The sequence below is a fragment of the Brachypodium distachyon genome, chromosome 4 (genome assembly GCF_000005505.3).
Source record: "Brachypodium distachyon strain Bd21 chromosome 4, Brachypodium_distachyon_v3.0, whole genome shotgun sequence".
Classification (NCBI taxonomy): domain Eukaryota; kingdom Viridiplantae; phylum Streptophyta; class Magnoliopsida; order Poales; family Poaceae; genus Brachypodium; species Brachypodium distachyon.
This window is the reverse complement of record NC_016134.3, coordinates 16,498,850-16,569,971: the sequence shown is the minus strand read 5'-3', so window position 1 is coordinate 16,569,971 and position 71,122 is coordinate 16,498,850. Positions and strand designations below refer to the sequence as shown.

General features: G+C 56.1%; 1 pseudogene; it reads right to left on the bottom strand.

The window, feature by feature from the left end:
• Positions 1-33,749: 33,749 nt before the first annotated feature.
• LOC106866689 lies at positions 33,750-69,826 on the bottom strand (annotated as a pseudogene).
• Between the last annotated feature and the right edge of the window lie 1,296 nt (positions 69,827-71,122).

The following is a 71,122-nucleotide window of genomic DNA, read 5'->3' as shown; positions in this document are numbered from 1 at the left end:
ACGTGCATGCCTTTCGGGTTGAAGAACGCGGGCTCGACATTTCAACGCGCCCTGCGCGAGTGTCTGGGCCCCCAGCTAGGTCGGAACATCGAGGCCTACAGGAGACGTTCGACAATCTCCGCAGGATCAAGCTCAAGCTTAACCCCGAGAAGTGGACGTTCGGTGTGGACTCGGGACACTTGCTGGGCTTCTTGGTCTCTCGCCAGGGAATCGAAGCCAACCCATAGAAGATTGAAGTGATCGAAAAGATGGAGGCACCCCGCAAGGTTAGAGACGTCCAACGCCTCAATGGGTGCGTTGCGGCGCTCGGGCGTTTCATCTCAAAGCTGGGCAAGCAAGCCCTGCCTTTCTTCAAGGTGATGAAGAAAAAGGGTCCAATCAATTGGACTCCCGAAGCGGAAGCGGCGTTCCAGGACTTGTAGAGGTACCTGAAGTCGCCGCCGGTCCTCGTCGCCCCCAAACCGGGCGAGCCGTTGCTGCTGTACCTAGCAGCGACGGACCAGGTAGTGAGCTCCGTGCTCGTTGCCGAGAGGGAAGAGCAAGTTCCGGGGGTTGGGACGGAAGGGCCGGGGGCTCCCGGTGAGCCGAAGGAATTCCCGGCTACCTCCTCTACCCCTGGATCCAAGGGACAGCCCACGCACACTGCCCCCCACAAGCGGCTAGTGCTGCATCCCGTGTACTTCATTAGCACGGTGCTGCGCGATGCCCGAGCAAGGTACCCGCAGGTCCAGAAGCTTCTGCTTGGGATCCTGCTCGCTTCAAAGAAGCTGCGCCATTACTTTCAGGCGCACAGCATCACGGTGGTGTCGAGGTTCTGCTTAGAGAGGGCCCTCACCAACCGTGAAGCCATCGGGAGGGTGGCTGAGTGGAGGATGGAGCTGGCGGTGTTCGGGCTGCGTTTCGCCAACACCAAGAGCATCAAGAGCACCGCTCTCGCTGGCTTCGTCGCGGAGTGGACATCAACAGGCATAGAGGAAGAAGAGCCGGAAGCGAGCCTTCCTGGCACATTGGACGAAGGGTACTGGGTCATGTACTTCGGCAACGCCTTCTGCTTGCAGGGCGCCGGTGCCGGAGTGGTGATCGAGTCGCCCACTGGAGACCAACTCAAGTTCGTAATACAGCTTGACTTAGCCAACTCCACCAACAATACAACAGAGTACGAGGGACTGCGTTCCGGCACGGCTTCTACTGGCCGATAGCACGAGCCGATGCTGAACAATTAGTCAAGACCTGTGAAGCATGCCAGTTTCACGCCAAGAAGAGCAACCAACCAGCGCAAGCCCTGCAAGTCATCCCGTCCTCATGGCCGTTCGCGGTCTGGGGGCTGGACATCGTCGGCAAGCTGCCGAGAGCAGTTGGCGGCTACGAGTACCTACTCGTGGCCATCGACAAGTTCTCAAAGTGGATTGAGGTGGAGCCTGCCCGAGCCGTCACGGCGCAGGCAGCCATCAAGTTCTTCAAGGGCATTGTGTGCCAGTTTGGTGTGCCTAACGGCATCATCACCGACAACGGCACGCAATTCACTAGTGCGGTGTTCCAAGCTTACTGCGAGGACATGGGCACTAAGATTCACTTTGGCTCTGTTGCTCATCCGAGGAGCAATGGGCAAGTTGACGAGCCAACGCAGAGGTGCTGCGGGGGCTCAAGACGAGGACCTTTGACAAGCTCAAAGGCCACGTGAAACATTGGGTTGAAGAACTCCAGCCCGTGCTGTGTTCACTGCGGACCACACCCAGTCGAGCGACGGGTCAAACTCAGTTTGCCCTCGTCTACGAGGCAAAAGCTGTGCTGCCCCTCGAGCTCAAGTATGGGTAACCTCGGGTACGCGCATACGGCGACAAGAGCCAACACACGCGGAGGATTGATGACCTTACCTTCATCGAGGAGATTTGATGTCGGGCTGCTGTACGAGCTGCAAGCTACCAGCAGGGCTCCGTCGTTATCACGACAGGAGAGTCCGTCCCCGGGGGCTCGAGGTTGGAGACCTCGTCCTACGCTGGATACAAGGAACGAAGGCCGGGAACAAGTTGACTCCAATCTGGGAAGGCCCTTTCCGGGTAGTGCAGGTGACCAGACCGGGGGCTGTCCGGCTAGAAACCGAAGAAGGCTTGCCAGGTCCCAATAGTTGGAACATTGAGCACTTACGCAAGTTCTACCCGTGAAACAGTGGCGCCTTACCCACGGGTGACGCTGCGGCAACGTGCCTCCTTAAGCTAGTGTAGCCGGGCAAGGCCTGATTGTAATCCGCTAGCACAAAGTTGAATAAAGATAAGTGTTTCTTTGATGAATATCGTGCCTTGCTATTTATGAATGCTTCTGTCTTCTGCTCTAGGTGCACAGAATTGTCCCCTCATCCTTGGCTGGGAGCAGGAGGCTGCCGGAACCCCAAAAACCAAGCTCGTTGCCGGGACGCCCCGGAACGAGACCCAGCAGTTGCCGGGCCCGTCCGCAACGTGCTACGTGTCAGCGAGGCACCATGGAAATGTAAAGATGCTCACAACTAGGTTTGAGGTCGACTCTTCTGTGCCCGGGGGCTGGGAGGCAGGAGGTTATCGGCTATCCAGTTTATAATTTTTTCGTGCATTTCGAATTTTTTTTGCTATGTACCTTGGGTACTGCAGGAATCTGACATGCAGGGTAGAGATAAGGCGAAGGCACATTGTGACGCTCGTGGGATGGTTACGGGTGTCGTTGTCTTGTGAGTAAGTTGTGCATATATGGAAATTACTTCGAGACTTGATGCAGGAAACTGAAACAGGGCCAGTGCCTCCACGCGGCGACTAGTGGTCTCGGGTGTGTGGAGACAAGAGCAGCGCTTTGGCTATTTAAGGAGACCAAGGCAAGTGCAACACCAGCAACGGGTAAAAAAACACGAGATGTCGCAGAGAGGCGATGGTGGTGCATCCCTCTGCGCTTGTCGCTGAGGATGTTCCCACCATCGCGGCCATGCCACATCTCTTATGGAGCAACACCAGAAATGGCGGTGCAGTGGTCGAGGGGCGTCGCGAAGACGTTGTGGTGGTGCATGCCTCCGCGCATGCCGCTGTAGGGTGCACTGCCACAGCGTCCTTGCCACGGCTCTCAACGAGGTGCAACAAGTCCAAAAAGAATAGGAAGCTAAGTATCTCATTTTGGGTCCTTGGTTTTTTCCCTTTAGTAACACTGGTTTGCTGGGGTGAGCTCGTTCCCTGTGGTGCCGGAGTGTAGGAAGGACGCTTGTGGGGTGAGGACGCCCCCCACATGTGGCTTGCGGGTCCGTCCCGGAGGCGTGCACGCTGGGGTAGTTGACCCGCAAACGGAGTGACTAGCCGCTGCTGTTTGGTCCTAGGTCGGCACCGCGGGTCTGTCCCGGTTCCCTAGTACGGCCAAGCATGTGGTTGGCGAGTCCCTAGGTACGCAAGGCTAAAACACGAGAAGGACAGAGCCCCTCCCCGGCAAGCTAGTCTTAGGCAAAGAAGCAAGTAAAAGTAGCATTGGATATTTATTGAAGCTTGAGCAAAACGAGTCAACGAGTAACACTGGTGATGACAAGGGAAAGCTAACGTAAAAAAGTTCTAAGGCGCCACGTGCCACTTGCAGGAAAATAAAAAAAGGAGAGAGGAAACTATGCGGGAGGTGCTCCCGGGGCGGCTGCGTCAGTGTCAGGGGCACCCTTCAGCATCGGGGGCTTCTCCGGGAATCTCCTCAGCAACGGCTTTGTCTTCATCGACCTTGCCCTGCATTCGCGCCACCATCTCGTCCACGACGCCCTGCATCGCCTCCCGGTGGGTCTTGGCTTCTTCCTCGTCTGACCAGGCATTGTCGTCGATCAGCCGATCTCCGATGCCTTCTTGGTGTTGTCGTCATCGATCAGCCGAAGTTCCTGCCGCACCGTGTTGAGCTCGCCCTGAAAGGATGATCTGCCATGTTGGGCGGCTTCAGCGGCCCCGCAAGCTCGCGCTCGCGGGAGTGGGCCTGTTCCTGCAGCTCCGTCTCCCGACGTGCTGAGGCTTCGGCTGCTGTTGCAGCCGCCGTCTCCAGCTCTCCGACCTCGCGGCGGAGGCGCTGGATCTCTAGGGAGTAGCCGGACAGTAAGTCCGTCTTCTCCCGGAGACGCCCTTGGAACGAGTCCAGAGCCGCCTAGTGCTCCTCCTCGCTCTTGGCGTGTGTGGCCTTTACCAGCTCGAGCTCCTGCTGGTGCTCTTGCTGGAGATCCCACAGCTACTGGAGGACCTGCGCCTCCGGCACCCCTTGCACAGCAGGTGTTGCCCCGGCTTGCCGCACCTGCTGGAGCTCCTCCCGGAGCCGTTGCATCTCGTTGCGCTGCTCCTCTGCCTCCCGTCGCGATGCGCCCAGTTCCACCACTACGCGGGTGTGGTGCTGCTACGCGTCTTTGAAGAAATTGACGAACATCCGCTGCTATTGCTGGATGTTGTCGATCACTCGGTGTCCCTGCTGGAACACGCTGGGGTCGAAGGTGATCCGACCCCAAGTCCGCCTGACGAGCTCCCCTGCTCCCGGGCTGAAGGCGGCTCCGGCGGAGGAGGAGGACCCTGCCGCGACCATCAGCGACCCCGAGGGCGCGTCAGGATTTGATGGCGCGCCCCCAGCCTGGCCGAGCCCCGCTGCTCCCTGCTCGTCCGAAGGGGCGAGCTGGGGTTCGAGGGCTTCTCCAGGGCACCACCGCCTACCCCGCCTGGCGGGGGCTGCTCTATGTCACCCGCCTCAGATGGCGCCCCCTGCGTGGCGTCACCTGTGGCAGCAGTCACGGCCCCAGCAGGCACCGTGACCGATTGCTGAAGAGCTCCGACGGAGGCAACCTCCGCCGGAGCATCGTCGTCGAGCTGGCCAGTGAGGTCGATTACCCGCACCTCTGTAGGCGTGGGCGCAGCCGGAACCCCTCCGGTAGCTGCACGAACGGCACCTACGTCTAGCATGGGGATTGGTGCGAAAAGGTAAAGGAAGTATTCGAACTTGCACGTACCTGTCGCCAGGCCGGTGCCCTGCGAGCTCGAATCGGTGACCCTTGGGTCCCCAGCGGCCGCTGCCGCCGTCACAGCCATTGCGTTAGCAACGTCATGGTCGCCTCCACCCGATGCTGGGCGAGGTTTCTTGGTTTGTGCTGCCAGCGACGCGCTGGTCTGCCCCCTCTTCCTCGACGAACTGGAAAACGCAAAAATAGATTAGTAAGGCACAAAATAATTTCGTGAAATCAAAGCCGGCTTGAGCTTGAGCACACTGTCCGCCAGGATGCTCCTCGCTGGAGGGCCGCTTCGCGCGGGGGGAGCTGTCGTAGTCGCCGGGGTGGTCACCGCGCCACTGCCGCCGGAGGCCCCTGGAGCTGCGGGATGGCCTCCCGCCTGCCCGCCCGCTCCGCCACGGACTGCCTCACCAGGGGGACGTCATCTTCCTCGTTGTCCTCCTCTGGAATGGCTTCGCCGGCTGCCGGGGGAACGTTGTCGCCGCCGCCGTCGTCGCTGAGGTCTCCTCCGACGCCCAGCGAGGAGTCGTCGGATTCCGAACCCTCTGCCTTGGCGGAGGCCTGGCCTTCGCCCTCTTTCCCCAAGTCGGCAACTGGCGCCTTGCCCTTCTGGGGCCTGGGCGGCGGGGGGGGGGGGGGGGGGAGGGTTGCGCCGAGGGGTCCTCCACGATCCCCCACTCGTCGTAGAGTGGGAGATCCCGGGCTCCCGGGTTCGGGATCCCGGCGTGGAGCGGGTGCGCTCCAAGCGGGAGCAGCCGGTAAGGTTCGTCCTTGCCGGTGATACCCTTCACACAGAACTGCACTTCCTCCGGGAGGAGGTCCATGCGCTGCAGCTGTGTCCGGTCGCCGGCCCCGGTGTACATCCACGCCGGATGTGAGCGCCGCTGCAGGGGGGCCATGCGCCTCCCGATGAAGGGGCGCGCCACATCCGTGTCCGTGAACCCAGCCTCACGGAGTGCCTTGATCTTCGCACAGATTGGGGCCAGCTCCTCATCCTTCTGGTCATGGAGCGTCCAGTCGTCAGAGCCCTTCGGAACTCCTGGAGCTCGTCAGTGCGCACCAAGCACCAGTCGCGGCGCCATTCGTGCTCGATCTTTTTCTTCCCCAGCTCGATGAATTCTGATTTGATCCTGTCGCAGAATCAAAACACTACCCCCGAGGACAGGGGAGCCTTCTTCTCCACCCTCAGGTAGTAGTAGTGGCGGAATAGCGCCACCGACGGCATCACCCCCACGAACGCTTCACAGAGGTGTTGGAAAACAGCCACTGTGAAGAACGACGTGGGGTGAAGCTGCACCATGATGAGCCCGTAGGTCTCCATGATGGCTGCAAGGAAGTAGGAGTGCAGCGGTACGAACCCGGCAAGGATGAACCTCTCGAGGACCCGCGTCGGCCCGTGTTCATTGTGCTTGGTGGCCAGCGCCAAGACTAGCTTGTCGACTCCCTCTCCGTTGTACCCGGGGGAGAAGAAAGCGAACTTAGCTCGCATTTCGTGTCCTTCTGGGTTCTGTCCGACAGCTCCTTCTTGCCAGCCTTTTCAGGCTTTTCCCCTTTGCCGGTGCTCCCCTTGGGACGGTTCTGGCCCTTGGAAGACATCGGCGGAGGTGGAGAGGATATTTGGTCGAAGAAGGGGCAAGGGGAGCTTGGGAGGAGGCAATGTCATGAGCGAGAGATAATGGGGAGTGCCCGCCGTTGGCCTTGGGTATTTATCGGGGCTGGCGGACTGCAACGGACACCTCCACGGTCGGCAATAAAGAGCCCTAAAGAGTCAGAGATTAAGAGGGGGGTGCGTGATGTGGCCTTAACTCTCTAGTGTTTAATGGGGATAAGGCACGAAATCGTGCGTCTGACCGTTCCGCTCAGAGGAGGGGAACTATAAATGCGGCCCACGAGGCCGGGTGCCAGGGGGTTTCCCGCTTGGGACCCACGCGTCAGATAGGGCGTAGCCCGGCAACCGACCGAAGATAGCACTTGCTGGAAGCTTCAAGGCTGCCGGCCCACGCTCGGGGGCTACTGTCGTACCAGTGCCCCACGGGGTATGTCGGAGCACAGTCTCCGACACCAGGGATGCCGAGCACCCCTTTTTGGTTCGGTGGAGGGCGAGGTGGTCGCTTCCCGTGAGTCCTTCCTGATGGGGTTCCGTCACTGGCGACCCACGCGTCCCGTAGCAGTGGGACCCCGTGGGCCACTGGTACGACAGGGTACCACTGATACGGGACGCGTGGGTCGCCAGTGACGAAGCCCAGTCAAGAAGGCGATCCGGGAAGCGGCGAGTCCGGGAAGCCTGCCTCGAGGAGACGGCCTTTGGCGAAGTTAAAGCGAAGGGCCGAGTACAAGATCTCCCGGGAACCCCGGCCCCGGGAAGCCGAAGGAACGCCTCCCGGCAACTAGCAGGTGCGCTAGCCGGGAGGGTGCACCCCAGCAACCCGCGCTTGCGCATGCAGGCGGGACCCACAGAACAGTGAAGATAGGACAAGACGGCGGGCGCAGTGCATTTAATGCACCGACAGGAGTCTTATCAGCAGGCCTAGTCTTTCTTAGCAAGGCTAGGGCGACTACCCTGAGAACAATTTTTTCTACCGTGTACAGTGGACCAGGCACTGCATGGCGTCCAGCATGGATGGGCAAAATTGTATTCCGTGTGGCTGTGACACGCGTCTAGGCAACATGTCACGCTGCATGCATTGGCACCTGTGGTATCCCCTTGTCTATAAAAGGAGGACCAGTGCCACCGGTCAAAGGGTTCCAACCCGAGTGATTAGAACATAGCACAACGTTCACCTAAGCAGCCAACCCGGGAACTCCCCGGGTGATCTGTACACACTCAAACTTGTGAATACAACTCAAAGCAGGACGTAGGGTATTACACCTCCGGGTGGTCGGAACTTGGGTAAAACTCTTGTGCCTGCACTTCGTGTCTATTGCCACGTCGGCAATCGCCGGAACGATCACCTCGCCCTCCACCGAACCAAAAAGGGGGTGCTCGGCATTCCCGGTGCCGAAGACCGTGCTCCGACATGAGGAGATTGAAACTGTGCTGCAGGGATAACTCATGGGGCGTGTGACTATTAGTTTTAGATGAAAAACTTAGTGGTGATACGTCGAGGATCATTTTTTTTTAAGAATGGATAACTCTCTATCAAGATTCATAGGGTCATTACTTCTTTCTTCTCGAGACAAAGGTTTGTGTATTTGACGATATCTTTTTCTGGCATCTAGTGCGAGAATTGAAGAAGAGGCATTTGAGGAAATAAGAGAAGATAAACGCATACAAGGAGCTGAGATCTTAGAGGAGATGTAGCATAAATTGAAAAATTCCTATGGGTTTGTTTTTATCTGCAGTTGCTTCTTCATAAACTATGTCTTGTATCTATTTGTTTTCTCCTACCATGCAGGGCTGCACTGACCGATAAGCGTATAATTGTCCATGCATATCAAATTATTACAGCCCACCAGTGAAGATAATGCTGCCAGTAATAGTATTGAAAATCGTAATATTGATGTGGTATTTCCTAATTTTGATCACTTATGGTAAGTCAACAGACTGTTTCTCTTTTTATATTGGAATACTTGATGAGGTCATCCTTTTACTGCCTTATTATGTCTAGGAGACGACGATGATATTTGAACTGCATTGTTTCTGAAATAAGTTGTGTTTCATTCTTTTGTTTTTGTAAATTGTGTTTGATTCTGGTTCCATGAAATGTTTCATTATGTAGTTATGTCTATTAGTCAAACAATGCCCATTATTTTAGGTTAAAGTGTGAAATCTATCATGTTTAAAGTCATGAGAAACCCATAACCGTAGTGGTGAGACGAGACTCGTTGTGCTTGACACATTTTGATTTTGGTCAAATGTGGGGAACATATTTATGTTCAGTAAAAATGAAAATAATGTTTGTAACACTTTAAAATGAATCCATGAAAACAACACCATTTTGAGTTGATTATTCATTGGGACAACAAATATATAATGTGCATTCAATTACTTTCAGTTTGGAAAATTTTACATTCCACAAGATCAAAATTTCAAGCACTGTTATCTGAGAATGAGGAGATCCAAATTATGTTGAAGGGGATAACTCATGGGGCGTGTGACTATTTGGTTTCAGTGTAGAACTGAGTGGGTATACATCCCATGATCATTTTTTCGAGAAGAAGGGTCGTGTCTTAAGACATTTGTTCTGGCATCTAATGGATTCTTTTTTTTTTCCGCTGGAATCTAGTGGAAATATTGAAGAAGAGGCACTCTTGAGGAAATATTAGAGCATATAAATGTGTAGAAGGTGCTGGGATCTCGGAGGAGATGTAGCATGAGTTGATGAATTTTCCTGCAAACAAATTAAATTTAGTGCTGAGGTGCAGTATTCACGACTCGGATCTAATATATCCCATAAATAAACCTGAAAACAAAATGGAAATTAGTATATTAAATCTGCAAAAAGAACATCACAAACCTTTTCATTTTTAGATACTTGTGGATTGGGATATCAGTTGTTGTCGATTCGGTGGTCAATTGGGTTGACCGGTGGATGGCAAGTTCAGGCAGAGAGGCACATAGGCTAGCTCGTCAGAAAACCTAATCACATTCTTTCTTCTTCCGTAAGTAGAAAAACGACTATTGTATCTTGCCTTTCTCGTTCCAACACAATACAGTTCTCTATGTGAAGATAAGAATAAGAGTGCATTATCTACCCAACCACTAGCCTCCACCGGTAACCATTATGGCTATCAGTGTCGTTTCTGTGGCACTAAGAAGTGGTGGTCACTACGCCGCCACTGGACAATGTTGCAGTGGTGGCTTCTGCAAACCGCCATTGGTGGACGCTCAGTGGCGGCTTACGGAGACGCGACTAATAACCTTAGTGGCGGCTTGTATAGTCGCCACCGCTGATAATGCCAGTGGAGGCTTTTGTGACCGCCACTGGAGGTCTAACCCAGTAGTGGCGTCGGGTTAGTGACGCTCCAAGAAGCCACAAATAGGTCATTTTTGAGCCACCACTGGTCGCCTGTTCTGTAGCAGTGCTGAGCTGAAGCAAGAAAAAAAGTATCCAATTCGTGCTCATGGCACACTACCACACATAAGCGATTTGCCGAAGGCCAAATTCCCTCGGCAACCCATTTGGCGGCCTTCGCCAAAGGTTTTGCCATGGAACTTTTGTCATAGCCTCGGCAAAGAGGTCTCGTCATATCATTTAGCGGCAAAGACCGTCTTTGCCGGAGGCCTTTTTTCGCCTTGCAGGCGAGCGCACGGAGGTCACCATCTATCGCTTCCACCTCCTGCTCCTCCTTGCCACGCCCTAGATGACGGCATAAAATGGACGCCGCCATTCACCATTAGTCGTGTGGTTGGCCTCAAGGGATTGAAGTTTGGAGGTTTACTTTCGAAGTCTTGTATTTTGTGAAACATGTACCATTATAATTTTGTGTATTGACTTGTCATTTTTCCAAAGCTTATATAATTGTAACATGGAACCATGCCCAAAATTGTTTATTTTTTTACAAAGTTTTAGTATTATTTCATTTTTTTCCCTCTTTAACGGGTCTATAAATGATAATTCATTAATTTTACATAAAAAGTGGTGATTTTAGTTCACATCATTCATAATTAATGCCAAATGAAACCCAGGAAAATATCTAAAAGAAAAATAATCTAAACCAAGAGAGAAATGGGTAAAACAAAATTGTGATAAAATCTCTTTGCCGGAGGCAAAGATTTGGAAACGTCCTGCCTTCCGGCAAGGATTCCTCCTTTTCCCGCGCCGTTAGCCACGGCGGGCGAGTCCCGGCACTGGCAGCGCCAACAACGTCAACGGCGACATCTTCCTGCAGCTGGACCCCACCGCGTTCCGGCCGCACGTGCACTCGCCGAGATACCTCTCGTACAGGCAGCGTCCCGTGGCGAGCAGCGCATCTAAGTTCGATGGTGTTCCTGGGCGCTCTCTCTTTTTCAGGTTTCACGCGCGCGCGCGCATCTGGGTGCAGATAGACGAGCTTAGTCCCACATCGAAAGGTTAAGGTGGTTCCTTCCTGCATTAATAGTTTTGTTCCGCCAGCTCTATCGCCTCTTCGGAGGCACCTTTCCTTCTTTCACAGGCCATTGCTGGAGCGCTTGGAGTCTTTGTACGGAGCGTACAAATAGCCAATTTAAACACATTATAAGCTTGTTATATCTGTATTCAGAGCGTGTGACATACACGCATTAGCTTTTTGTACACTGGGACGCTGAGCTTCGAGTTGATAATATTCGGAATTTCATGCATACGCCTTTTATATTTCCAGATGCAAACTCCAGAAATTACGCATTTTGTATTTCCAGATGCACACTCCCGAAATTCAAATTGGATTGAATGGTCTAATCAAAAGCTTGAATTGTTATGAAAATGTGCTAATATATTGCATGTTTTGGTTGAAATCAAGAAATTACAAGTGAGTTGAAAAATCTAACTAGCCAAAGGTTCAAACTGTCAGAAAAGTTTGCTTAGTATACTTCGATGCTTCCAATTATGTCTAGACTCTTCTAGAGAAGCCCACAACTATTTTTATTCAATATTGGTCACAATATGGACTTAGAGTACTAGTTGACCCAAAAGTTCAAATTGTTAGGTAAAGGTGTTTAATACTACCTCCGGTTCTAAATTCTTGTCGTAGTTTTCTAAAATAACGACCAGAATTTAGGATCGGAGGGATAAATTTCAACACTGATGATGAGAGATGGTGGAGAGCCATATAAAGATTATGAGTTTGATGTTGTGTTCAAAAAAATACAACATAGCACCTAATACTGGCGACACAATTGACAGGGTTACAGCATCTCCAATGGCATCCCCTAAATTTTGTCCTTAAATGTCTTCTTTTTGTCTGTTTAGGGGGCTAGTGGAGATGTGTCCGGCCAATAGGAGAGGAGGACCAGACTAGGCCGCCGCCGCACATCCCCATGCCCCGCCTCCGACAGTGCCGCCCCCTTCCCCGCGTGGCCATCGCTGGCACTCCTTTCTCCCTCTTTGCGATGGCGGCGTTGGCGTCAACAGCTCTCCCGCCTCCGTCCTGCCGTCGACGAGGGGGCCGGTGGCGCAACCTTGGCATCGACTACTTCGTTGTCTGGCACTGGTGCGTGCGGAGGCGGCCCGGCTGCACTCATCGTCGCCGGCAGCGGCGTCGGGTCCATGGCGGGAAGGCGAGGGGAGGAGGACGGTGTTGGAATTTTTGGTTAGGCCCAAGGCCCAATCTGAAATTAATTCCTGTAAAATCTCAAAAGCCCATTCATGTAGTGGGATGAGGAGTGGGAATAGTCCCACCTTGTTTAGGGGGAGTTGGACCAATATATAAGATATGTTGGTTCTCACCTCTTGAGCAAGTGAGCAAGGAAAATCCCCACGCGCGCTCCTCCTCCTCCTCCTCCGCTCACCTCGCCTCGCCTCGAGTTCGAGTTCGAGCCGGGTCATGCTTATCTTTTTGGCAGTCGGAATCCATTGCGGACGCGTAACAAATCCCGATAATTGCGGAGTCGGTTTTGGTTTCCTAAACCGAACCGAAGTCCGCCTGTGTGCCTATATAATAAGACGACCGCGGCCTCCGGACGCACCACACCACAACCCTAGCCGTCACGCCCACGATCCAATCTCGCTGTTCGCCGCCAACTGCTACTCCATCCCGTCTACTGCGTGCACAGATCGCCGGGAGAGCAGGCCTCCGGAACCCCGACCTTCAAGATCCTGCCCGGGAGACGGTCGATAAGGTTTTTGGAGAGCGTTCTCACGCAACTGCTCGCTTCTTCACGTCCCTATTTCGTCGGCATCTTCATCACCAATGGCCGATGACCTCGGAGATCCCGCGGCTCAGGCTGCCGCTCTAGCTCAGCAGCAGCAGGCTGCCCAACTCCAAGCCCAGGCAACTGCTGTTGCACAGGCGCTGGCCGCTGCTCAGGAGGTAGTCAAGACTGCTGCTGCTGCCGGCGTGAACATCGACGTCACCGGACTCGTCACCGACCTCAACAAACAAACACAAGAAAAGAGTAAAGCACCGTAAGTAATCTGCTCTTTCTTGTTGATTTTGATTAGTAGTTCTATTATTCATGCCGTGAAATTAGATGAGTTTTATTGATGTGCGTTGCTATTTAATTTGTCTAGTTTGCATGATATAATATGCTACATGTTTTACACATTGTTTTCCTGGATTAAATATTCATCGAAATTACTTAATTACTCAGCATTCCAAAAACCTTATACGTGTAGGCAATTTTCGATGTCTCAATTTGCTGTCACATTGAAACCACCTGTGTTTACTGGACTGCACTTTAAGAGGTGGCAGTATAAATGTCATATGTGGCTTGTGGCTATGGGCGCATGGTGGGCGGTACAACACGGGAAGACTCAAACAATTGCTTCTCAGCAGTTGTATGTTGAGGCTTGTGTTGTAGTCGTCGGTGCGATCTGTAGTGTGCCGGGAAATAAGCTCGTTGATGCTTATCTGCACTATCAGGATGCCAAAGAGTTATGGGATGCGCTTGATGCTAAGTTTTGCGCATCTGACGCTGGCAGTGAGCTGTACGTCATGGAGCAGTTCTTTGACTATAAGATGGTTGCAAACTGATCTGTAGTGGAACAAGCTCATGAGTTACTGACTATGGCTAAGGAACTTGAGCAATTCAAGTGTCCGCTACCCGACAAGTTTGTCGCTGGGGGCATCATCGCCAAGCTTCCTCCCTCGTGGAGGAACTTTGCTACTTCACTAAAACACAAGAGATAAGAAATCTCTGTGGAGAACCTGATTGGGACTCTTGATGTTGAGGAGAAGGTGAGAGCAAAAGATGCTGGCCCCAAAGGAACACACAAGAGGGTACGTCCACTGCCAACATGGTTCACAGGAACAACCACAACAACAGTAACAACAAGGGAAAGGGAAAAGCATTCAACAATGCTGGTCCAAAGAACACTACCACTTTCAAGAAGAAGAAGAAAGGAGGCAACAAGGACAAGGATCCTTGCTTTGTGTGTGGAGGACTTGGCCATTGGGCGAGTAACTGCAAGGAGCGCAAAGGAGAACAGATTCGGCAAAATTTTGCTAATTTGACCATTGGCAGCAATAAAGATGCAGGCAGGTATGGTAATTTCTTTACTGTATTTTCTGTATGTTAGTCCACCGATTGGTGGGTCGATAGAGGTGCAACTATTCATGTGTGTGCTGATATTTCCTTGCTTTATTCATATCAGGCCATCAGCTCCTCAGTGACGATGGGGAATGGCGCCCATGCTTCTGTTCATGGTGTTGGCACGGTGGATTTGAAGTTTACTTCGGGAAAGATCGTGCAGCTGAGGAACGTGCAGCATGTGCCCTCCATTTAGAAGAATCTTGTTAGTGGATCCCTCCTTTGCAAGGACGGATTTAAGTTAGTGTTTGAGTCCAATAAAGTTATTGTGTCTAAGTATGGACAATTTATTGGTAAAGGTTATGAGTGCGAAGACTTGTTCCGCTAACCCCTTTCGGATTTTTGTAATAAGGTCATGAACAGCGTCAATTCTATTAATAATGAGTCTAATGTTTGGCATTCATGACTTTGTCACATTAATTTTGGTTGCATGACACGATTAGCAAATCTGAGTTTAATCCCTAAAATCACTGTGGCTAAAGGTTCGAAGTGCCAAGCTTGTGTGCAAGCGAAGCAGCCTCGCAAGCCTCACCAGGCTGCTGAGGAGAGGAACCTAGCACCGTTAGAGCTCATACATTCTGATCTTGTGAGATGAACGGTGTATTAACCAAAGGTGGAAAACGTTACTTTATGACTTTCATTGATGATGCGACTAGATTCTGTTATGTGTATTTATTAAAATCAAAGGATGAAGCATTGCATTATTTTAAGATCTATAAAGCTGAAGTCGAGAATCAATTTGAGAAGAAAATTAAACGTTTGCGGTCTGACCGCGGTGGAGAATATTTCTCCAGTGAGTTTAATTCATTTTGTGAGGAACATGGCATAGTCCATGAGAGGACGCCTCCCTATTCGCCTGTAGTCGCACGGTGCTCCGACACCAGGGGCGTGCGGTCACGGCCCCCTTTTAGGTTCGGTAGGGGCGTCGGGGTTCGCCCCGGCGATCGCTGGCACGGCCGATGGGGCCCTGCGGGGCCGGCGAAATGAAGTACTGAAAGTGCGCGCTAATCAAAGAACAGACACACGCACGTTTTTTACCCAGTTCGGGCCACCCGGAGGTGTAAAACCCTACGTCCTGCTTGTCTGAGCTGGTATTGGTTTAGAATTAAGCGTTTACAAGCTGCCGGGTAAGTTCCCGGGTACCCTCTTCCTTTGGCAAGATACTCCTTACTATTCTTTGCTAGTGCTGGTGGCTAACCGAGAGCTGGCCGAACTCAGCCGAACCCTACTGTCTACTGGGATCAATAGCGAGTCCAACTAGACTGAACAAACCAAAACTGGACTCACTCCGAACCAAACTCAACTCACGTGGAACCCTTTGACCGTTGGCGAAGGTCCTCCTTTTATACTCAAGGGGATGCCACAGGTGTCGCACCAGTGGCACCCGGGGTACCACCGCTGCGCGACACGTGGCCCCCTTCCCCAGGTTCCTGGGAAGGTCTCATCCCGGGGAGCGCCGACGAGCTTCCCGGCAAGCTACCAGCCCGAAAGGGGCTAGCGGGGCTTCTGGGAATATTCCCACTTAGGCACCTCCCGGGAAGCTGCTTCCCGGGAGGAGGCTCCCGGGTGCGCTGGGCCCGGGTGCTTCCCGGGCCGACTTGCAGGGACTAGGGGTTCCCGGATGCGTGCCCCCGCCTCGGGTCGTGGGGTCCACTGGACAGCGCCACACGGGCGCGGAACGCGCGGTCCCACCAAGGCAAGGAGTAAGGCGCGCGGCTCAGTAAACGAGCCGATCGGCGGGTAGTTACCCGTTCGATCCAAGGAACAGTAGTTGTCCAATCCTACCCTAGGGTCTTAGGCCCCTAGCAGCGGAGATGGCACCCATGCATGCCACCAACTCACCAGGGAGAGTTGCGTGCCTCCCAGTTGGACACTTGTAGCCCATGCACCGTGGCACATGTGGCATCCCCTTGTGTATAAAAGGAGAACCCATGCCAACGGTCAAGGGGGAGAGGGTTGACGGGTCAGACAGTTGGGAGGATAGTGAGTTGATCAGTGGGCTCCGGTAGACAGCAAGCACAGAATAGCAAGGAGTACTTAGACATTGAGAGGAAGCCCGGGAACTGGCCCGGCGAGAACTTGTAAATGCTTGATTCGCAATCAATATCAGTTCAGACCGGCAGGATGTAGGGTTTTACACCTCCGGGTGGCCCGAACTTGGGTAAAAAACGGGTGTGCATTTGTTCTGGTACTGGCGCGCCCTCTTGGCACTTGGTCTCACCGGCCCCATAGGGCCTCATCGGCCGTGCCGGTGATAACCGGGTCTCCGCCCCAGATGCCCCTACCGAACCTAAAAGGGGGATGTGGCTGCACGCCCCCGGTGTCGGAGCACCGAGCGACGACAACAGGTGCCACGGTGCATGGGCTACAAGTGTCGAGCGGGGAGGCATACAACCCCCCCGGTGAGCTGGTGGCGTGCATGGATGCCACCTCCGCCGCTAGGTGTCTAAACCCTAGAGTAGGATTGGACAGCCACTGTTCCCTTGATCGGACGGGTAACGCCCCGTCGGTCGGCTCATTTAATGAGCCGTGCACCTTACTCCTTGCCCCGATGGGGCCGCGCATCCCACGCCCGCCACGTGCCTGCGTGGCGCTGTTGACCTGTCTATTGGGCCCCACGCTTGAGGCGGGGGCATGTGCCCGGGAACCCCCTGTCCCGGCAAGTCGATCCCCGGGAAGCACCCGGGCCCGACGCACCCGGGAACTTCCCCCGGGAAGCAGCTTCCCGGGAGGTGCCCAGGCGGGAATATTCCCCGAAGCACCGCTAGCCCCTTCCGGGCTGGTAGCTTGCCGGGCTGCTCATAGACGCTGCCCGGGATGAAACCTTCCCGGGAACTCGGGAATGGGGCTCACGCGTCGCGCAGCGGTGGTACTTCGGGTGCCACGAGTGCAACAGTAGCCCCCGGGCGTGGGCCGGCATCACATGTTCCCGAAAGAGTATTCCCCCTGGTCGGTTGCCGGGCTATGCCCTTAACCGACGTGTGGGCCCCAATCTGCCGCGGGCCCGCATCCCTTCACTGCCCCGTGTACGGCGCCGTTACAAACGGAGTAGTGGGCGCGTGATTTCCGCCCTAACTCGCCTCCTAAATAGGGAAGTTAAGGTCACTCCGCGCATTACTCCCAATGATTAGGAGTTATCCCCGCGCACCCATAGGGTACGGAATCGGCCGTTACCAAACGGCCGGGCGTTATAAAGCTATCACTGTTGCCAAAAGGGGAACAATACTCTGCCCCCATAGCCTTCGTCTCCATCCCCTTCCGCATCTCGCATCCCTACGCTCCTATGTATTCATGTGTATTGTTATTGTCCTTGAACATCATCACTGATATGTATCAATAAATACGTGATTTGTTTGTGAGACTATGTATTCTATGATGTTGTTCTAATGGTCCCTGGTCATTGAGGTTATGCGGACACATAACCTAGACTAGCAATGTGAATCAGTATGATGACTATGTTTCACAAGTCATGGGGCAAGGTGTTGCCGACTGATAGCATGGACTCGACAATGAGATTGTTGAGTCGGACAGACCCGCATTGAGACACAACGAGATGATTGTCATTTGTTAGTCTCAAGTACGATGTATATGCCAGTCCTAGACCTGAGGTCATCGCATGAGCTTGGGATGTGAATCGGCCTACTTAGGGGTTGCCAAACGCTACTCCGTAACTGGGTGGTTATAAAGGTAGCTTTTGGGTTTGCTGAGAAGCATGCTGCGAGTCATGGTTGATCAAGATGGGATTTTCCCCTCCTGTTCGGAGAGATATCTCTGGGCCTCTCGAGTGATCAGATTCGGAAAGCATGGCCATGCGACTTGGGTTAAGTGTTAACCCGTTCAGGAATCTGTATCACAAGAACGAGAAGGGAGTCGAGCTATCCACAAGGATGACAAGCACTCGCCTTGAGCTCGACACACATATCGTGAGGCAAAAGGAATGTTGCATATGACACATTGTATGGTTCGTCAATATACCTTGTGGTTACTCGGGAGTTGGCACGTGCTGCTAGGTGCCGCTACCAACTATCGACTTGAGTCGGTGCCGGTGGACGAGTAAGGTGTTACTCGGACCTGCAGTCCGAGCTTGTAGTCGTGTCCGTCTGACCGTGAACCTATAGGGTCGCACGCTTAAGGGGATGGGACCGAATTGGATCGGATCCAACTCGTATCGGGCTTAGACTCCTAACAGGCCTCAAGTGTTGAAGCCCACCAGGGAGGTCTATATAAGTGGAGGAGGCGTACCCGATTAGGGTTACACCAGTGCAGACGCGAGTTAGACTTGGCCGTCACACCTCCACGTCCAAAGCCTTGCAATCGGATCTAGCAGTCCGCCGCACGGAGTTCCTCCCTGTACGTGTGGATACCTCGGAGGCGCTGCACCTGCGGCGCTTGGACGAATTGTTCGTGGGATCGGCGAGGAGGAGCAGGCGTTTCGACTACTCGGCATCAACGTGCTACATCGACTCTACTTCCGCTACGGGTCTCTGCGCGTCTAGTGGTAATCTCGTGATCCATTATCTACAGCATTGATCCGGGCGGAAGAACCGCGTTCCCCAGCAGCTGGCCCTCCCTTCAGTCGCTGGATGACGAGGCGGGCCAAGTGGCTGCGTCCCCGGAGGTCGTCGCCGTGACAACGACGACGAAAGCAGCGACAGTGCGCCCCTGATCGTGAGGAGATCGAGGGCGTTTGCAGCGGCCGCAGCCCTCTCCTCGACGGCAACGTCCGCCCCGGCAGCGGCCACCAACCTCGCGGCGGCAACCGCTTCAGGATCGCCCGTCGGCACCTCGACGGCACCCGCGGCAACAGGGGCCGCGGGTGTCCCGACGACGGCCTCCGCCTCCGTGTCAGCCGCCCGCACCGGGGCGGCAGCTAGTCCCGGGGTGACCGCCGGTACTCCGGCCGCACCTGCAGGGGTCACCGGTGCCCCGGCAACGGCCTTCGCCAAGGTCACGACGACACCCGGAGCTCTCCGGGTCACGACGACCCCGCGGGCGCCCACAGCGCCACCCGCTCGGGGGGTCTTCCGGGGTTTCGCGCTCCAGCATAACCCCCCGAAGTCCAACTCGCCGGCAGGTGCCAGCAAGAGGGTGAGGAGTGATTCCTCGCCCGGCACACCAAACAAGAGGGCGCGCGCCGATGCCAGCGGCGCCGCCGACCCCACCGCCGCAGGGGTCGGCAGCGACGTGGGCGCGCCCCTTGACGACCCAGCTCTCACGGAGGCAGGGCCGGCAGCCGATACATATTCGTTACTTCCCTGCAACTGCAAATTTTATTAGACAAACTCATGAACGTACCTTTTTTCGCAGTGAGCGGTAGCTCGCCCACGGCAAGCCTCTTGGACGTTCCCGCCGGTGCAGGCGAGGCAGGGGAGGCTCCCCCGACAAGCCCGACGGCCGCGCAAGGTAACCATCCTGGTCACCCTTGTCCGTCTTCGATAGCTCCGTCCCTCGCAGATCCTCATGTTTCTCATTGCTGCAGGCACAAGTGCGCCCATATCTGGAACGGGCACGACTATGGTCGATCTTGACCCGGTCGCCGAGGTTGTGGGGGCGGCGGTGGAGCCGGAACCGGCTCTTACGTCTAGCCCTGATGCGGCGGAGACCGCGGCAGCGGTGGACACCGCCGCCGTCGTGACAGCGTCCGGCGACGCGCCCGCAGCTGTGGACGCGACTGGCACGGGCTCACCTGCCGCCCAGCAGGGGGCAGCCCCTGCCGGGAGTAGGGAGGCTTCTCCAGCCCCGGGGTCCCTGGGCGCAGGTGTAGGGGAAGTTGCCGGGGAAGGACAGCAAGACCCCCGGGAGCAGGCTGGCGACCCCGCGCACAGCCCCACATCGGCGGCAGGGGCTTCATCGTCTTCGGCGTCTCTCCCCGGCACCGACCTCGGCACCCTCGCCGGGGTTGCTTGGAACCCCCTCACCTAGGATCCGAGCATCTTCGAGCGGGGGCACCGGTTCCTGGACGCCGTTAGGGACCAGCAACAGGCCTTCGTCACCTCTTTCAACGAGGTGAGGGAGCACCACACCGCCGCCAAGAATGAACTTGGCGAGGTGCGGGAGGCCGTGGAGAGGGAGCGGCGAGAACTGTCCCGGCGGCGTGAGGAGACGCGCCTCGCTGAGGAGGAGGCGCGGCTGGCCCGACAAGCTCTGGAGGACGCCCGGGAGCTAGTCGTCCCGAAGACTGAGCTCCATCGGCAATTGGAGGCTCAGCGCATGGAGCTTCAAGGGAAGCTTGACTTGATGTCGGCCACCCTTGAGGCGACCAGGAAGGAGCACGCCGAGGTGGTCGTGGCGGCCCAGGCCCGGTTGGACGAAAAAAGCGTCCTGATCGCCAACTACCGCGGCGAAATCCAAGGCCGTCGCGTCATGCTGGAGGTGCAAGTCAAGGCCACCGAAGATGCGGTGGGAGCTCGACTCCGCCAGGGATAGAGCGGCCAGGCTTGAGACCGAGCTGGCCGTCGTTCGGGAGGAGCTTGCCAAGGCCGGCAACGAGATCGCAGCGAAGACCGCGGAGCTCGCGGCGATGGAAGGTAACGTCCGCAAGGCTAAGAAGGCCGTGCATGACGCTCGACTCCATCACGGCACGCTGATCAGGCAGCAGCAGATCGAGACGGAGAAGCTGCTGAAGATCGCCCAGTTGCTGCGCGCCCTGCTGCCCAAGTTCGAGCTGCAGGCGGCGGAAGTGGACGGGAAGATGTCACGACGCTGATCCCCTTCTTCTCCGATCTGGTGGGAAAGCTTGGGGCGCTCGACGTCTGGATCGCCCAGTACGGCGCCAACGAAGTCGCCAGCTGCGCCCGGGAGGTTGCCGGGACAATCCTCCTGCGGATTCATCTCCGGGACCCAGAGTTTCCCTTTGAGTCATTGCTGGACGCTTGGTCGGACAGCGAGGACGAGCCCACGCACACCCAAGCAGTGCGCGAGTTCGTCAACGAGGTCATCGAGCGGATGCAGATGAAGCCGGAGCCCAATCTCCCCGCCGACCCCCCGGCCGAAGACGGCGACAACTAGTTGCCGCAGCCCCCAGCCGTGCTCGTTGCTCCCAATGTATCTTCTCTAGTTTGCCTTCCCTGCAAGTATGGCGCTTAGCGCCGTTTAAACAATCATATTTCGGATTAGCCCATGTAATCGTTCGACTCTTAGTCAATTAAGTTTTTTCGACATGTTCGTTGTTCCCGGTGCTGTCTAGTGGGGTGGCCCTTTTAGCCTTTGCGTGTTTTGCCTTGTGTTGTGGGAGACCCGCGCGCCTCACCCTTGACCAGACCAGGGACTCGGGACGGACCCGCGGTGCCGACCTGAGGCCAAGCGGTAGCGGGGGCCACTCCACTTGCGGGGTAACTACTCCAAGCCGTGCCCCTCCGGGACGGACCCGCGAAGCCACACGGGGAGCGCACTCCCCCCGCAAGCGTCCTTTTAACACTCCGGCTACGCGCAGGATCTGGGGCCACACCCAACGAGACAGTGCTCAATTTCGTTCAGTTCTTAGCGAATTCAGCGTTCATGTTTCGGCACTTAGCTTTTCCGTTCAGTCCAATGCCTCGTGACGCCTAGCGGAAAAGAGCACCTGGAGCACTGCCTTGGTAAGGATCCACCTCGGGTGCCTGTACAAGGACAACTGTTCCTGAGGGATGCGGCAGGAGCACGGGGGCAGGATCGCCGCCGACGATGCTACCACCACGCTCATGCGGCAACCCTCGCCTTCAGGGAAGAACCCTGGCTTAGGAGGACTCCACCCCAGGAGCCGCCGCAAGACGGCTATAATGTCCTTGCTGCCAGCTGCGCCCCACCCCGAGCGGCGGGCACGGGTGGCGAGAAAGTTATAGCCTCCCTGCGACAGCCCCCGCAACTGGGGAGACCTGGTTTTTTCTGGGGAGCTCGTCCCAAGGGACGTGACAGCCCTTGTTGCCCGGGAGCAAAACTGCTCGAGGGCCGTGGCAGGGACGTGGTGATGGGCCAGAACGGGCGGCGGGCGCTGGCACCGGCGCCATCACAGCGTCCTCGCAATGACCCACGCCCGAAAAAAAGCTCTCTCAAGGGGGATGCGGCCGGGTCTCTATAATAGTGCACCCATCGGCACAAGGCACGGATGGCATGCACTACCATAGAGTCTCCGAGGCAGCCCCTGCTCCTTGCGGAGGTGTCTTACGGAGGGGCGCGGCAAGGGCACTGCGGCAATGCCCCCCGTCTGCGCTGGACGCTGATGGGATGCACCACCACAATGCCTCCGCGGCAGCCCTCGCCCAGGAGCCACCCGCTTGAGGAGGCGCGGCATGAGCACGGCAGCAGTGCACCCGTCGGCGCAGAACGCTGATGGCATGCACTACCACCGTGCCTCGGGGCGGGCTTGAAGGGGTGATGCGACAGGGGCGCGATGGCAGCGCACCCGTCAGCGCGCGCGATGGCCGCGCACCCGTCAGCACTAAGCGCTGAGGGCAGGCCCCGCCATCGCGCCTCCGTGGCACCACCCGCCTTAACGGTCCCTCGCCTGGCTTCGCTCTGAGCCATTCCGTGGCTGGGGCACGCCTTTTATAGGCGTGGGAGGGGGGTTTGCCACCGCGCGCGACGGACCCGCGCCACACCCGTGGCACCCCTCCCTCGAAACACGGTACAGTCTCCACTGTCATGCGTACCAGGCAACTGTGGCACACGTGGCGGCGCCTTCCCGAGTCAGAAGCCTCGGAGTGCGGTGAGCCTCTTGTGTTGCGGTCATCCCGCACCACAAGGCACTGGTGCGTGGTGCGACCCGTGGGCAGCCCACGGGCATCACAGTGCATGAGATTCCACCTTTTCCTGCAGGTCAGATTCTTACCAGGCCCGAGGTGCTGCAATTTTTTTTCGAAATTCACGAAAATACACAAAGCAACACAAACAAACTCCTCCTGCCTCCAAGCCCCCAGGCACAAAGGGGTCGATGCCAAACTTGGATGTGAGCATTTCATTTCCCAGGCGCAGCGACGGCGCGGTGCACGTTGCGGGGAGCCCGGCAACGGCATGTCCAGTGATGCGCGTTGCGGGAGGCCCGGCAACTGCATGCCCCGTGCCGGAACGATCCGGCGACGGGTTTATGTTTTCGAGGCTCCAACAACCCCCTGCTCACAACCAAGTATGGAAAGACACCTTTGTGCACTTAAAGCAGGAGACAGAAGAAGGAGGAACATGCGAATACACAAGGTAAATTCAAAGCTCAGGGGCGAAACACTTATCTTTATTCACAATAACTAGTGGTTTAGACATGGGGGCTGCCCGGCTACACTAGTTCGAGAGGTATGCATTGGCGGCATCACCTGAGGGTCGGGCTCCGCCGCTTCACGGGTAGAACTTGCGCAAGTGCTCAAAATTCTAACTATTGGGCACCGGTAAGCCGTCTTCGGTTTCCAGCCGGACAGCCCCCGGCCTGGTCACCTGCACTACCCGGAAGGGGCCCTCCCATTTCGGAGTCAACTTGTTCCCGGCCTTCGTTCCTTGTATCCGGCGCAAGACAAGGTCTCCGTTCTCGAGCCCCCGGGGACGGACTCGCCTGTCGTGATAATGACGGAGTCCCTGCTGGTAGCACGCGGCTCGCACAGTAGCCCGACATCGAAGCTCTTCGATGAAGTTTAGATGGTCGACCCTTTGCTCGTGTTGGCTGGTGTCGCCGTACGCGCGTACCCGGGGAGATCCGTGCTTGAGCTCGAGGGGCAGCACCGCTTCTGCCCCATAGACAAGGGCGAAAGGAGTTTCGCCCGTTGCCCGACTAGGTGTGGTCCGGATGGACCACAGCACGGGCTGGAGTTCTTCGACCCAGCGTTTCCCGTGGCATTTGAGCTTGTCAAAAGTTCTCGTCTTGAGCCCCCGCAGCACCTCTGCGTTGGCTCGCTCCGCCTGTCCGTTGCTCCTCAGGTGAGCAACCGACACGAAGCGCAGCTTAGTGCCCATGTCTTCGCAATAGGCTTGAAACGCCGCGCTCATGAACTGCGTGCCGTTGTCGGTGATGATGCTGTTAGGCACACCAAACCGGCACACAATGCCTCTAAAGAATTTGATGGCCGCCTGGGCGGTCACCTTCCGCACTGGTTCCACCTCTACCAACTTGAAGAACTTGTCGATGGTCACGAACAAATATCCGTAACCGCCAACTGCCCTCGGTAGCTTGCCGACGATGTCGAGCCCCCAGACCGCGAACGGCCATGAGGACGGGATGACATGTAGGGCCTGCGCTGGCTGGTTGCTCTTTTTCGAATGGAACTGGCACGCCTCGCACGTCCTCACCAGCCGCTCCGCGTCAGCCAGGGCCGTGGGCCAGTAGAAGCCATGCCGAAATGCCTGGCCGGCTAAAGCCCGGGAGGCTACATGATGCGAACATGTGCCTCGGTGTATGTCCTCCAACAGTGCATGTCCTTCATCCTGCGGCACACAGATAAGCTTGACACCGTTCGCACGCCTACGGTAGAGGTTCCCATCCACCCCAGTGTACATCTTGGCTCGCCGCGCTACTCGCTCCGCGGCGACATCATCTTCTGGGAGGGCTTCCCCTGTCAAGTAGCGGGCGATCTCTTCCGCCCAGGGGAGAATCTCTCTGCCAACGCATGCCGCTATATCGGCGGCATGGACCCCCGCTGCTGCAGGGGTTCCTTCGGTTGCCGGAGGGGCGTCCCCGGCAGCCGGCTGGGGGGCGACTGAAGGAGCCGCTTGCTTCTGACAGAACATCCCCGGCGGAGGCTTTTGGCGCTCTGTTGCCATCTTGGCCAGCTCGTCAGCAGCGAAGTTATCCTTCCGCTTGACGTGCTCGAAGCGCAAACCTTTGAACTTTCGTTCTAGCTTGCGGACCTCCTCCACGTACGGCGCTATTTGAGGGCAGCCATAGTCCTTGTTCACCTGGTTGATCACGAGCTGGGAATCGCCGCGAACAACTAGGCGCTTAATGTCGAGGGCGACCGTCGCCCGTAACCCGGCGAGCAGGCCCTCGTACTCCGTCGTGTTATTGGTGGAGTTCGTGAAGTCGAGTTGGACAGCGAACCTCAATTGGTCCCCTGTCGGTGACTCGATGACGACTCCAGCGCCCGCTCCTTGGAGACTGAACGCACCGTCAAAGTAGAGGACCCAGTGGTCCTCGTCCAGCTTGCCGGGCAGGCTGGTCTCCGGTTCACTTTCTTCTACGCCTATGGACGTCCATTCCGCGACAAAGTCCGCCAAGGCCGTGCTCTTAATGCTTTTAGAGTTGGCGAAGTGGAGGTCGAACTCAGACAATTCCGTCCTCCATTCGGCCACTCTCCCGGTGGCTTTATGGTTGGTGAGGGCCCACTCAAGGCAGAACCCGGACACCACCGTGACGCGGTGCGCCTGAAAGTAGTGGCGCAGCTTGCGTGATGCAAGGAGAATCCCTAGAAGGAGCTTCTGCACTTGCGGGTACCTCGTCCGCGCGTCGTGCAGCACCGTACTAACGAAGTACACAGGGCACTGCACCAACCTCTTCCGCGGTGCCGAGGTTGCCGACTCGGGGGTGGTCCCCGGGTCGGAGGCGGTTGCTGGGGGCCGCTCAGCCCCCTGCCCCGCAGCCCCAGTCCCCGTGACGTCTTCCTCCCTCTTGGCAACCAGCACCGAGCTGACCACCTGGTCAGTCGCCGCTAGGTAGAGTAGCAGCGGCTCGCCCGGCTTGGGAGCGACAAGGACGGGCGACGACCTCAGGTACTGCTTGAGTTCCCGGAATACCGCCTCGGCCTCGGGAGTCTAGTCGACTGGACCCTTCTTCTTCATCACCCTGAAGAAAGACAGGGCATGCTCGCCCAGCCTGGAGATGAAACGTCCCAGCACGGCAACACAACCGTTGAGACGCTGGACATCCTTTACCTTGCGGGGGGCCTCGATCTTCTCGATGGCTTCTATCTTGGTCGGGTTGGCCTGTATCCCCCTGTGTGAAACCAAGAAGCCCAGAAGCTACCCGGAGTTGACACCGAAGGTGCACTTATCAGGGTTCAGCTTGAGCTTGATCCTGCGGAGGTTGTCAAACGTCTCCCGTAGGTCATCAATCAGCGAGTCCTCACGCTTCGATTTGATGACGATGTCGTCCATGTAGGCCTCCGCGTTGCGGCTTAGCTGGGCCCCAAACATTCGTGCAGGGCACGCCGAAATGTGGAGCCCGCGTTCTTCAACCCGAAAGGCATGCATGTATAACAATAACAGCCAACCGGGGTGATAAATGCTGTCTTTTCGTCATCCTCGACTGCCATCTTGATTTGATGGTAGCCGGAGAAGGCATCCAGTAAACTCAGCAAGTCACAACCAGCAGTAGAATCAACTATTTGATCGATACGGGGTATGGAGAAGGCATCTTTGGGGCATGCACGATTAAGATCAGTAAAATCTACACACATGCGAAGCTTATTCCCAGCTTTAGGCACTACTATAGGGTTAGCCAGCCAAGTAGGTACAGAACTTCCCTGATTGCCCTGGCAGCCTTGAACTTGTCCACCTCTTGCTTGATGAAATCTTTACGCTCTTGTGCTTGCCGCCGAATCTTCTGCTTGACGGGGTGCGCATCTGGGTGCACCGCGAGCCGATGCTCAATCACCTCCCTGGGGACTCCGGGAAGGTCCGACGGTTCCCAAGCGAACACGTCGGCATTATCCCGGAGGAAGGTGATGAGGGCGCTTTCCTATTCGGCAGTAAGGTTCGCACCGACGGTAACGGTGCGCTCCTTGTCGCCGGCTTGCAGGGGCAGCTTCTTCACCTTGGCGGCCTCGTCCCGGAGCCCCTGCCCTTTGCCGGGGCGCGAGCTCGAGCCTGCGCCTCCCCCGCCAAGCTCTTGCGGGGTAGCGCGGGCCTTCTTCGTTGCCCGCGCACCGCCCGGCAAGACGTCGTCCCCGGCAGCATCTTCGTTGCCGGCGTCCGCTACGGCAGCGGCCCGGACGACTTCGCCCACGCACCAGGCCGCGTCCTTGAGGTCGCACCTGATGGAGAGGACTCCATAGATGGACGGCATCTTCATCACGCCATAGGCACAATGCGTGGCCTGGCAGACAGGAGGTTAAGCCCCGCTCCATTGTCCACCAGCATCTTGGTCACCGTCATATTGCTAATTATCGGCGAGACATGAAGGGTATTACCCCTGAACCCAACTATCATGCTGGGTGATCGTCGGCGCTGAAGGTGATCGGCACATGCGACCACCTCAGCGGCTGTTGCGGCTCCGCGTCCGGCAACAGCGCGCACACGTCGCGGGTGAGGCGCTTCACCGCGGCGTGGGATGAGAGAGCGTAAGCTCCCCCATGGATGCAGGCGACGCCGCGAGGCTCCTGGAAGCCCGGCTCGTCGCCGCCAGTACAGTCGGACTCGCGCTGCTCCTCAACGCGTGCCCTGTTGCGTCCCCGGGGTAGGCGTTCCCGCCCAATGCGGGGTTGACCGCACCCCCTTTTGGGTCATCCCTGCCGGCTCCGCCGCCGGCAGGCCTTGGCCCCGTCCTGGGGTCGTTCGGGCAGTCTCGGGAGAGATGCCCGATGTCGCCACAGTTGAAGCAGGCGCCGGCGGCACTGCGCTCCTCATGGCGCTCCTTGATCCCCTGCAGAACGCGGCAGTTCTCCGCGTCGTGGGTGGAGTTGCTGTGGACGGGGCAGCGGGGCGCGTCGCCCCGCTTCCCGCCAGACCCACCACCCGGCGAGGCCTTCTTCGCGGGCCTCGCGGCAGGAGCCCTCGAGTCCGCGGTGAGAACTTGCTTCCCGCCGCGCTTGCGGGAAACCTTCTTCTGCGAACCCTTGCCAGGGCTCGTGGCAGCATTAGCTGCTAGCTCGGGCGCTAGGCGCCCTTCCTCGGCCATTGCCCATTTGTGCGCCATGGCGTACAGGTCTTGCGTCGTCCGGATCCGATGCGTGCTCAGCTTCTCGCGCATCTTTGGATCGCGGACGTTGATGGCGAAGGTGTTGATGATGGCGGCCGCCTCCGCCTCTGGGATGGAATAGGAGAGGTTGGAGAAGCGGTTGACGAAGGCCCGCAACATCTCTCCCGGCTTCTGCACAATAGTGTGCAGCTCCGCCATGGTTCCCGGGGGCTTATAGCTGCCCTGGAACGCGCTCACGAACTGCTCGCGTAGGTCCGCCCAAGTGGCGATGGACCCGGCGGGCAGGTGGAGCAGCCAGGTTCGCGCTGATCCTTTCAGGACCATCGGAAACTAGTTTGCCCTGACCTTGTCGTCGGCGCCGATGGCATGCATGCCCCACGTGTAGGTCGGGAGGAAATCCTTGGGGTTGGCGGTCCCGTCGTACGTACCGAGCGCGGGTGCTCGGAACTTATGAGGCCACGTCACCCGCCGCAGCTCTCGTGTGAATGCAGTGCAACCGTCCTCAGGGCCCATGGGAGCGTCTTCCTGCTCCTGTGGGCGCTGGTGCTCTACCTCGCGCCTGCGCCGGCGCTCCAAGCGCGGGCGCAAATCCTCCTGCTGGCGGGCATTCAAGATGCCACGCGCATCGCCCTCCGGAATGGTGGGCGATGAGTTCGAGGACCCTCCGGGCCCTTGTCTCCTTGGCCTCCCTGCGGAGGGGGAGGATTCTCCCCCTGTCGCGAGGCGGGTGGCCCGTCCCCACGCTCCAGGTTCTGCCCGTGGCCGGAGCCTACCGGGGCGCCCTCGCCTTGCGGCTGCTGGGCGGCCAGGGCGAGAAGCGCTTCTAACTCCTCGGCCCACGTCTCGTGCGCCAGCGTGCCCTGCTGCGGCTCGTACCACACCATGACGCGCGTGGCAATGATGGCTTCTGCCGGGGTTCGTGCGGGTGGCAGCCGGTTTCCCGAGCGGCTGCTTCCCGCTCTGTCCCCGGACGCCTTCGGGTGCGCAGGGTGCGAACCCCCAGGGGTCGCCCGCGATGCAGTGTGCTCCTCGTGCCATTGTCGCGGAGCATCCTCGGCCAGCGACTCAACCCGCTGCCCGGCTGGCCCCGGCACTGGGAGCAGCCAGTCCCCTCAGCCGGTTGTCGGCAGACGGCCGAGGAGGCGAGGGAAGCAGCTGCGTTTCCTGCACCCTCGAGGGCTCGGGGTTCTCCGGAGCCCCCGACTCGGGCCGCATGTCATGCGACCGCGTGTGCGCCGCTGGGGCTTCACGCGGGTCTATACGAGGATTACCAGCCCGCTTGGGGGGCGTGGTGACTAGTTCCGTCGGCGAAGAAAGTGAGGCCGACGTCGATGCAAACGATGCTGCCGGCGACCACCGGCAGGCTCTTCTCCTGTGCCCCCTACCGGGCGCGCCCGATGTCGTCGCACGGTGCTCCGACACCGGGGGCGTGCGGTCACGGCCCCCTTTTAGGTTCGGTAGGGGCGTCGGGGTTCGCCCCGGCGATCGCCGGCACGGCCGATGGGGCCCTGCGGGGCCGGCGAAATGAAGTACTGAAAGTGCGCGCTAATCAAAGAACAGACACACGCACATTTTTTACCTAGGTTCGGGCCACCCGGAGGTGTAAAACCCTACGTCCTGCTTGTCTGAGTGAGCTGGTATTGGTTTAGAATCAAGCATTTACAAGCTGCCAGGTAAGTTCCCAGGTACCCTCTTCCTTTGGCTAGATACTCCTTACTATTCTTTGCTAGTGCTGGTGGCTAACCGAGAGCTGGCCGAACTCAGCCGAACCCTACTGTCTACTGGGATCAACAGCGAGTCCAACTGGACTAAATGAACCAAAACCGGACTCACTCCGAACCGAACTCAACTCACGCGGAACCCTTTGACCGTTGGCGAAGGTCCTCCTTTTATACTCAAGGGGATGCCACAGGTGCCACGGTGCATGGGCTACAAGTGTCGAGCGGGGAGGCATACAACTCCCCCCCGGTGAGCTGGTGGCGTACATGGATGCCACCTCCATCGCTAGGGGTCTAAAACCCTAGAGTAGGATTGGACAACCACTGTTCCCTTGATCGGACGGGTAACGCCCCGTCGGTCGGCTCATTTAATGAGCCGTGCGCCTTACTCCTTGCCCCGGTGGGGCCGCGCATCCCACGCCCGCCACGCGCCTGCGTGGCGCTGTTGACCTGGCTATTGGGCCCCACGCTTGAGGCGGGGGCATGCGCCCGGGAACCCCCTGTCCCGGCAAGTCGATCCCCGGGAAGCACCCGGGAGGTGCCCAGGCGGGAATATTCCCCGAAGCCCCGCTAGCCCCTTCCGGGCTGGTAGCTTGCCGGGCTGCTCATAGAGCTGCCCGGGATGAAACCTTCCCGGGAATTCAGGAATGGGGCCCACGCGTCGCGCAGCGGTGGTACCCTGGGTGCCACTGGTGCTACATCACCCCAGTCAAACGGGGTTGCTGAGAGGAAAAACCGCACGCTGACTGACTTGGTCAACGCCATGTTAGACACTGCTGGTTTATCCAAGGCATAGTGGGGGGAGGTGATATTGACTTCGTGTCATGTCCTAAATCGTGTTCCCACAAAAGATAAAGAAGTCATCCCATACGAGCTATGGGAAAAGAAGAGACTCACACTTTCTTACTTATGGACTTAGGGTTGTTTGGCGAAACTCAATGTGCCAATTACCAAGAAACGTAAGCTTGGACCAAAAACCGTTGATTGTGTCTTTCTAGGCTACGCATTTTGGAGTGTTGGCTATAGATTCTTTGTTGTAAATTCTGGAGTACCTGACATGAGCGTCGGTACAATTATGGAGTGCAGGGATGCTACATTCTTTGAGGACATATTTCCCATGAGAGATATGCATAGCACATCTAGAGAGGATCATGATGTACCTGCTGAACCCGTCAGTTCAGAGGAACATCAGGATCATGGTGTAGCTCCTGAACCTGCCATCCCAGTGGAAAATCTTGAACAAACACTTGATGAGATTCCTGAGGAGTATGACAATGAATTGAAGCCTCTATAAGGGGTAAGCGACAAAGGATTGCTAAATCCTTTGGTGATGATTTCATTGTGTACCTTGAGGATGACACCCCTAAAACCATTAATGAGGCAAAGTGTGTAAGTTATTAAAGTCTCTATATGGCCTGAAACAAGCTCCTAAGCAATGGCATGAGAAGTTTGACAAAACTTTAACATCTGCCAGCTTTGTTGTAAACAAAGCTGACACATGTGTATACTACCGCCATGGTGGGGGTGAGGGAGTTATACTTTGTTTGTATGTCGATGACATACTAATATTTGGGACTAACCTCAAAGTGATTGAAGAGGTTAAGACTTTCTTGTCGAAGTGCTTTGACATGAAAGATCTTGGTGTAGCTGATGTTATTCTGAACATCAAGCTCGTGAGAGGCGACAATAGTGAGATCACTTTGTTGCAATCTCACTATGTGGAGAAGATTTTGAGTCGTTTCGGCTATGCTGATTGTAAACCTTCTCCAACTCCTTATGATCCAAGCATTCTGCTTCGAAAGAATCACAGAATTGGAAGAGACCAACTGAGATATTCTCAGATTATTGGTTCGCTCATGTATTTGGCTAGCGCAACTAGACCTGACATCTCTTTTGCTGTGAGAAAACTAAGTCGGTTCAATAAGAATCCGGGAGATGATCATTGGAGTGCACTCGAGAGGGTCATGCGCTATCTAAAGGGCACAATGAGCTATGGTATACACTATACTGAGTACCCCAAGGTACTTGAGGGTTATAGTGATTCAAACTGGATATCTGATGTTGATGAGCTAAAGGCCACGAGTGGATATGTGTTCACACTCGGAGGGGGCACTGTTTCATGGAAGTCTTGCAAGCAAACGATCTTAACCAGATCAACAATGGAAGCAGAACTTTCAGCATTAGATACATCCACGGTTGAAGCCGACTGGCTTCGTGAGCTCTTGATGGACTTGCCGATTATTGAAAAACCAATATCGGCGATTCTTATGAACTGTGACAATCAAACTGTGATAGTCAAAGTGAATAGTTCTAAAGATAACATGAAGTCATCAAGACACGTCAGGAGACGTCTGAAATCTGTCAGAGCAATGAGAAATTCTGGAATAATAGCATTAGGATATATCCCAACGGCTAAAAATTCTAGCAGATCCCTTTATAAAGGGTCTATCAAGGAATGTGATAGAATCTGCATCAAGAGAGATGGGGTTGCAACCCACGTGAGTTACCATGGCAGTAAACCAACCTATGTGATCGGAGATCCCATGAATTAGGACCTGGGAAACAAGTCATTGGATAACTGAGGAGAGTGTACATTCTTTATCCCACTCCGTTGACGATGCATTACTCTCGTGTACTATATGGTAGGTTGTTTAACTTAATGTGTTCTAACGCGTTGCATTAATTTGTAAGGGAGATACTGTCCTACAGAGTAGTCTCTAAATAACACGCCTATATGAGCCTGACTGTTGGTCGCAGTCTATGAGATTAGGGTGGTCTCTAGTAAGCTCATGAAAAGGCCTGGAGAATGACTTATATGCTCCACACCGCGGGGTAGCATTCGGCAGCCCAGTACCAGACAACAATTTAGGGAAGCTGTAACACAGAAAACTGACAATTCAAGGTTTGTCCATTGTTCAGTTGTGCGTGAGTGAAACTATATGTTTAGGTGGATGTTCAACCTTAACCGGTCTCCACTGAAACGCTGGTATATCAAAAATAGAGTTTTGGATCAACGTTAATTTTATGTGCTTATGAGATATTGTGGGGGACTGTTGGAATTTTGGGTTAGGCCCAAGGCCCAATCTGAAATTAATTTCTGGAAAATCTCAAAAGCCCATTCATGTAGTGGGATGAGTAAGTGGGAATAGTCCCACCTTGCTAGTTTAGGGGGAGTTGGACCAATATATAAGGTATGTTGGTTCTCACCTCTTGAGCAAGTGAGCAAAGGAAATCCCCACGCGCGCTCCTCCTCCTCCGCTCGCCTCGCCTCGCCTCGTCACGACGCGCGCGCGCGCCGCGTTTCATGGATCGAGTTCGAGGTCGAGCTTATCTTTTTGGCAGTCAGAATCCGTTGCGGACGCGTAACAAATCCCGATAATTGCGGAGTCGGTTTTGGTTTCCTAAACCGAACCGAAGTCCGCCTGCGTGCCTATATAATAAGACGACCGCGGCATCCGGACGCACCACACCACAAGCCCACGATCCAATCGTGCTGTTCGCCGCCAACTGCTACTCCATCCCGTCGACTGCGTGCACAGATCGCCGGGAGAGCAGGCCTCCGAAACCCCGACCTTCGAAATCCTGCCCGGGAGATGGTCGATAATGTTTTTGGGGAGCGTTCTCACGCGACTGCTCGCTTCTTCACGTCCCTGTTTTGTCGGCATCTTCATCACCAATGGCCGATGACCTCGGAGATCCCGCAGTTCAGGCTGCCGCTCTAGCTCCGCAGCAGCAGGCTGCCCAACTCCAAGCCCAGGCAACTGCTGCTGCACAGGTGCAAGCGCAGGCGCTGGCCGCTGCTTAGGAGGTAGTCAACGCGGCTGCTGCTGCCGGCATGAACATCGACACCACCGGACTCGTCATCGACCTCAACAAACAAACACAAGAAAAGAGTACAGCACCATACATAATCTGCTTTTTCTTATTGATTTTGATTAGTAGTTCTATTATTCATGCCGTGAAATTAGATGAGTTTTATTGATGTGCGTTGCTATTTAATTTGTCTAGTTTGCATGATATAATATGCTACATGTTTTACACATATTTTTCCTGTATTAAATATTCATCGAAATTACTTAATTACTCAACTTTGACTAAATTTGAATGCATCAATATTTAGTCAAAGTTGAGACATAATTTGTTGTACGGAATAATAGGTGAAACAGAGACCATGGGCAAGCCACCGCTCTCAGCCGACGTGACCCTTAGGCCGACCATTCAGATATCACCAGATGTACGTCTGGTTCGTAAACTGGTCGGTGAAATAAGGCCAGCAGAGCATGGGCAAGCCATTGCGGACACCTTCAAGCGTCGAGTTTCACCCGCAGTGCGTGACGAAGCACGCCACGGCAGGGTGCGCCAGCACCTGCTCCTGTGGCGCCCATCTGACGACTTTGACAGCTTTCGACTACTCACGCGAGGAAGACACGAACACACTGGACTCAGAGAGATTTTGTGCAGTGAACTGTTAGCTGCTTTTTGGGGTTTCTCTTCCTTTTATTCAGCGCTCTAAGAACCGGTCACCACAACCCGGACTGGCCGTGCCATCCCATGGCGGATCGTGTGATCGATCGATCCGACAAGTAAGGCACACACAACGTTCGTGCGCTCGTGCCTAACAGAAAGGAAAAAGATCCTGCCTAACATAATCGACGGAATCCTATGTAAAAAGCAAACAACAACAAACTTAGTTCAGCGACGGCAGGAAATCTCTACCGCGTCAGGTTTATTTGCAACAAACTCCCCCTAAGCCTGACGTGTACCTGCACAATCGACGACACCAATCATCTTGTACAGCTCCTGGAAATGCACACGACCAAGGGGCTTCGTCAGAATATCTGCCTGTTGTTGTTCTCGACAACAATTAGAGTAAGGGGTGCCAAAGCTCGATGGTACAAGTGCGAGTATAAAAGTAGTGCGTGTACACCGGTCTTATAGCGAAGGTCGCCGTACACTTGGATAAGTAGACACGTCGATATTTTTTAAATAGGTTCGGTCGACCTTGCGGGTGCGACTTAGTCCTATGTTAGGAGAGGCTTCGAGGGGGTCGTTAGCCAAAGCGTTCGGGTCGATCGAGGCTCCCCGAATCACTTAGCGAGAGGTCGAAAGGGGCCGCCTCATACTTGGGCCAAACGAGGCTTCCCAAGTAGCGAGGTCGAGATACCCTTAGGACTCTAACCCGACTCCCTCTCCTTCGGGCTCGGGCCGAACGAGGCTTCCCGAGATCCCGAAAGTAGAGCTCCTCTCAAAGAGGCTCTCTAGCCCTCTCCCCTTGAGTTTATTCAAGTGAGAGTGAATGGTACATGCCTCCCATGGGGGGTATTTATAGCCTAGGGGTCCATGACAAAAGACCATGGCTACCCTTGAGGGAGAGAGAAAAGTGAGGGCAAAATGGTAAAAGTAACTCCTTTGGTCCATAGCTTTTGTGTGCACCATGTGAGAAAAGTGGGGCTTGGTCCATGGTCCACCATGGACTAAGGGCCCCCTACTCACACCTTTCTTGCCCGCTACTCTAGCTCATTTTGACCCTTTGACCATGACATGAGAGGCTTGACTTGTTGACTAGTCTTCCTTTGCCACGTAGGATTGACTGCGCCACGTGGATGTCTTAACTCGTGTTTGCAAAATGGTTACTTGGTCGTCGCCACGTAGGATTTACGGCCCGGCCCATATAAAGGTTTTATTTTACTACAACAGTAGCCCCCTTGAGCCGGAGGCATTGAGAATACCTTCGGGTCAACCTTCGATGCGAGACTCCCGATACCTCCCATTCGCGAGAGGAAATGATACTTTGGTGGTGGTCCTGCAAAAAAGGAGACTTGGAGGCATTCTCGGGGAGATTACATGCCTTCGGTGGTCTTCTTTGGGAGAAATTGGATTTTGGGGGGTATTTTAGCAAAAAACAAGGACCCTAGGGGCCTCTCTGCGAGAAAACCAGTGTCCCGAAGGACTATTTTGAAAAAATCAGGTACCTCGAGGGTCTCCCCAAAATTTTCGAGGGTTCGGCTGCAATTTCCCCAAATTCAGGGACTTATTCACAAATTTCCCGAACCCCAGCCAGCCGCGTGGGCCGGCTGGGCCGGCCGCCTGCGCCTCGGGCGCGAGCTGGGCCGGTACCTGGGCCGGCACGAGCGGGCTTCCTCCTCCTTCCTTTCCTTTTTTTTACTTGGGCTGATTTTTTGGGCCATAGTTGGGCCGTGGCCCAACAAGGCCCGATACCGGTTCGGGGTTATGTTACTGGATCCGACGGCCATGGGCGTTGGGGCGCCCTAGATCGGACGGCTCTCAGCCGTCTTCCTCCTTCGTACGAGGGGGACCGAACGGGCTGCTTTCTCGTCTTTCGCAGGCGCCGGGCGTCACCGGCGGGGCGAGGAAGCAGGGGCTCGGGCGCGGGGCGCCTCCTTTTGGCCGGGCCGCCCCTCTTTAGGAGGAAAAGAAGGCCTTCCTTCCTTGCTTTTCCCTTCCCTTGTCTTGCTTCACAGTGGCAAGGACGGCGAGGTGTCGACCTCCGGTTGGCCGGCGCGGACGCCAAGCATGCCCTTGGGGCCTATAAAAATGGAACCAGGGGTTCATGGGGAGCTCCACACCGATCTTGTTTGATTTTTCTGGCGCCGAAGCCTCGTTCGGCGGCCCAAAACTTCTTCAGGACTTGGTGTTCTTGTGCGTTTTGCAGGGGCATTGGCCACTTCTCGGTCGCAACGGAGGTCGGCTTGGCCGCCAAGGAGCCACCGAGGAAGCTCGTCGTCGTCGAGACTTTGTCGGGCGAGGTGCGCGCGCGAGGCCGCTCGGAGCGAGGTGTAGGTCATGCCTTCAGGTCTTCCAGGGAGACCCTCGACATCGGCCGCCTCTTCCTTGTCTGTGTGAAGGTGTGGCGAGAGCATTCATGCTTGATTTTGGCTTCCTCGGGCGCCGGCGAGCCTTTTAGGCATTCCGTCGAGCGCCTTCGGTGCATGCAGGCAGCGTCATGGAGCGACGGGATTCGGGGGCGCTCGGCATCACACGCGTAGCTAGGATGCGTGAACGGTGCGCCTCGGCGCTGGTGCGTGTGAGGCGCGCGGCTTGCACGCACTTGGGCCCGGCGGCAGTGTGAGCCAGCGAGGCGAGGGCACGGGTGAGCAAGGGGCGGCGCGCGGAACGGGGACACGTGCGGACGCGCGGCAAGGAGGGGCCCCCGGCACGGGAGCGGATGTGCGGCGCGTCGCGTGCACGCGGTGGGGCGTGGGCACGCTCAGGGTGGCGGGAGCGCGCGGCGACGCGTGGGCGTGCACGGGCACGCTCAGGGTGGCGCGAGCACGCGGCGGCGGCATTGTGCCGAACACTTGACAGGCGTGGCGATTGTTTTTTCCCCTTTTTCTTTGCACACGGTCGGGCCGAGGATTTGGTGGGCTGAAGGCCCGTGGAGCTCGGGCTCCTCCTTCGTTTTTTTTCTTTGCATGCGGGCGGGCCGAGGCCTTCGGCCTGGGAGGCTTGGCCTCTCATTTTTTTTCTTTGCTCGTGGGCAGGCCGAGGCCTTCGGCCTGGGAGGCTTGGCCTCTCTTTTTTTTTTTGGCTATTCTCTTTGTGTTTTTTCCTACTAACCGTTGTTGACTCCTTGTTTGTGTAGGTGAGATGGCAGGTACCGACGCCGATCCTGCGACCGAGAGGGGGCCGTCCAAGGGCTCCGCGGCGGAGCGTGCGGCGAACCGACCGTCGAGGAAGAAGAAGGTCGTCTTTCGTCCGCGTGGGGATCCTCCAGTGGTCCCGATGGCTCCGATGGAGGGCGGTTGGGCTCACGACTACCTTTTCCCGTCTTCGACGAGCCCCGAGGACGAGGAGGCGGGATACTTCCCCAAGGGGGACGGTATCTTGCCTGACAGGGAGGAGTTCAAGCTCAACCACAAGCAGCATCTAGGGTGCATCGTGGTGTTTTTGGCTTGGTTCCATGCCGGCTTGTGTGTACCCATCCACCCCTTCCTGATGGAGTTCTTGGAGACGTATGGCATCGAGTTGGCCCAACTCCACCCTTCGGTGATCGTGAAGTTGAACGTGTTTCGCTGGCTGTGCGAGACGGCGCTGCACGAGGAGCCTTCGATGAAGCTGCTACTGTTCTACTTCACCGTGGAGGTGAGGGAGTTGCTCACTCCTGACAGCTTTACCTTGAGCGCCTTTGGTTCGGTGAACCTGAGCCTTCACTCTGGCTTTGGAGACGACTTTCTGCTCATGCCGGCGAGGAGCACGGTGAAGTTGTTTGACAAGTGGGAGTCCCAGTGGTTCTTCCTTCGGGCTTCAAAGACGCGTCTTCGACACTCAGGTGATCTTCCTCGACACGCGGGGGCTGGAGGCCTCAAGGAGGGGCCTCACCCAGGCGAGCTTCGGTCGACCGACCTTTGGAAGGTGACCAAGATCAAGGACGTGTCCGCCGAGAGGAGCTTTCGTGACCTCATGGAGGAGATGGTGATGGCGGGGCGCTTCATGATGAGGAGCTGTCCGAGGTCCGAGCTTGGGATTCCTCGGGCTTTCCATCCTCCGCATGCCGTCACCACACGTGAGTGCCGCTTCCTTTCTCCTTTCGGGTCTTGGTTGTTTTTCCCTTGCGGTGGTACTTAACAACTTTGGCTTGTCTTTTTCTAGCGACGTTTTCCGAGGAGAGGACGGTGCTGTGGGCCGCGGAGCTGATAGGTCCGTACGGCGGGCCGGAGCACCGTGGATATGAGACCAAGATCAGCGGCGGGGGATGTCATAACATCATCACGAAGTGCTTCGGGAAGATGGTGCCAATACGACAAGATCCGAAGTTCGGGAGTCTCCTTCGAGTGGGCGATCGCTACTCCCGCTTGGCGACACCGTCGATGCTGGCGGTAGGGTCCAAGTTGCGGGACACCTGCGGGAAGGTGAAGACGGGGACGGTGGTGCTGGGCCAGGCGGTGCCTGTGGCGCCGGTCCCCAAGGTACCTCGTCCGTCGAGCGGATGCAAGAGGAAGGCAACCCTTGACTCCTTCTCCTTCTTATGACTACGCCCTGGCGGATTCGGCGAATCCCGTCGTGGGTGAGTCGAGGTCCTCTTTAAGGGTGACCTTGGACCTGCACATGAAGGGGAAGATTGGACTTGAGCACGTGCTTCCTCCTTCGAGCCACGAGGTTGAGGCTTTCACTCGCGAGACAGGGCTTGGGCTGCGGAGCGACTCGGTGGTGGAGTTGTCGACCGGAGCCAGCGGTGCGGGCGTCCCGGTGTTCTCCATCAGTCGCGAGCATCCTGAGGAGGATGCTCCTACCTCGGGTGAGTGCCTTTCTCTTTGGCGGTGTCGATCTTCTTTGAAGGTTCTGACACGGTTTCCTTGGTTTGCTTTCAGGTGCGAGGGTCGCGGCTCCCGAGGTTCCCGAGGGTGAGCCCTGACTCAAGCGAGCGGCGGAGAGCTTCCGACGACCGAGGATGGGGTGAGAGACCCTCTCGTGATACTGGAGCTGGTGAGCGTCCGTGACATGTCTCCCTTGGTCCTTCGGTTTTGCTTTTGGGCTAACTCCGTCTTCTTTGTAGGTGAGGAGTTTGGTCGAGGCCGTGGGCACCCTTCCTGCCCTTAAGACTCAGGTGGGGGCGCTTTCTACCGCTTTGGACGTGGAGATATCCAAGTCTACCCTTGCCTTGAGTGAGTTGGCTTCGGAGAGGGTGCGGCGCGAGGCCGTGGAGGCCGAGCTTTCCCGCGTTTCGGCGGAGCTCGCGGACATGGAGGCCAGGGCTCGGCTTGTTGAGGAGCGCCAGGCAGACGAGCTTGCGAAGACTCGTCGAGATGAGGAGGACTTGGTGGTGGCCAACCTTGATAGGGAGCACGCTCGAGCGGAGGCTTCGTCCGCCAAGGTGGAGTTGGCTGCGGCGAGTGACGGCCCGATGCTCGCTTCTCGTGCTCGCCCTCTGTCGGATCATCGTCCCGAGGTGGTTTCTCTTTTGCTTGCTCAGGCCACCAAGATTCGGGAGACGATGATTTGCTTGAGGAGCATTTCCTAGCCGGACCTTCCTCCGTGTCGCACGGTGGATGAGGCGAGCAGGGTGCTTACTTCCCAGGTGGAGCTCATCGAGCCTATCGTGAAGCAGTGCCTCCTGAGTACGGGTGCTCGACTTGTTTCGTCGGCGGTTGTGGCAGTCCTGGACGGCGGTGCCGGGATGAGCGGGCTTGAGGGTGAGATATCTCACGGGGCGAAGAAGTTTCTGGCGGACCAGGGTGCTCCTCTTCGCGCTCGGGCTCGACGCTTCGTGCGTTGCCTTGAGCCCGCTCTTTAGGAGGGTGATGGTGAGGCGTGAGCCTCGTTGCCCTCGGAGGTGGTGATGTACCTCAGCTGCTTACTTATGCGATGTTGCATATCTCCACTCGGCTTAGCCTCATGGCTAGCATGTTTAGGCTTTTAGTCGTAGAGGTTGTAAGGCAGCTTTTTTGTTGTCTTTCATGCTTCACTATGTAGTCAACATTATCGGAGATGTTAACTTAGCTCAGCATGTATTTCTCATGTTTCACCATGTAGTCGACATTATCGGAAATGTTAACTTGGCTCAACATGTGTTTCTCGGAGTACTATATTTACTACTTGTGAAATACTATATTTCCTCAGTTTATACAGCTCGCGATCGTTCGCTATGATTACACTTTTGTGTCATCAATTGCTGTCGCCGTTGGGATACGACTTGGCTTTGCCTTAGGCCATGGTTACGAGCCATGGGTCCTAGTACCCTTGTGAGGGTCGCTATCGGTATGACGGTAGTGATCCGGACATTTCGACCTGCCGTTCGGGAAATTTCATGCGGAACTTTCCCTCTTCGGACTTCAGGAAGCTATGCTTTCCCGCGATTATTATGGAGACTTAACCCGGTTACTATCATGCAGGCCCGCGCGCAACGTCTCGCGCACGGGTAGCATGGTTCTCCAAGGTAAGTAAGCTCATGCATAACTCGCTTATATACGGTTCCCCTTAAATGCGTTTTAAGGAGCTTTCGGCCCTCGGGGGACTTGGTTCTACTTGGTGGATGGCCTCGAGGCATGCTAGGATCCACCAAAGATCAAGTCGCTAGTAGCGACCTATGTCCGTGGACATTTTTAGAGGATGCTCGGGCCAACGGAGGCCTCTTCGCGTTCCTCGATGAGCGGCACAGGGGCAGCGGCTCTTTTACGACGATGAGTCATGTGAGTGTCTCGTGTCACTCTTAATTTTTCCTCAAGGACTTGCTTTATTTATCCTTGCTTCCTTGTCTTAAGGTATGGCCCGATGGGCACTTACAAGTCTTATGTAGACATGGCTTCGTTGGTGCTTATGATCCCTCGAAGTTTCGTAGGGAAGAGGCCGGTTGGGCGCTGATGATCTCCTTTGGGGAGCAGCAAGGATTGCCCTTGAAGATCTTGCTTAGGCGTAGAAACGCCAGAGCTTGTCGCCGTTCCAGGCATGGACAAGATTTTGCCCTTTCATATTCTCGAGGTGGTATGCACCATTTCCCAATACTGCGATGATGCGGTATGGTCCTTCCCATTTAGGGTCGAGTTTGCGCTGGAGCTTTGGGTCGACATTCTTTTTCAGTACGAGATCTCCTTGGGAGAAGGCTCGTTCCCGCACCCTTGTGTTCTAGAAGCGTGCAGCGCTTTGCTCGTAGACGGCGTACCTCATGAGGGCATTGTCACGAGCTTCTTTCACAAGATCGACGGCCGTCTTGTGATGCTCTTCATTTTTTATGAAGACAATTGGGGTGGCTTCTTGGAGCCTTTCGACCCGAGGTGAGCGAATTCGACCTCGCGGGAAGAACTGCTTCGGCCCCATATACCAAAGAGAGTGGTGTTCGGCCCGTGGAATGGCTTACGGAGGTGCGTATGCCCCATACCACGCTAGCGAGTTCATCTCCCCATGCTCCCTTTGCTTTGCTAACCGTGTGCTCCACCCTTCGGCAGAGTCCTTGGAGGATCAGTCCATTTGCCCTTTCGCATGCGCCGTTGCTCTTGGGGTAAGCTACGGATGCGAAGTGCAGCTTGATCTCGAGGCATTCGCAGAATTTGATGAATTCCGCACAGTTGAACTATTTGCCATTGTCCGCGGTTAGCTCTTGCAGGACGCCATATCGGCATATGATGTTTTCCCAGAAAAAATTTTGAACGGCCTGTGACGTGATTTTGCCGAGCGGCGCTGCTTCTATCCATTTGGAGAAGTAACCAATCATCACCACGAGGTACTTGCAGCCCCCGTTGCATGCGGGGAAAGGCCTGAGGAGGTCCATTCCCCAGCGTGCAAATGGCTATGTTATCGGGATATTCTTCAGGGAAGTCACGGGCGCGTGGATTGACTTAGCCATTTTTTGGCAAGCTTCGCATTTCCGCAATATGGTGATTGTGTCTTGCACCATGGTGGGCCAATAGAATCCCTGACGTAAGGCTTTTGCCACGGTGGCCCTTGGCGCAAGATGGTGGCCGCATATTCCTGAATGGATTTCCAGGAGGAGCTCGGCTCCCCGATCAGGAGTTATGCACTTAAGCAAGCGGCCGCTCCTTTCTTGTATAGGATGCCGTCGAGAGGGACGTACATCTTGGCTTTTGCGAGCAGAGTTTTGGCGCTTGGGCCTTCCGCTTCTTCGTCCACCTCGCCTTTCAAGGCGCGGATAATCGGTGTCATCCAAGAGGGTGGAGCATCGATGACCATGCTGGTCTTTGAAGCTTCGTCAAGGGCGTCGGCTTCTTCCTTTATGGATGGGGCGCGGATTACTTCGAAGAATGCACTAGGTGGTAGCGGTTCTTTGAAGTCCGAGAAGTAGCGCCTCGTATTCTGCCATATTGTTGGTGGCATTGAAGTCAAGATGGGCGGTGTACTCCAAGATCTTGCCTTCGGGGCTGATGAGTATAACTCCAGCCCCCGCACCGTCGAGGCGCTTAGAGCCGTCGAACCTCATTATCCAATGTGGTTCGGGAGGCTCGGTCTTGGATGTGATTTCTTCGGGCGAGGCTGGTGGACTTGGGATTTTATGGCCGTTCTCGCCGTGAGTTCCAACGAAAAAGGCGCCAATTCCGTTGCCCATTTGGCGATTCTTCCGGTGGCCTCCTTTTTGCCGAAGACTTCCTTGAGTGGGAAGGTAGTAGGCACCATGATGGTGTGGCCCATGAAGTAATGACGGAGCTTTCGAGGGGCCATGAGGAGGGCGTACGCGACCTTCTCGATCTGGGTGTATCGACCCTTTGCTCCTCCCAAAGCTTCGCTCACGTAGTACACCGGGTGTTGTGACCCATCTTCTTCCTTCACGAGCGCTGCGCTTACGGCGACTGGGGTCGCGGCGAGGTATAGAAGCAAAGGCTTCCCCTGTATTGGGCTCGTGAGAAGTGGAGGGGTCGACAAATAGGTCTTGAGCTCTTCAAAGGCCCTTTGGGCTTCGTCGGTCCACTCAAAGTTGTCGAGGCTCCTCAGGGCTTTGAAGAAAGGGAGACCCTTTTCGGCTGACCGGGTGACGAATCGTCCTAGGGCCGCCATTCTTCCCGCTAGGCACTGCATTGTAACATCCCAAATTTTTCAAATTCGGATGTTCGCACCTTTACATTTGTTATGCATATCACCTTGATCATATCTTAAAATATTGGTGTTCGTTATGATGCATTATTGAAAGTGTTTGAAATGGTGTTTTGGAATGTGATACGTTGATAGAAATTGAATTGAGAATTTTCTAGAGTCTAAAAACGCATTTTAGGATTTCATTTGGGTTTATTTAAAGCTTAGAAACATTAAAACTATTTTTACAAATTTATTTTTGAGTGGGACTAATTTTCCTGGACTCTAAATGAAATATATTATTTTACAGAATCTTTGGGAATTTTTCTGAAGCCATTTGATATTTTAAATGATTTAAATGGAATTTCGGGTGAATTATAGATCCTGAAAAGTAATTTTTTTTCTTTTTTCTTTTATTCTTTTTCTTTTTCTCTGAAAATACGCTTTCTCCGCAGGGAAGCGTATTCTCAGGAAATACGCGTTCACCGCAGGGAAACGTATTACCAGGAAATACGCTTTCAATCTCTTCTCTCTCTCACTGACAGGTGGGGTCCACCTGTCATCCCTCACCTCCGCGCCGCGTGCCCGCGCCCCGTCGCCACCCGTGCCAGCCTGCCCGCGCGCCCCCGCCCGCGCCCGCCTGCCCGCTCGGCCGCGCCCGCGCCTGGCCACGCGCGCGCCCGCACAACCGCCGTCGCCGCACGCGCCACGACCCCACGTCGCGCGGTAACCGCCGGCCAGCCCGCCCACGTGCCCCGAGCCCTATAAAGCACCCCGCGCCCCTCTCGCGCACTCCCTCGCCCGCCCACGCTCTCTGTCGCCCACGCGCCCCCAAATTCCGGCCAAAACCGTCGCCGCCGCCGCCCAACTCCGGCGAGAAATTGCCAGAGCTGCGCTGCCCCGTTCGCCGAGCCGCCACCGCCCTAGTGATCCTTGCGACACCGTGAAGCTCCCCCAACTCTTCATTTTCTTCCCCGAGTCCCGATTCGTCGAATCGTTCATCTCTGGGAGGATTTGGGTATGAACTTGTTTAAGTTCACTGCAGCTGTTGTTCTTCGGTTAGCTCTGTTTAGGCATCGTTTGCTATCAGACCAATGATCATTATGTGCTCTATATTTCACCATTTTGTATAGTGAATGTTCCTCTACAAATTCTCTGTAGAAATTAGCCGTAGATGGTTCATCTAGTGCTTTGCATCGTCGTCACAAAATGGTATTCTAATCAGTTTCTCTGCCGTATTTCTGCCGCGGCAGCAAGTTGCAGCATCATTCTTAGGGGGTAGCCTTATTCTCAGTAGTTCTCGTTGTTGCCCGTAGCATCATTTTAGTTGTTTCTTTTTGTAGATTGAACTTTAGGAACACCCCTTCACAGCCACTTTCTAGTTGGACCATTTCAACTTCACCTTCACTAGCAGCACGACGGTAGAAGTTCATATCCTATTATGTTCTGTTTTAGAGTAGCCACATTCACCTGCTCATAGCTACTGCCTCATAGCTCCATAGTTAGTGAAACCAGTGACTTTTGAAAGAGTAGATCATATTCTTGGATTTCTTTGTTTAGTTCTCGGTCAGTGGAATAGTTTAGCACCAGTATCTTTTCAGTAGAAGTTAGTATTCTTTGTCTCTCAGAATCTGACTAGCCACCTTTGCAAGCCAGTAGCTTTTGACCTGTTTATCCAATTGACTTGAAACCTATTGCGTTAGTTAGTACAACCCTAGAACTATACTGTAGCATAGGTTTCATGCCATGTACTGTACTTTAGCACCTATTACCTGTCGATCCAAGTTGCTATCTGTTAACAGTAGTAGATTTCTGAATTTCCAGACTTAGCCACTCTAGCCTTAACCTTAGGCTTTAGAACTTGAATTGTTAATACTATGGTATTACTTAGATGATGTTTAGGTTCTGTTTTTGTATGCTTGTGATATATCCGAAGTTTATTTGGAGTTATATTTGGTCTTTGAGAGATGTTTGGAACTATGCATTTATTGTTGTTTCGTTCTTCGCGTTAGATTATTCGGATTGCGATTGCGAAGAGTGCCAGGGAGTTGACGACCGCAACAACTTCTCTGATCCAGGCAAGTTACACTTATTGACCATGTCGAACCTATATTTTTTCTTATGCTATTTTGTTTACAACATCATAGGGATGTATGTTAGAGTTATTTCTTTATGAAGTATTTATCAAATGCGTTTTCAACATGTTTAGTTATTCCTAGTAGATTGCTTATAGGATTTATTGCCATGCCACCAAATACCATAAGTTATGTATATACATTTTTTCTCCAAAGCATGCTATACTATTATAACGGGACGGGACCCAAACTATATTGCAAAGTATTAAGTGATCTTTATGAGCGAGTATGTTTTTGGAAAAATGTTTTCCAAATAAAACCAAAAATGTTTTATCTGGATGGAGTGGTATGATGGAGGCCAGTTGGCTGTCGGCAAGTGTTGTAGCCCCGTAACGGGTACACGCTCAGGAGAAGGTGGGGACCGCTGTCCAGAAATAAAAGAGTTCAAACCTTCTCATGTACCCAAAGGCTTCATGTGCAACCACTTGCTATTATGGGCTCTGGCTTGGTCGACTAACTAGCGGGAAACCCTTACCTGGGTATCGCCATCCGGAGAGGAGCCAATGTGCTCATATGGGGCGGGCGGTGCCAGAATTAGGTATCAGGGGGCTTCTAGTGAAAGACTTTGTCACAATCTTTACCTGTTGCGCACGCTTGTCGTCAGGCAACACTTTGGACTGATTGTGTCAAGTGGGTAAAGTGTACAAACCTCTCGAGAGTGTCAATCTAATCGATTAGCCATGCCCCTGGTTACGGGCGACTTTGAGTCATTAAGTCAGGAGAAGTGGAGATCTTCAAGTTTTGTTTTCAAAAACCCCAAAACTGTTTTGACTCGATGGAAGGTTCCACAGAATGAGTCAGGAAAAAGGGATGCTATATGAGTGTCAGTTGACCCAAAGTGCATAGCTAGGTCGTGGAGTGAACATCCACAGAATGACCATACTATTGTTCAAACCCTGTTTTATCAAAACTTCAGGATAGAGATTTTCAAAGGAAAATACTATGAGTATTTCGAAACCCCAAAAGCAGCATTTTGCAAAAACAACCCTAGTAGCCAAACTAGGAAATCCTTCATCATTTCCATGCATTCCTCCTAACCACACAGGTGTGACTTGCAAGTACATTCGATGTACTGACCTGCACCTATCATGTGCAGAGAGTGACGCTTAAGAAGAAGACGCAGGGTCGCGAGTCTACACTCAACTTGCCTGTGGCGTTGATGGGACTCCCTCTTTATCAGTGTGTTTTTATTTGAACTTCCGCTCGGCTTGTATTAAGTACTCTGGATTTGTTAATCGAACCGATGTAATAGACATGTGTGTGGTATTTCATCAATGGAACTGTGTGTGCTAGCATTTGATCCAGGGACTAGCACAGTTTACAAAGAGGTCCGGATCCTTACGGGTCTGGGTCGCCACATGCACATCTTTGACGGAGCGAGGAGGTTCCATCTCCAGGATGGCCCGAATTTTTTTCGGGTTGGCCTCGATCCCCCGTTGGGAGACAAGGAAGCCTAAGAGTTTTCCTCCTCGAACTCCAAATGCGCATTTTTCCGGATTGAGCTTCACGCCGTACTTGCGGAGATTGTCGAAGGTTTCCTGCAGGTCCTTGGGATGAGTTCCTGCAATTTGACTTTTGATGAAGGCGTCATCAACGTATACTTCGGCGTTCCTCCCCAATTGTTCCTTGAGGATGAGGCTGACGAGGCGTTGGAAAGTTGCACCGGCGTTCCTCAAACCAAAAGGCATCCTGCGATAGCACAAGGTGCCGATAGGAGTGATGAAGCTGGTTTTTTGCCCGTCTTCCTTGGCCATGTGGAGTTGGTGATATCCTGAATAGGCATCCAAGAAGCTCAACCTCTCGCATCCCGCCGTGCAGTCGACCAGTTGGTCGATCCGAGGGAGCAGGTAGTCGTCCTTGGGGCACGCCTTGTTCAGGTCGGTAAAGTCAACACACATTCACCACTTGCCGTTGGCCTTCTTCACCAAGATAGGATTGGCTAACCATTCGGGGTGCCAAACTTCTCGGATTAGTCCTGCGTCGGAAAGTTTGGCGATTTCTCGGATTAGTCCTGCGTCGGATGACCTCGCATCGCTCGGTGGAGAGTTTCCGAAGTTTTTGTTTTACGGGAGCTTTGTCGGGCCTTACGGCGAGGCGATGCTCCATGACGTCACGCGGGACTCCTCCCATGTCGGAAGGTGACCAAGCGAAGAGATCAGAATTCTTGCGAAGTAGGTCGACGAGTTCTTCACTGTGCGCGTGGCGTCTTCTTGGGAGACGCGTACTTCCTTGAGTTCTCCTTCGGGGAGGGGCTTAGGGATGTAGCGCTCTGGGTGATTGGTTACGGATGCTCCTGCATTTGAAAGTATATTGATACTCTTGGATGATTCTCCCTTTTCGGCGCACTTGGTCTCATGGCGGTAGAGGGTCTTCCTGTCGGAAGATTGATCGCCACGGACCGTTATTACGCCTTTTGGGCCCGGGATCTTCATACAGAAGAAGTTGTGGTGAATGGTGGCGCAGAGACGGTTTAGCGTCGTCCTCTCATGGATGGCGTTAAAGGAGGCCTCCATGTCCACCACGTCAAAGCGCACGAGCTTGGTTCGATGATTTGTGGTGTCCCCGAAGGTCGTGAGGAGCTCGATCTGTCCGAGCGGCTGAATGGACTTTCCCGGTACGAAGCCGATGAGAGGATAAAGGGATGGCTACAACGAGCCGTTCTTGTATCGCCCTTGTGGTTCCATCAGCTTCTTCAAAGTGCTCAGGTATAGGATGTCGGCGGAGCTTCCGCCATCTACAAGAATCTTTTTGAGCTCACAATTGGCGACGATTGCCATCACGAAGAGGGCGTCATTGTGCGGGAAGCGTATCCCCTTGGCGTCTTCCTCAGTGAGCCGATTGGCACGCTTGCCCATTTTGGTGGTGGTGTCGGGGTGAAAGTTCCCACGACATTTACTTCGTGAGCATACTCCTTGCGCTGCCGCTTCGATCCCCGGCCTATGGCGGAGCCCCCGAGTATCACTCCGACGTGATGCGCGGGTTCCTGAAACGGGAGGCTGTCCTCCTTAGGTGCTGGGTCAGCTACGAGGACGTTGGCGGGGAGCGGAGCCTCTGCAGTTTTTTCATCCTTGCGCCGGGCCTCCATTCGTGCCTGGAATTCTTTGCGGGCCGCGATGAGAGTGTTGCACTCCTCAGTGCTATGGCTTGCCGAGTTGTGGATAAGGCATCTTCCAATTCCTCCCTCGGTCGGACGAGGTGGCTTCTTGGGTTGCCAAGTCTTTTGGGACGGTGCTTGTCCTTCGACGGCGAAGATTTTCCGGGCTTGGTCACCGGCGCCCTTCCCCCCCCACCTCCTCTTCTTCTTGGAAGACGAAGCGGGCGCAGGGGCTTTGTCAGACGAGGGAGTTCCTTCAGTAGCGGCGCGTGGCGCGTCCTTCTTAGCAATGTCCCCGTCTTCACCCTGGGCGTATTCCTGCAAGATCCGATAGAGCTCCTCGGTCGTCTTTGGAGGATTGCGACTTAGGGCCCGATTCACTTCTCCTTGGAGAATGCCTTGCATGCATGCATCGATCACGGTGGTCGACGGCGGGTTAGCGATTTGGCTTCTTACCTTCGCGAAGCGATGGAAGAAGCTTTGGAGGGATTCCCCCGGCTTTTGTTTCACGGCGTATAGCTCGTGAGCTTGCACGGGTTCTTTGAAGTTTCCTTGGAAGTTGGTGATGAAGACCTCTTGGAGGCGTTCCCACGAGTGCATGGAGTTTTTTCGCAGTTTATAAAACCAATTTTGCGCCATTCCGGTGAGCGCGAGCGGAAAGAGGTTGCACATCTCGACGGGACCTCCCCCGGCGGCCCGTATGGCAGTGGAGTAGACATCCAAGAATTGAAGAGGATTCGACTCCCCGTCGTACGGCCATATTGTGGGTGGCTTGAACCTTGGAGGAAAAGGCGCGTCTTGGATCTCTCGGGCGAGCGGGTTGCAGGTCGGCCGATTCTTTTGGTTCCTTCGGTGGCGAGGTCCTCCCTCGTCGCTTTCGTCGCTAGAGGGGTTGCTTGGAGAATGATCTCGGCGTTTTCTTGGAGGGTCGGAGCGTCGATGGGAATTCCTTTCGCCGCCGGCACGGGCTCCGGATTACGCCACTTGCTCGTTTCCATGCACGCTGGGGTCTCGTTCCCCGCGAGGCGCAGCTTGAGGTGGTACCTGGTGGCCGCCTTGTTCGACCTCGACGGGGGGAGCAAGGGCCGCTTGCGGGGCACTCGCAAAGCGAGGTTTGTGTTGAGTGTGTGCGACTTGGAGAGCGCCTTGCGGCAGAAGCCCCCAATAAGGATGATACCAAGGAGCTCCTTCGGCGATCGCGGCGAGCGCCAGTGGAGGTAATCCTGGGTTTTCTGGTGCGGATCCTCCCGATGCCACATTGTTTTCTCTTGTAGGTTCCGAGGGCAGAGTCACCACCAGTTGTAGGGAAGGTGGCGCGAAGCCCATCGACCGAAGCATGCCGAGTTCCGTATCCCCTGCGGGGGCGGAAACCGTAGGCAGCTCGCCGATCCTTGACACCACATTGGTGACTGTCGAGAGACTGCCTATGACGGTTTCAAGCACCTCGGTTCCTTCCGGGACAGCCGGTAGCAGAGGGGCGACCGCGACTTCCGTCGTGGCGACCATGCTTGCGGCAACGTCCGGATTGGTGAGGGTTCCTTCTTCCTCGGGAGCCCTCGAGGCACTTGCTTTCTTCGTTTGCAACCGTGTAGACTTCGCGGCAAGTTGGGGACCCGATGAAGTAGGCTTCGTCAGGGCCATTAGATTTTAAATTGCGGTGAGGGTTCCCCACGGTCGGCGCCACTGTTGTTGTTCTCGACAACAATTAGAGTAAGGGGTGCCAAAGCTCGATGGCACAAGTGCAAGTATAAAAGTAGGGCGTGTACGCCGGCCTTATAGCGAAGGTCGCCGTACACTTGGACAAGTAGACACGTCAATATTTTTTTAATAGGTTCGGTCGACCTTGCGGGTGCGACTTAATCCTATGTTAGGAGAGGCTTCGAGGGGATCGTTAGCCAAAGCGTTTGGGTCGATCGAAGCTCCCCGAATCACTTAGCGAGAGGTCGAAAGGGGCCGCCTCGTACTTGGGCCGAATGAGGCTTCCCAAGTAGCGAGGTCGAGATACCCTTAGGACTCTAACCCGACTCCCTCTCCTTCGGGTTCGGGCCGAACGAGGCTTCCCAAGATCCCGAAACTAGAGCTCCTCTCAAAGAGGCTCTCTGGCCCTCTTCCCTTGAGTTTATTCAAGTGAGAGTGAATGGTACATGCCCCCCATGGGGGGTATTTATAGCCTAGGGATCCATGAAAAAAGACCATGGCTACCCTTGAGGGAGAGAGAAAAGTGGGGACAAAATGATAAAAGTAGTTCCTTTGGTCCATAGCTTTTGTGTGCACCATGTGAGAAAAGTGGGGCTTGGTCCATGGTCCACCATGGACTAAGGCCCCCCTACTCACACCTTTCTTGCCCCTTACTCTAGCTCATTTGACCCTTTAACCATGGCATTAGAGACTTGACTTGTTGACTAGTCTTTCTTTGCCACGTAGGATTGACTGCGCCACGTGGACGTCTTGACTCGTGCTTGCGAAATGTTGACTTGGTCGTCGCCACGTAGGATTTACGACCCGGCCCATATAAGGGTTTTATTTTACTACAACACTGCCTTCTGCTCCTCCGAAGCAATGTGCTCAACCCGAACTTGCTTGCCCTCAACACAGTTCCGAATGAAGTGAAATCTGGTGTCGATGTGCTTGCTGCGAACAAGGAACACAGGGTTCTTGTAGAGCTGGATGGCAGACTTGTTGTTGATGTGGATAGTAGTGCACGCAATCTCCTGATCAGTGAGCTCAGCGAGAAGGCGTGCCAGCCAAATGCCTTGGCAAGCCGCAGTGGTAGCAGCTATGTACTCAACTTCACAAGAGGAAAGTGCCACCACCTGTTGCTTCATGGATTGCCAACTGACCGGGCTCCCCATCTCCTTGTACTCTTTCTGTTGTCCACATCTCCGGCCATGTCCGAGTCACTGAAGCCCACAAGCTCCAGGCTGTCCCCGCGACAAAAATTGCAGCCAAACGTGCGCGTACCAGCAATGTACCGCAGCAGTTGCTTCACCGCCACAAGATGCTCGGCAGTAGGATTCTCCATGAACCGACTCACATACCCAATAGCATAGGAAATATCAGGGCGTGTGTGTACAAGATACCTCAGGCTGCCAACCAAGCTTCAATAAAACTTTGCGTCCGCTGGAGGAGAAGAGCTCTCCTTGCTCAATTTGCACTTTGGCTCCATGGGAATATGACAGGGATTGCAGTCTTGTATTCCTGCCTTCTCAAGCAACTTAGCCGCATAAGCTGCCTGAGAGATGATGATGCCGCGCGGTGTCTGTTTGACCTCGAGCCCGAGATAGTAACTCAGGTGCCCAAGATCACTCATGCTAAACAGCCGGCGCATCTCCCCTTTGAAGTCGTCAATCACGGACTGTGCAGCTCCAGTGATGATCAGATTGTCGACGTACACACCCACGATCAGCAGGCTGTCATCTGTCCCGCGGATGTAGATGCCATGCTCAGCTTCACAGCGCCGAAAGCCCAGCGAGACAAGGCTCGCGTCAAGCTTCACGTTCCATGCTCGTGGGGCCTGCTTCAACCCATACAGGGCCTTGTGCAGACGGAACACCATCTGCTCCTTGCGGGCGGCGACAAACCCCAGCGGCTGCGCTACATACACCTCCTCCTCCAAGTCGCCGTTGAGGAAGGCAGATTTCACGTCCATGTGATGGACATGCCACCCTTTGTGTGCAGCTAGCGCCAGCAGCATGCGCGCTGACTCCATGCGAGCCACCGGAGCAAACACCTCCTCATAGTCGATGCCGGCACGCTGGACATACCCTTTTGCAACGAGCCTCGCCTTGTGCTTGATCACAGCGCCACGCTCGTCCTTTTTGAGCTTGAACACCCACTTGAGCCCGATCGGACGCTGCCCTGCAGGAAGATCGGTGAGTGTCCAAGTCAAGTTTTCGTCGATGGAGTGGAGCTCGTCTAGCATCGGCTGTCTCCAGGCAACATGTGGTGCAGCCTCGCTGAAGGTGGCTGGTTCCTCACCCGCAGCCAGATATAGCTCGTCACCGTCAAGCTCATCGAAGATCTCCTCGCGCAGACGGTAACGGCGTGCTAGCGGATCCCCATCGGCCGACGACGGAGTAGGCCATGCCGGTGGAGATACAAACCTCGGCCTAATTGATGATGAAGAGGCCGACGCTGGCGTGTTGCTCGGTCCTGCCGCGGCAGAAGATGGAGTCGTGGGCGACCCGGGCACTGTAGCAGATCCAGCTATTGTCGGGCTCGCTGCCGCAGATTCTGCCGCGGTAGAGGATGCTGCCGCGCGCCAGGGAACCTGCATGCCGGTGATGATGAACTCGGGCTAGTCTGGATCTTCATGCATCTTGCGCCAGTCCCACGCCACGCCTTTGTCGAAGACCACGTCGCGTGTGACGTACACATGCTTCGCCTCTGGATCATAGACGCGGTTTGCCTTCGTGCCCGGTTCATAGCCAATGAAGACCATCGGCTTGCTGCGATCGTCGAGTTTCCTCAGATGTGGGCGAGTGACGCGCACATGTGCCACACACCTGAAGATGCGCAGGTGCTTGATGTTTGGCCATTTCCCAGTCCAGAGCTCGTACGGCATTGCAGTGACATTTGGGCGAGTCGTAGACCTGTTCAGCACATAGACGGCAGTGGAAACAGCCTCCCCACAAAATTCACTCGGCATACCTCTGGCTTTCAGCATACTCCTAGCCATGGCAACGACAGTCTGGTTCCGTCGTTCCACCACGCCGTTCTGCTGCGGCGAGTAAGGCGTGGACAAATGTCGCTGAATGCCGTTGTCGGCGCAGTAGGCGTCGAACACCTTGGAGGTGAACTCCCTCCCATGGTCGGTGCGCAGGGTCCGGAGCTTGGTGCCACTCTGCAGCTCGGCCATGGCTTTCACACGCTTGATGGCCACCTTAGCTTCGTCGTTGGAGGAGAGGAGAGTGATCCACATGTAGCGGCTCGCATCATCCACCATCAGTAGGAAGTGGCGTCTGCCTCCCGACGTGGGTGGCGAGATGGGACCACACAGATCAGCGTGAACCAGCTCCAGCTTCTCAGTGGCGCGGAATGATGCAGACTTCGAACGATGATCTCCTCGGCTTCCCTGCCAGGCAGGCGTTGTAGAGTTGATCGACATGGCCAATGGCCGATCTCAGGCAGGCCGCGGACTACCTGCTCACGACTCATGCGCCGCAAGGCACCGAAGTGTTGATGGCCCAATCGCTCGTGCCATAGCCAGTCACCGTCACCGTGCCTCGCCGCAAGACATAGCGGCTGGATCACCTGCAACGATACCCTGTACAAACGGTTATGCAGTCGAGGTACCCAGGAAATCGTCCTGTTGTGGCGATCTTCCACTGTCATGAAGACGTGCCGGATCGAAGTAGGACAGCCATGTTCGCCCAATTGCCCGAGGCTGATGATGCTGGTCTTCAGGCAGGGAATGTAGTACACTTCCGTCAGCACCTGGTGCTCATCTCCTTCCACCGCGAACGTCACGGTGCCGCGCCCCTGGATCGGCACGGTCGAGTTGTCATCGAAACGCACAAAGCCGGTGATGGAGTCGTTCAGATCCGCGAACAGCGACCGATCTCCCGTCATGTGATTGGACGCGCCTGAGTCCAAGTACCACGGCACGTCCACAGGCTCTGATTCGGGCCCGAGCCAAACCCACGCACGTTCTTCGTTGAGGTAGACGCAGCCGCCCACCATTTCTGGTTCCGGCAAGTCGCCAGAGATCATGGCCATGAGGAGTGCCGGTGAGTCTTCTTCATCAGCCTGCGCGAGGCGTGCCTCCTCGCGCTTCTTCTTGCGACAGTCGCGGGCCCAATGGCCCAGCTTGCCGCAGTACCTGCACTCATCGGTGTGCGTTGCGGCCCGACGGCGCCGCGGGCGTTCGGCTCCGGCTCCTTGTCCTTGCGATCCGGCTTCTTGCCACCACTCTTCCGGCGGCCTTTGGACGTTCCTCCTCCGCCACTGCTCCCGGAGCCGTCTTGATCACGGTGGTGCATACGCACCAACCATTGCTCCTCGGTCCGCAGGAGCTTGCCGCCCGAGTTGCTATCGTCATCATCGCTGCCCTCTTCGACGACCTTCAGCCAGCCGATGAGCTCGTCAAGTGTCATCATAGACAGATCAACACAGCTCTCGATCGACCAAGCCAGTTGTTTGTACTTCTTGGGGACAACTCGGAGCATCTTCAGGAGCACTTTCTTCTCCGCTACATCCTCGCCGACAGTTGCCATCTCGTTGACGAGGGTCTGGAGATGCATGCCGAAGTCGTTGACCCCTTCGCCCGGCTTGAACCGGACGTCGTCGTACTGCTGCCGGAGTGTCTGCGCCCGCGATTCACGAGCACGTTCTGCTCCCATGCGCAGGGTGCGGATCGCATCCCACGCATCCTTCGCCGTCTTCTTGCTGGCGAGCATGCCATGCATTTCCGGCAGCACCGAACACAGAAGCGCCTCCATCGCATAGCGATCGTCGGTGTAGTCCGTCGTTCCGGTGTCCACCGCCGTCCACAGGTATCTCGCCTGCAGGAGCACCTTATTCAACAGCGACCAGTTGTTGTAGTTAGTCTTCGTGAGCATCGGGAATAACGCCGATCCCAAACCCGCATCGCGCGCCGGGCGCGTAGACACCAGCTGCTGGTTGTTGTTGCCGCTTCTAGCCATCAGCTCGTCCACATGGGCGGTGAGCTCCGCGATCCGCTGCTCCTGCTCCTCAGCCATCTGGTCGGGCATCTTGGAGCCGCCGGCAGCACCGCTTGTCTTCGGCATGAACTTGGGCATACAATGTCACAGCCTACGGTGGCTCTGATACCACTTGACAGCTTTCGACTACTCACGCGAGGAAGACACGAACACACTGGACTCAGAGAGATTTTGTGCAGCGAACTGTTAGCTGCTTTTCGGGGCTTCTGTTCCTTTTATTCAGTGCTTTGGGCGCAAGAACCGGTCACCACAACCCGGACTGGCCGTGCCATCCCACGGCAGATCGTGTGATCGATCGACCCAACATTTGTGCGCTCGTGCCTAACAGAAAGGAAAAAGATCCTGCCTAACACAACCGACGGAATCCTATGTAAAAAGGAAACAGCAACAAACTAAGTTCTGACGTGGCAGGAAATCTCTACCGCGTCAGGTGTATTTGCAACAGACTTCTTTACCCTTCCCATGCCCTCTAACGAGGTCCGTAGTAAAGCCAATCGGGAGCTTGCCTGCAAGGCCTGACGACGCACAGGAAAGGTCGGTCGGAGGCCTGGAGTCCGAGGGCGAGCTCCTGGAGCTGGGCCGCGGCCATGACTGTGATGCTGCCGAAGGCCACGTACACCACGGAGCCGCAGGGCTGGGCGTCAAGAAAGGACATGCAGGCGGCGTCTTCGGCGTGCCAGAAGTGGCCTACGGGCCGGCCGTGTTGTTGGCGTATCCATGCGCGGAGTGGGCCGATGGGGAGGATGGATGCAGGCGTGCTGGGCTCGGTGAAGATGGTCTTTGCTGCGGCGGCCTGCGCGGTGGTGGTGAGGTAGTGGAAGACTTGACATGGGTGTCACATTTCCCTGAACTATTTCAGGATTTAACCGGCGTTATTCTTTAAGTGGTAGGTAACGTACCCGTCAACAGCGAGGCGCCTGCGGTGACTTCGTCGCTCTCTCAAGATCTGCCAAACCTAAACTTGTTGAACTCATCCGAATCAAACCCAAACCTTTCAATCCCGGGTTTTCAGACCCTAACCTATATAATCCCAGTAAATGAAAATCTTATCCCAAGACATATTGTTGTTGTATTTTTTCATGTTTGGTAAATCAACATATTGTTTCTCTTTTTATATCGGAGTTACTTAAAGAGATCGTCCTTTTACTGCCTTATTAGGTGTAGGACAAGGGTGATATTCCAACAACATCGTTTCTGAAACACGCTCTCTTTCATTCTGATGCTATTAAATGTTTCATATTATACTTATGCGTATTAGTGAACAACCCTCATGCTCTATATCTAAGTAGAGGCAACCCACTAGCCTATTTCTCTCAACATGCAGCCTATCCACATCAGCAACCAATCATGTCAACAATTTGCGCCATGTCAGCAGCCCAATTTTTTCTGGTGAAGCCACGTCACCACCTTTCGTTTCCGTGTGCAACCTCTTCGTTCGATCTCTTCCGTCCTGTGCATGGGCTGATCCACGTTGTGCCCAATCCCGTTCGTCTCCCCAACACTCAAGTCCTTTTTCTCTTGGGCCACACATCCGCACCACCTGGCCCATCTTCACGCCGAGACACCCAGCCACGCCTGGCCGTCTTCCTCCTCCTCCTTCACGAACAAGCCCACTGCACAGCCACTGCCGCCGGTTAATCTCCCTTCGATTCTCTCTATTCCAACCGTTTCTATCCGAAATAAAACCGGGAAATTAATCCCCGTCTCCCCACGAACTGATTCTGCTCATAAATCTTCTGTTTCCTCTCTTCATGTTCCAATTCCATCCACGCACCCCGAATGCCGCCCGTCGGCATCCGCACCACGATCTCACTCCTTGGTCTATAAAAGCAGATTCCGAGCGCATCATTTTGAGTCTTTACCACTCCTCCCACATTCCCATAATGAAATTTTATCCTCTAAACCTTTGTCGAGATGATCGCCGCGTCTCCAAAGACGCCGCTCCGGCAGAGAGGCGGAGGGGCACCACCGCCAGATTCTCCAGCAGCAGGAGCGTTGGCATCGTGGCGGGGGGAGGGGGGAGCGGGGATCAGCCAAGGAAGCAGAAGGGAGACAGAGGGGAGATCGAGCCACAGAACATACACCAGTGGCAGGAGCGTCGACATCGTGGCGGGGGAAGGGGGCCATCGAAAGAAAGTGGTAGGGGGTCATGGGAGAGGAGAAGGTGGGAGAACGGGCCGAGGGGGCTGGGGTGTGAGGCGACGCCAACACAGTTAGTGAACAAGTTCTCAATTCTCCATTTATTTTGTTTGTAATGTTGATTTATAAAGATTGAAATCGGTCCTGAGATTTATCAGTCATCTCGGATTTGCTTTAGTAGTTCTCAATTTCCCAACAACGCCATTTAAATCAAATTAAGATGGTGCATGTACATATAGACAAGTTCTTTTCATGCCTATGGTAAATATAATATGGAGAGGCATGTCCTAGGGTAAAAAAAGCATTTATATATTTCGTGTGAGCCTAAAGTGCGTATTATAAAAGATGTCATAGAAAATTAAAAAGCCTAAAGTCCCGCCGCAACGCGCGGGGTATCATCTAGTTATTATAGGTTAACGTGTGCAATCTGTCATGCTTGAAGTTATGTCAAATCCATAACAACGGTGGTGAGACGACCTCGTTGTGCTGGACACATTTTGATTTTTGTCCGATGTGGGGAACACATCTGCATTCAGTAAAAATGGAAAAAATGTTTCTAACATTTTTGAAAATATTGAATCCATGGAAAAAACACATTTTCCCCAATGTTTATTCATTGGGACAATAAATATATAAGGTCCATTTACTTTCTCTTTAGAAATTTATGGATTCCGCAACTGATAAAAATGTAACACAGTGCTATCTGCGAACGAGGAGATCCAAACTATGTTGAAGCGGATAACTCATGGGGCGTGTGACTATTTGTTTTAGACGCAGAACTGAGTGGGTCTACAACTTAGGACCATTTTCTTTTAGAATGAGCTGAGAACTAAGAGTATATGTAGCATAAGTTGATGAATTTGTTGCAGACAAAATTATGACGAGCAGTGATATTCATGACACGGATCTAATATATTACATAAATAAACTTGAAAACAAAATGGAAATTCGTTATTAAATCAGCAAAAAGAACATCACATAACTTTCATTTTTCTATGTAGAAATTTCCATGAAGAAACCCCAATGAACCACTGACAATTCGATATTTGTGGATTGAGATGTTAGTCGTTGTCGATTCGGTGGTCAGTTGGTTTGACTGGTGGACGGCTTGTTCAGGCAGAGAGCCACATAGGCTAGCTCGTCAGAAAACCAGATCATATTCTTTTCTTTTTTTGTAAATAGAAACACGACTATTATATCTTGCCTTTTAGTTTCTTCCAACACAATACGGTTCTCTTTGTGAAAAGAAGAAGAGTGCATTATCTACCTGACTGCCATGTTGAAGCATGGTAGGAAAATTTGGATGAGGCCCAAGAGGAGGAGTGCCATGCCCATGGCCAAAGTGTTTTTTACCGTGTACGGTGCCTACCCCCACGGGTTCTCCAATCAGGCTTTGGCACGTAGCGCGGAGTAGTTGCACCCCATTTTGCAGCCGGGTCCCACCCAGGTCCTCTGTCTACTTCTCGTCTATTTCATCTCCGCCATCTGTTTCAAATACGTGTTATTCAACACTATAATTATCTCAGTACCATTGCTACTATTTTAGTGGAGTATATTATACTATTGATACATCACTGGCAATTTTCTATGTCATTACCATTTTTCGTACCATTTTGCTATTATTTCACTGGAGTATATCATACCATTCGTACACCACTGTCATCTTTTTCAATCACATTGTTAATTTCATAGAAATATCATTCATTTCAATACCGCCGATTTTAAAACGATAACGATTTTTTCAATGAAATTAAAATTTCAGCCACATACCAACAAAACCATCAGTCTCACAATATCAATACCAAAGAAATAAACATCAATGCAATTTCATGTGTCCTGGCAAACTATATCATTATTTTTTTCTACTATACCATTGAAATAAGTCGTGGTAACAAAAGCCGAATAATACATCAATGAAAGTTCAATGTCATACACAAAAATCAATGACATATTGATGAAATCTGTTCGATGTTCCTATGGTATGGACAGAGTCAATGATACATCAACGTGATATCAATGAACTTTGTTCAAAATTTGAATGACATGTGACAAAATCAATGATACATCAACGAGATATGAATGGTACATCGATGGGATAACAATGAGAACACAATTTTCTTAGCAAATTTCCACAAGACATATCAAACTCCACCAACAGGGACGCTAGGCTTGAGATTCCGATCCAAGCAGCCAATCAAACAGGGGACGGAGGCTAGCAGCGAGCACCACATCTAGATAGAACCAAAAAGTCATGGGTGCCGGTAGGAAAAAAGGAAAGCAAGAGAAGGGGGCGCTGACGGACCTGGGACATGGAAGTGCTTGGCTGGATGGACCTTCGTCCAGGATGTCGTCCTTGTCCAGCAGCAGCAGCAGCACCTTCTCGCACAGATGGCGGCGGCGGCGGGGGACATGCAGTGAGGACGCGGCGCTACAGAGAGCCACTGTCGCACCAGTGGTACCCGGGGTACCACCGCTGCGCGACGCGTGGGCCCCTCTCCCGGGTTCCCGGGAACGTATCATCCCGGGGAGCGTCAATGAGCTCCCCGGCAAGCTACCAGCCTGAAAGGGGCTAGCGGGGCTTCGGGGAATACTCCCGCTTTGGCACCTCCCGAGGAGCTGCTTCCTGGGAGGGGGTTCCCGGGCGCGTTGGGCCCGGGTGCTTCCCAGGGTCGACTTGCTGGGACTGGGGGCTCCCGGGCGCGTGCCCCTGCCTCGGGTCGTGGGGCCCAGTGGACAGCGCCACGCGGGCGCGTGGCGGGCGCGGGACGTGCGGTCCCAACAAGGCAAGGAGTAAGGCGCGCGGCTCAGTAAACGAGCTGACCGACGGGTAGTTACCCGTCCGATCCAAGGAACAGTGGTTGTCTAATCCTACCCTAGGGTCTTAGGCTCCTAGCAGCGGAGGTGGCACCCATGCATGCCACCAGCTCACCGGAGAGAGTTCCGTGCCTCTCCGTTGGACACTTGTAGCTCATGCACCGTGGCACATGTGGCATCCCCTTGTGTATAAAAGGAGGACCCATGCCAACGGTCAAAGGGGTTAGACGGTTAGGAAGTTAGACAGTTGGTAGGTTAGTGAGTTGGTCAGTTGGACAGTCGTTCAGTTCACAAGTTCCCTCGGCTGGCTCACTAGATCAGGGGTCAGTTGGCTCCAGTAGACAACCAATAGAGAGCAGTAGGGAATACTTAGACATTGAGAGGAAGCCCGGGAAACTGCCCGGTAACTTGTAAACACTTGATTCGTAATCAATACCAGCTCAGACAGGCAGGACGTAGGGTTTTACACCTCCAGGTGGCCCGAACCTGGGTAAAAAACGTGCGTGCACCTGTTCTTGAACCAGCGTGCACCCTTAGCACTTTGTCTCACCGGCCCCGTAGGGCCTCATCGGCCGTGCCGGCGATCACCGGGTCTTCGCCCCAGACACCCCTACCGAACCTAAAAGGGGACGTGGCCGCACGACCCCGGTGTCGGAGCACCGAGCGACGACATCTGGCGCGCCAGGTAGGGGGTGCGGGAGTGGACAACGCTGGAGATCGCTGGCAGCAGAGTTTCCATCGGCGCCGGCCTCGCTCTTCTTCGCCGACGAGCCTAGTCACCATGCCCCCATCACCATGCCCCCCAAGCGGGCTGGTGACCCCTGCATAGACCCGCGTGAGGCCCCAGCGGCGCACACGCGGTCGCACGACGTGCGACCCGAGTCGGGGGCTCAAGAGAACCCCAAGCCCTCGAGGGTGCAACAAACGCAGCTGCCCCCACCGCCTCCTCGGCCGTCGACTGATAATCGACCGAGGGGACCGGCTGCCCCAGTGCCGGAGGCAGTCGGGCGAGCACGCACGGCGTCGCCCGGGCTAGCCAACGGGTTGAGTCGCGGCCCGAGGATGCCCCGCAGCAGCGACACCAGGAGCACGCCGCATCACGGGCAACCCCTGGGGGTTTGCACCCTGCACACCCGGAGGCGTCTGGGGCCAGGGCGGGAAGCAGCCGTTCAGGAAACCGGCTGCCCCCCGTGCGAACCCCGGCTGAAGCCATCGTCGCCGCGCGCGTCATGGTGTGCTACGAGCCGTAGCAGGGCACGCCGGTGCACGAGACATGGAGCGAGGAGTTGGAAGCACTTCTCGCCCTGGCCGCCCAGCAGCCGCAAGGCGAGGGTGCCCCGGTAGGCTCCGGCCACGGGAAGAACCTGGAGCGTGGAGATGCGCCACACGCCTCACGACAGGGGGAGAACCCTCCCCCTCCTCAGCAAGGCCAAGGTGATGGGGGCCCGGAGGGGTCCTCGAACTCATCGCCCACCGTTCCGGGGGGCGATGCGCGTCACATCTTGAATGCCTGCTAGCAGGAGGATCTGCGCCAGCAGGCGCGAGGTGGAGCGCTAGCGCCCACAAAAGCAGGAAGACGCTCCCATGGGCCCCGAGGACGGCTACACCGCGTTCACGCGCGAGCTGCGGCGGGTGACGTGGCCCCGTAAGTTCTGAGTGCCTGCGCTCGGTGCGTACGACGGGACCGCTAACCCCAAAGATTTCCTCCTGACCTACACGTTGGGCATGCATGCCATCAGCGCCGACGACAAGGTCAGGGCGAACTGGTTCCCGATGGTCCTGAAAGGATCAGCGCGAACCTGGTTGCTCAACCTGCCCGCCGGGTCCGCCGCCACTTGGGCAGACCTGCACGAGCAGTTCGTGAGCGCGTTCCAGGGCGGATATAAGCGCTCGGGAACCATGGCGGAGCTGCACACTATCGTGCAAAAACCGGGAGAGACGTTGCGGGCCTTCGTCAACCGCTTCTCCAACCTCTCCTATTCCATCCCGGAGACGGAGGCGGCCGCCATCATCAACACCTTCGCCATCAACGTCCGCGATCCCAAGATGCGTGAGAAGCTGAGCACGCATCCGATTCGGACGACACAGGACTTGTACGCCTTGGCGCACAAATACGCCATGGCCGAGGAAGGGCGCCTAGCGCCCGAGCTGGCGGCCCAGGCTGCCGCGAGCCCTGGCGAGGGCTCGCAGAAGAAGGGTTCCCGCAAGCGCAGCGGGAAGCAAGTCCTCGCTGCGGACTCGGGGGCTCCTGCCACGAGGCCCGCGAAGAAGGCCTCGCCGGGTGGAGAGTCTGGCGGGAAGCAGGGCGACGCGCCCCGCTGCCCCATCCACAACAACTCCACCCACGACGCGCAGAGTTGCCGCGTTCTTCAAGGGATCAAGCAGCGGCGGGAGCAGCGCCACGAGGAGCACCACGCCGCCGGCGCCTGCTTCAATTGTGGCGATATCGGTCATCTCTCCCGAGATTGCCCGAAGGACCCCAGAGCGGGTCCGAGGCCGGCCGGCGGTGGTGCCGGCAGCGGTGAACCCCAAGGGGGCGCGGCCAGCCCCTCGCTGTGCGGGAACGCCCTCCTCGGGGACACGACAGGGCGCGCGCTGAGGAGCAGTGTGAGTCCAACTATACCGGCGGCGACGAACCGGGCTTCCAGGAGCCTCGCGGCGTCACCTGCATCCATGGGGGAGCTTACGCTCTCCCATCCCACGCCGCGGTGAAGCGCCTCACCCGCGACGTGTGCGCGCTGTTGCCGGATGCGGAGCCGCAACAGCCGCTGAGGTGGTCGCACGTGCCGATCACCTTCAGCGCCGACGATCACCCAGCGCGACAGTTGGGTTCCGGGGTAATACCCTTCGTCGTCTCGCCGATCATTAGCAATATGACGGTGACCAAGGTGCTGGTGGACAACGGAGCAGCGCTTAACCTCCTGTCCGCCAGGCTGGTGGAGACGCTCCAGCTGCCGATGGAGCAGCTGAAGCCCACCGAACCGTTCCGGGGGGTGAACCCCGGGATCGTGCGCCCGCTGGGACGCATCACGCTGCCGGTCACCTTCGGGTCCCAGGAAGCGTTCAGGACCGAGCACATAGTGTTCGACGTGGCGCATACCCCGTTGCCCTACAACGGGATCCTTGGTCGGCCGGCGCTGATCAAGTTTATGTTGGCTACACATGGCGCCTATGGCGTGATGAAGATGCCGTCCGTCTACGGAGTCCTCTCCATCAGGTGCGATCTCAAAGACGCAGCTTGGTGCGTTGGCGAGGTCGTCCGGGCCGCTGCCACAGCTGACGCCGGCGACGAGGGTGTTTCGAGGACGACGCCTTGCCGGGTGATGCCCCAGCAACGAAGAAGGCCCGCGCCACCACGCAAGGGCTTGCCGGGGCAGGCGCAGGCTCGAGCTCGCACCCCGGCACGGTGCAGGGGCTCCGGGAGGAGGCCGCCAAAGTGAAGAAGCTGCCCCTCCAAGCCGGTGACAAGGAGCGCACCGTTACCGTCGGTGCGAACCTGACCAACGAATAGGAAAGCGCCTCGTCACCTTCCTCCGGGATAACGCCGACGTGTTCGCCTGGGAACCGTCGAACCTTCAAGCAGAAGATCCGGCGGCAAGCATCGGCTCACGGATCCGGCGGCAAGCACAAGAGCGGAAAGATTTCATCAAGCAAGAGGTGGACAAGCTCAGGGCTGCCGGGGCGATCAGGGAAGTTTTGTACCCCACCTGGCTGGCTAACCTTGTAGTAGTGCCCAAAGCAGGGAATAAGCTTCGCATGTGCGTAGATTTTACCGATCTTAATCGTGCCTGCCCCAAGGATCACTTCCCTGTACCCCGTATCGACCAGATAGTTGATTCTACCGCTGGTTGTGACTTGTTGAGTTTTCTGGATGCTTTCTCCGGCTACCATCAAATCAAGATGGTTGTCGAGGATGAGGAAAAGACAGCATTTATCACCCCGGTTGGCTGCTATTGCTATACATGCATGCCTTTCGGGTTGAAGAACGCAGGCTCCACATTCCAGCACGCCCTGCGCGAATGTTTGGGGCCCCAGCTAGGCCGCAACGTGGAGGCCTACATGGACGACATCGTCGTCAAATCGAAGCGTAGGGACTCGCTGGTTGATGACCGGCGGGAGACGTTTGACAACCTCCGCAGGATCAAGCTCAAGCTGAACCCCGATAAGTGCACCTTTGGTGTCAACTTCGGGCAGCTTCTGGGTTTCTTGGTTTCACACCGAGGGATACAGGCCAATCCAACCAAGATAGAAGCCATCGAGAAGATGGAGGCCCCCCGCAAGGTGAAAGATGTCCAGCGCCTCAACGGCTGTGTTGTCGCGCTGGGGCGTTTCATCTCCAGGCTGGGCGACCGTGCCCTGCCTTTCTTCCGGGTGATGAAGAAGAAGGGTCCAGTCGACTGGACTCCCGAGGCCGAGGCAGCGCTCCAGGAACTCAAGCAGTACCTGAGGTCACCGCCCATCCTCGTCGCCCCCAAGTTGGGCGAGCCACTGCTACTCTACTTAGCGGCGACTGACCAGGTGGTCAGCTCGGTGCTGATTCCGAGAGGGGGAAGACGTCCCGGGACTGGGGCTGCGGGGCAGGGGGCTGAGCGGCCTCCGGCAACCGCCTCAGACCCGGGGACCGCCCCCAAGCCGGCAACCTCGGCACCGCGGAAGCGGTTGGTGCAGCACCCGGTGTACTTCGTTAGTACGGTGTTGCGCGATGCGCGCACGAGGTACCTGTTAGTACAGAAGCTCCTTCTATGGATTCTCCTTGCGTCCCGCAAGCTGCGCCACTACTTCCAGGTGCACCGCGTCACGGTGGTGTCCGGGTTCTGCCTCGAGCGAGCCCTCACCAACCGCGAAGCCACCGGGAGGGTGGCCGAATGGAGGATGGAGTTGTCGGAGTTTGACCTCCACTTCGCCAACTCCAAAAGCATCAAGAGCACGGCCCTGGCGGACTTCGTCGTGGAGACCAGCCTTCCCGGCAAATTGGATGAGGACCACTGGGTCCTCTACTTCGACGGTGCGTTCAGTCTTCAGGGAGCGGGCGCCGGGGTCATCATCGAGTCACCAACAGGGGACCAGTTGAGGTTCGCTGTTCAACTCGACTTCGCTAACTCCACCAACAACACGGCGGAGTACGAGGGCCTGCTTGTCGGGTTGCGGGCAGCGGTCGCCCTTGACATTAAGCGCCTGGTTGTTCGCAGCGATTCCCAGCTCGTGATCAACCAGGTGAACAAGGACTACGACTGCCCTCAAATGGCGTCGTACGTGGAGGAGGTCCACAAGCTAGAACGAAAGTTCAAAGGTTTGCGCTTTGAGCACGTCAAGTGGAAGGATAACTTCGCTACTGACGAGCTGGCCAAGATAGCAGCAGAGCGCCGGAAGCCTCCGGTGGGGGTGTTCTGTCAGAAGCAAGTGGCTCCTTCAGTCGCCCCCTAGCCGGCTGCCAGGGACGCCCATCCGGCAACCGAAGGAACCCCTACAGCAGCAGGGGTCCATGCCGTTGATATGGCGGCATGCGTTGGCAGGGAGATTCCCCCCTGGGCGGAAGAAATTGCCCGCTATTTGAAAGGGGAGGCTCTTCCGAAAGATGACGTCGCCGCGGAGCGTATAGCACGGCAAGCCAAGATGTACACTGCGTGCGAATAGTGTCAAACTCATCTGCGTGCCGCGGGAAGAAGGGTGCGCACTGTTGGAGGACATACACCGAGGCACATGTTCACACAATGTGGCCTCCCGGGCTCTAGCCGGCAACGCTTTTCGGCATGGCTTCTACTGGCCCACGGCCTTGGCCGACGCAGAGCGGCTGGTGAAGATGTGCGAGGCGTGCCAGTTCCACTCAAAGAAGAGCAACCAACCAGCCCAGGCCCTGCATGCCATCCTGTCCTCATGGCCGTTCGCGGTCTGGGGACTGGACATCGTCGACAAGCTACCAAGGGCGGTTCGCGGTTACGAATACTTGTTCGTGGCCATCGACAAGTTCTCCAAATGGGTGGAGGTGGAACCAATGCGGAAGGTGACGGCCCAGGCGGCCATCAAGTTCTTCAAGGGCATTGTGTGACGGTTTGGTGTTCCGAACAGCATCATCACCGATAACGGCACGCAATTCACGAGCGCGGCGTTTCAAGCCTACTGCGAAGGCATGGGCACTAAGCTGCGCTTCGCGTCCGTCGCTCACCCGAGGAGCAACGGACAGGCGGAGCGAGCCAACGCAGAGGTTCTGCGGGGGCTCAAGACGAGAACCTTTGACAAGCTCAAAGGCCACGGGAAGCACTGGATTGAAGAACTCTAGCCCGTGCTGTGGTCCATCCGGACCCCACCTAGTCGGGCAACGGGCGAAACTCCTTTCGCCCTTGTCTACGAGGCAGAACCGGTGCTGCCCCTCGAGCTCAAGTATGGATCTCCCCGAGTACGCGCGTACGGCGACACCAGCCAACACGAGCAAAGGGTCAATGATCTAAACTTCATCGAAGAGCTTCGATGCCAGGCTGTTGTGCGAGCCGCGCGCTACCAGCAGGGACTCCGTCGGTATCACAACAGGCGAGTCCGTCCCTGGGGTCTCGAGAACGGAGACCTTGTCCTGCGCCGGATACAAGGAACGAAGGCCGGAAACTAGTTGACTCCGAAATGGGAGGGCCCCTTCGGGGTAGTGCAGGTGACCAGGCCGAGGACTGTTGGCGGGCTTCCCGCAACGTGCATCACTGGACGTGCAGTTGCTGGGCCTCCCGTAGCTTGCACCGCGCAGTCGCTGCGCCTGGGAAAGAAATGCTCACATCCAAGTTTGGCATCGACCCCTTTGTGCCCGGGGGCTGGGAAGCAGGAGGGAGAAGCAGGAGGGATTTATCTGATTTACCTGTGTTGCTTGTTTTTGTAAGTTTCGAATTTTTTTTTTGCAGCACCTCGGGCCTGGTAAGAGTCTAACCTGCAGGAAAGGATGGAATCTTGTACGCTGTGGTGCCCGTGAGCTACCCACGGGTCGCACCATACACAGGTGCCTTGTGGTGCGAGAGGACCGCAACACAAGGGGTTCACCGCACTTCGAGACTTCTCAGTTGACAGGTTGCCGCCATGTGTGCAGCGGTTACCCGGTAAGCATGGCGGCGGAAACTGCGCCGCGTTCGAGGGAAGGGCGCCACGGTGCTGCGCGGGTCTGTCGCGCGCGGTGGCAAACCCCCCTCCCGCGCCTATAAAAGGCGCGCCCCAACCATGGAAAGGCTCAGAGCGAAGCCGAGTTCGGGGCCGTGAAGGCAGGTGGTGCAACGGAGGCGCGGAGGTGGTGCTTCCCGCCGGCGCCTAGCGCGGGCGGGTGCGCTGCCATCGTGCCCCTGCTACATCACCCCATCGAGCCCGCCCCGAGGGACGCCGCAGAGGCACGATGGTAGTGCATGCCATCGGCGTCCTGCGCCGACGGGCGCACTGCCGTTGTGCCCCTGCTGCGCCTCCTCAAGTGGGCGGCTCCCGGGCGAGGGTCGCCGCAGAGGCACTGTGGTGGTGCATCCCATCAGCGTCCGGCGCTGACGGGGTGCATTGCCACAGTGCCCTTGTCGCCCCCCTCCATAGGACACCTCCGCAAGGAGCAGGGGCTGCCGCGAAGACTCTATGGTAGTGCATCCATCCGTGCTTTGTGCCGACGGGTGCACTATCATAGAGGCCCAACCGCATTCCCTTTGAGAGAGCCTTTTCGGGCGCGGGTCGTTGCGAGGACGCTGTGATGGTGCCGGTGCCGGCGCTCGTCGCCCGTTCCGGCCCATCACCGCGTCCCTGCCGCGGCCCTCGAGCAGTTTTGCTCCCGGGCAACAAGGGTTGTCGCACCCGTTGGGACGAGTTCCCCAGAAAGAAACCAGGTTCCCCCAGTTGCGGGGGCTGTCGCTGGGAGGCTATAACTTCCTCGCCACCCATGCTCGCCGTTCAGGGTGGGGCGCAGCTGGCGGCGAGGACGTTATAGCCGTCTTGCGGCTGCTCCAGGGGTGGAGTCCTCCTAAGCCAGGGTTCCTCCCTGAAAGCCAGGGTCCGTCCCTGAAGGCGAGGGTTGCCGCGTGAGCGTGGTGGTAGCATCGTCGGCGGCGGTCGCCACTGGTGGCGATCCTGCCCCCGCGCTCCTGCCGCATCCCTCAAAGATCGTTTCCCTTGAACAGGTACCCAAGGTGGTTCCCTGCCAAGGCAGTGCCCCGTCCGCACTCTACCGCCGAGCGTCACGAGACATTGGACCGAACGGAAAAGCTAAGCATCTAAACATGAACGCTGAATTTGCTAAGAGCTGAACGAAACTGAGCACTGTCTCGCTGGGTGTGACCCCGGGTCCCGCGCGTAGCCAGAGTGTGAAAAGGGACGCTTGCGGGGGGAGTGCGCGCCCCGTGGGGCTTCGCGGGTCCATCCCGGAGGGGCACGGCTTGGAGTAGCTACCCCGCAAGCAGAGTGGCTCCCCGCTACCGCTTGGCCCCAGGTTGGCACCACGGATCCGTCCCGGGTCCCTGGTCTGGTCAAGGGTGAGGCGCTCGCGAGGCCCCCACAGCACAAGGCAAAATACGCAAAGGCTAAAAGGGGCCACCCCGCTAGAGATCATCAGGAACAATGAATTTGTCGAAAAAGTTTACTTAACTAAGAGTTAACGCTGCTTCAACAAGTGTGGTCTCGGAACCTGCGCGTGGCCGGGGTGTGAGGAGGACGCTTGCGGGGGGAGTGCGCTCCCCGTGTTGCTCCCGGGTCTGTCCCGGGAGGGCATGGCTTGGAGTAGTTACCTCGCAAGTCGAGTGGCTCGCCGCCTACCGCTTGGCCCCAGGTGGGCACCACGGGTCCGTCCCGGGTCCCTGGTCTGGTCAAGGGTGGGGCGTGCGAGTCCCCGGCAACACAAGGCCAAACACGCAAAGGCTAAGGGAACCACCCCGCGAGACAGCCTCGGGAACAAGGGACAAAAGTTGAGAAAATTAACAAGCTTGATTGACTAAGTACTGAACGATTACATGGACTAATCAAAAGGTCATTGTTCAAACGGTGCTAAGCGCCATGCTTGCAAGGGAAGCAAACAGAGGAAGGTACAGTGGAAGCAACGAGTACGGCTGGGGGCTGCGGCAACTAGTTGTCGTCGTCTTCGGCGAGGGGGTCGGCGGGGGGATCAGGCTCCGGCTTCATCTGCATCCGCTCGACGACCTCGTCGACGAACTCGCGCACTGCTTGGGTGTGCGTGGGCTCGTCCTCGCTGTCGGACCAAGCGTCCAGCAGAGACTCGAAGGGGAACTCCGGGTCCCGGAGATGGATCCGCGGGAGGATTGTTCCAGCAACCTCCCGAGCGCAGTTGGCGACTTCGTTGGCGCCATACCTGGCGATCCAGACATCGAGCGCCCCGAGCTTCCCCACCAAGTCGGAGAAGAAGGGGATCAGCGTCGTGACGTCCGTGCCGTCCACCTCCGCCGCCTGCAGCTCGAACTTGGGCAGTAGGTCGCGCAGCGACTGGGCGATCTTCGCCCGCTTCTCCGTCTCGAGCTGCCGCTGCCCGATCAGCGTGCCGTGGTGGAGTCGGGCATCTTGCGTGGCCTTCTTGGCCTTGCTGACACGGCCCTCCATCTTCGCAAGCTCTAAGGCCTGGGTCGCGTTGGCCTCGCCAGCCTTGGCGAGCTCTTCCCGGACGGCGGCCAACTCGTCCTCAAGCCCGGCCGCTCTGCCTTTGGCGGAGTTGAGCTCGGCCTCGTGCTGAGCTGCCGCTCTCGCCGCATCCTCGGCAGCCTTGACCTGCACCTCCAGCAGGACGCGGAGGCCTTGGATTTCGCCACGGTAGTTGGCCATCAGCTCACTCTTCTCGTCCAGCTGCGCCTGGGCTGTTGCGAGCACCTCGGAATGCTCCTTCCGGGACGCTTCGAGAGTTGCCGCCATCGTGTCAAGCCTTCCCTGGAGATCCGCGCGCTGGACCTCCAGTTGCCGACGGAGCTCGGCCTCCGAGACTACCGGCTCCCGTGCAGCCTCCAGGGCTTACCGGGCCAGCCGCGCCTCCTCTTCGGCGAGACGCACCTCCTCGCGCAGCCGGGAGAGTTCGCGCCGCTCTCTCTCCACGGCCTCCCGCACCTCGCCGAGCTGATTCTTGGCGGCGGTGTGGCGCTCCCTCACCTCGTTGTAGGAGGTGACGAAGGCGAACTGCTGGTCCCGGACGGCGTCCAGGAACCGGTGCCCCCGCTCGAAGACGCTCGGATCCCAGGTAAGAGGGTTCCAAGCGACCCCGGCGAGGGTGCCAAGGTCGGTGCCGGGGAGAGCCCCCGAGGATGATGAAGCCCCTGTTGCCGAAGTGGGGCTAGGCGCGGGATCGCTAACTTGCTCCCGGGGGCCTTGCCGTCCTTCCCCGGCAGCTTCCCCCGTGCCTGCGCTCAGGGACACCGGGGTTGGAAAAGGCTCCCTGCTCCCGGCAGCCGTTGCCTCCTGTCGGGCGATAGGTGAGCCCGAGCCTACCACGTCCGCGGCTTCGGGCGCGTCTCCAGGAGCCGTCGCGGCGCCGACGGTATCCTTTGCTGCCGCAGCATTCGTCGCAGCAGGGCCGGACGTGAGAGCCGATTCCGCCTCCACCTCCACCCCCGCGGCCTCGACGACCGAGTCGGGGTCGACCGCGGCCGCACTTGTTCTGGGCGCGGGCGCACTTGTGCCTGCAACCATGAAGAAGCATGAGGGTCGGCGATGGCTGGTGCTATCGAAGGCGAACAAGGGCGACCGGGGCGGTTACCTTGTGCGGCTGTCGGGCTTGCCGGGGCAGCCTCCCCTACCTCGCCTGCGCCAGCGAGAGCGTCCAAGGGTCTTGCCGCGGGCGAGCTGCCGCTCGCTGCAGAAAGAGAAGGTATGTTCATGAGTTTGGCTAACAGGAATTGCAGTTGTAGAGAATCAACGAAGACATACCCGGTGCCGGCCCTGTCTCCGTTGGGGCTGGGTCGCCAAGGGACGCGCCCGCGCCGCTGCTGGCCCCCGCGGCTGCGGGATCGGTGGCGCCGCCGGTGTCAGCACGCGTTCTCTTGCTTGGCGTGCCGGGCGGGAAATCGCTCCTCGCCCTCTTGTTGGCGCCTGCTGGCGAGGAGGACTTCGGGGGGTTGCGCCGGAGCGCGAAGCCCCGGAACCCCGAGCGAGCGGCACCGTGGGCGCCCGCGGTGTCATCGTGACCCGGAGAGCTCCGGGTGTCGAGCTCGCGGAGGC